This window comes from Bidens hawaiensis, unplaced genomic scaffold (assembly GCF_021521415.1).
Source record: "Bidens hawaiensis isolate Kalapana, Puna unplaced genomic scaffold, B.hawaiensis_p1.1 tig00027287_1, whole genome shotgun sequence".
Classification (NCBI taxonomy): Eukaryota; Viridiplantae; Streptophyta; class Magnoliopsida; order Asterales; family Asteraceae; genus Bidens; species Bidens hawaiensis.
Genome location: NW_027494400.1, coordinates 78,346 through 150,434, shown reverse-complemented (window position 1 = coordinate 150,434; position 72,089 = coordinate 78,346). Strand labels below are relative to the sequence as shown.

Below are 72,089 nucleotides of genomic sequence, written 5' to 3'. Positions count from 1 at the left end.
CAACTTATAAAACTGTTTGGGTTAATCTATTGCCACATATATCATCTCCTGATAAATCGACACCAATAACCGTCATGACCTTGCCGCCACTTCCCCTGTCGCTTGCCCATTTCATACCATATATAAATACTCATCATCACGTGAAATCGCCGTCATATATCATCTTGGTCTGGGGTGTTCCTCGATGACCGGAGGAATCTAAGATTCCAGCGGTTGTTTAGATTATTTGAATTTCTATGAATTATAATTCGATTAAACTGATGTTTGATGGCCTGTTCTTATACGGTTCCTGATCATGAATTGAACGTACGAACTCGCGCGAGTCTCCTTGATTTTGATCTTTTTCGGTTCTGAAATCCGCCAAGTTTATGGAATTGATTTACGATATCGATGTTTATTTTGGGTTTCGGTTTAATGATTCCAACTTGATTATGATTTCAATTTGTGAATTTGAAACACGCGTACGATAATTTTCTGTCGTCTTTGATTTTCAAATTTCGTTTTTAATTTATGTGACTTCGAACAAGATAATGTGATTTGGACCAACTGAACAAGATAACGAAATTATTTTTGTGATCTGCAATTGAGTGAAGATGTTCCTTTTTACAAAGTGATCATGCATTTATTAGCATTTGACCATTAGACAGGAATGCATCTGTAAGTGGTTTATTGCCCTCATTAGGTACTTAAAACTATTATATACCTCTATTGCAACATGTTGTATGGTTTATTAAATTTAGATACTGAAATTATTATATACGTTCTTGGTTAACCTAATTGAACCTACAACCCGAAGCAGTTTGGAACTGTAATTACATAAACTGGTTTGGAACCGATTGAAACGCAAGGTTGACCAGTTTGTAATTTTGCGTAAACCTGGATTAAGGTGTGGATTTTTTATAACAATAAAATTTTTATTTAGTGCCCTTGATTTTTCACGTTCTAGGCTTTTAAGATATACCAGAATACCATACCATAAATGATTGGTAGTACTATGCTTGCACCACTTCATCAAAATACAAATAGGAAAGAAAGGAGATGTTCCCCGGAGGTGTAGTAAACCCCTTTTGAAACATGGGCAGAGTATACTTTTTTTAGAAGTTGATGACAAATTGATAAATCAAAGCTTCTTAAAATCGATCATTTTTACTGCCACGCCGCAACGCGCGAGTATTTTTGCTAGTATTATTTAATTAGGATTCTTGTCGGTAATTCTCGAAGAGTGTGCTTACTACTTTCTTGTCGTATTCATTCTCGTTTGGCATATTCAATCAGGTGAGTTTTATCATTCCCCTATTTTACTCAGTTTTCCAAAACGTTTTGGGGACATATGCGTATATCATACTATATATATACATATCTATATACATCAAAAATAGCAAACGTGTAATTGTGTGTGATTAATCAAATCTACTTGTTATGTGCTTACTTGTCATTGTATGCAATCGCTTGACATATCCCCTTGGAGAGGGTTCTCATTGGCCACCGCCCGATTCGCTTGGCAACGGTCTTACTCTATTATATTTGCTCATGGTTGATTTACCGGCGCCCGATTCACTTGGCAATGGTTTAATCGATAACTTATTTGCTTATGGTTTGATTTCATTACCGCATTTATTACGTTTTGCTTATTTATTATATTAACATTATTTTTGGTGTCAGATATTGGTGATAAACTCACTCAACATGTTTGTTGACAAAACTCCATTTTCTACGCATATGCAGGATTGCTTGTATTGAAGACTGAAGTTGACACGCTGACAAGACCTTAGGATATAAACAAGAAAATCTAATTTGAGTTTACATTCATGTACTTATGTTGTTGCTATACTTGGATATGATATGTATTTTTAAATAAAATAATTAATTAGATATTGTCACCTTTTATATATGATAGTATCTTCGAGCTGTGAACAATCGGATCACGCCCAGGCATTTCCGCCTTAGGTTGGGGTGTGACAATCACACTATAAATGAGAATATGGACCCCTCCGAAATATGAATGAATGAATATTAGCACATAAACAAGTTGCACATAGCATTCGATCGAAATACACACAATTACACATTTGCTATTTTTGAGATATATAGATAATACGAAATATGGATAATACGCATATGTCCTCAAAACTTGTGAAAATTCAGTAAAATAGGGGAATGATAAAACACACATTGTAATAAACGGTGAAGAAGTAAACGGATCGTTTGTTAACACGTTGAACAAAATAAACCAACTGAACCCGGAAAGTGGAAGAATCAACCAAAAAGAAGAGTCAAAGATTGATGTATAAGCAAAGTCAGCCGTTTAAGCTTGTATCTATAAACAATAATGCAAAAACCGAAGGAGTTTATGAAGGACAGAAGTATGTGACGGCTGGGAATCATATATTAGGGTTTAGGGAAGTTTGTGGCAGGTATAATATGCTTTGTTTATATAAGCACAAAAACGAACCATATTTAGTTAGTTTACTCGTTTAAGGAACCGAATTGAGTTTTAATGATCAACTCAACATTACAAGCAGTAAAATTGGTTCTTGGACAAGGGGTAATGAACATGGACATGTATTTAGGCGATATTAGTTTTCTTGGGGCTTAAAACACTCGATTTAATCCTAAAATAAGCAATTTCGGGCCAAAAACGAACTAGGAAACGAAATAAACATACACGAATTGAACAAATGTGCCACGACGGCGTGTGGGCACCCTAGGGGGTGCCACCGCACGGCGCTCCAGCAAGGGAAGAGGAGATTTTGATTTTGGTCAAGTTAGGCACTTGAACTTCTTAAAATGGTTAATTTTTGAACAATTTAGAGTTAAAACAAGGAATTAACAACTTAAGGAACATGAAGGGTATGAAATGAGATGGTAAATCTTAATTACTTAAAATTATTTGATTTGGTTACTAATAAAGATCCGAAAATGTTCCCGGATCAGGTTACGTGTGAACGAATATGAGTTCGAAAAATCCGAGATGTTACAAAAGGGAAGAGTTGGAAGAATTCTGAAGGTGGTCCGGCGAGGCAGCGAGCGGTGATTGAAGCCCGTTTTCACTTTGAATCTCTTTATCGGCGTCTCGAACGCGATGGTAGGATCCGATCATACTAACTTTGGCTTTAATTTTGTTAAAAAAGAACTTTTAAAACTTGGACAAATTGTATTTCTTTTGCATGTCTACAAAGATCGGCCTATCATGGGAGATCTAACAGTTTGATCATCAAACTTTTGATACAGAGGTTTATAACAACAGATAATCATTTTAAACAGTAGAGATGAGGTTTGGAGTTGTTTAAGTATGGGTTTTAGACTTGTTTTCGTGACTGATTTCATGGTCGGTTTTGAAAAACACTACTGTAAAGAGTCATTGATTCCTGGAGATTCGAGAGTCGGATCGAACATTTTCGGTGAACCTTCCTAACACATAGATAAACGTTTCCTCGAGGAAATTCCGAGCAGGTGTCGGTAAGGTGGGTTTCTAGTCTGATCACTTTGTAATCAGATTCTAGAACAGTACTAGTTTCTTAAAATGAGTTGCGTGTAGGTTTTATCGCGTCGTGTGGACAATCTGTGACTAGAGAAATGCTCGTGATGCACAAATGAGCACGTTGGTATACCCAGATCACTTTGCGTATGGGTTACGCGTAGATTTCAACGTACGAACCGTATGCGAAGTAGTATAACTACTATTTCTTTTAAGTTTTGAGATAGTTACATAACGAGAGATTAGTATAAATATTGCTACCGGAAATAAGATGGATAACTAAAATGTTGTTAATAATTATTTAAAGAGTATCCATTTCCTCACACAACCACGGCCACCATCATTTCCTCAACCACAGACCATCTGTTGTTGCTATCACCTCTACTTCCGGTGACCCTACTGAAATCCTGCATCTTCTCACAACAGAAATTGCCTAAAATCGTGACCTTCCATGTCCCAATCGTTTTTTTTCGTCAAGACCTTACCAAGTTACAAGTATTTGAATTAATTTTGCCATAATTGAAAGAACTGGTTATATCCATTTTAAGGTTTTTACCATCAATTGTTGCTAGTTAATGCATTATCAGACATAGCTCTACCGAATCTGCCTAAGTGTCCGCTAATTGGCCTGCTGATGGAAGTGGTGGTGGCTTAATTTAATGGAGGTATTGTGGTGGGTGTGCTCTAAAAAAACAAAGAGAGATTGAGAGGGTTGAAGTGAGTGGATGGTGATTTTAGCTTTATTTTGTATAAAAGGGTAGTTTTGTAATTCTTTAAAACTTAGTAGGGTTAACTATTTTATTGATCGGGGGGTTGTTTCTGATAACAAAACTGAGGTTGGGATTGCCAATGATCAAAGTGATAGTTAAAATTATTATTGGCTAATGGTTAATCGTTTGGATTATTAATATCCAATTTTCCTGTATTTTATCATGTATCTTTGTAATAACCAAGAGAGTCCTACATCATCTCATTAGATAACAAATACAATAGATGTCAAGTTTTAATTAAAAAAACTCATACGAAAACAAGTAACCCCTTATAAAATTTACATGCAAAGAAAGTTATTTATAAATAGACCACCTGTAAATATAAAGATAACCAGGATTTAGGATCCGTGTTTCGCGGCGGGACCGTTAAATCGAATAAAAACACATAAGTAAAAAAGTTAAATTATAAACTCGTTGCAAGTCGACGCGAAGTCAGTCTGTATCAAGTTATGACATCGAAACTAAACAAAATAAATAAACCTGTCAATGCCAAAATACAACAAATTATATCATATGTAGAACCAAAAAAACCGGCGCGTTACAGCTGCGAACCAACACAAATTCGGTTCGTATCAGCAGTACCAACACAAATTCGTAAACATAAATTAGTAAGCCAAACAAAATACATTGAAGGTATCAAACGTTGAAACGCGGATATAAAACCATGCGACGATGAGATATTTTTAAATCATGAAAAAATTTCCGGTCATTGTAAAGACAGATTATAAAAAATATGAAAGCAAAAGTTCAAGAAAATCATTTAACCCACAAATAAAACATGTAAAACCGACACTCGCCAAGTTAGTGTTTAAAAATATAGTTTGTTAAATATTTTAATTAACTAGTTTAAACAAAAAGTAGAATAAAGGTAATAAAAACCATCATTTTTATTTATTTTTATTTATGAAATTATAGATAGTGATTTAATGCTTATAATAAATAAAATATTAAATAGTAAATTGAATAGCAATTTTGTGAGGAGATTTGAATCTCTTTTAATTATATATATATATACACTAGTAGAAACCCGCGCGATGCAGCGGGATTCGAAAACGATATGCTATACTAACACTATATAAGGAAAAATAAGTATTCAGTGAGCATATATAAAAATGTGTTAAGATCATTTAAAAAAAAATCAAAATATCACCTTTTGAAATGAAAGTACAAAAGGTTTAGTTATACCATTCACTGAAAATGAGAGTACCATCTAATGGCATTATTCTGTGATACCGAACTAAGATCTTATGACAAAGTGGGATGAATAAACCAATCCACCAAACATTTCCAAAGTTACTGAAAAACGCATTCATACGCTTATTTTGAGCAATGTTTCAACAAGTTAAATATGACCACATAGCATAACACTGGTTCAGTTAGGTGCATTAAGTTGTTTTGCTTTAGTAAACTTTGCATGCTCAACCACATGTACACATTTGTAGGGGTGAAATAAGAAACAAGAAGCCTTAAAAGAATGAATCAAAACATGCCAAAAATGTTTTTTGTACATAGCCAGCTTCACCAGTCCAACTGTCACCATGATGAGACAGCACAAGAAACAATAGTGACTCTAGAAGATGCCTAGGATTGAATCTATCCTGCAATTGTTAAATACTTAAACAAACACAATATTTGAATTAGTAGAAGATAAAAGAAGAAAGAGAAATGACAGTTGAAAATGAAACTTGATACGATTAAAAATCAAATGGGCTGGGTGACATACATTATCAAAAGTTAGTTATGTGAAGGGTACTAAAACGTTCGTTTGTTAACATCCTAAACGAACAATTCATGAACAAAAAACGAACACAAAAGAATATAAATGAACAAACACATATAGCGTAAATAAATGTATTAATTATATAATTCTTATTTAACATATTATGTTATGTATAAAAGATATTAATACATATATGCATATAATTATAAATGCATATAAATAAAGTAACTAATAAATGCTAACTGAGCCGAGCTCAAGCCCGAGCTTAAAAAACTACTCATAACTCACGAGAAAAAGCTCGAGCTTTAGAAATAGAGCCCGAAACGAATCAAACTCTCTTAAGTTAAATTCACCGAAGCCTAGACAGGCCAGCCCTGCCTAGGTTCGGTTCATTTACACCCTTAGAGATACTAAGTCTGGCAAGACATGCGGGTCAGCTTGGGTTGAGTAACGGGTCAAAAGGGTAGCTCACCTGTACAGTTGAACATGGTCGTTTGTGTATTTAGGTCCCATAAGCAGACCATAGTATCACCTGAACCGCTAGCCAACGGTAGTCCATCAAAACTAAAAGAGACTAAAGTAAAGTTGTGTGACCTGCAAGGATCAATGACAAACAAATAGAAATTAAACAAAGCACAAAATATAATAAACATAGGGCAATTGTAGAACAGAAATTCTAGAAAGACAACACAAAACAGATTAATGACTCTTTATCAAACAAAAATAAAATTGAAAATACAATTGAAAAGTAAAGTACAATGTAAACAACAATACTAATTACCTTAGAAGCCTTATAGAGAAACTGTTTTTGGGTCAGACACCTGATTTGGTTTGACCCAAGCAGAAAATTGTTGTGTCTAAAAAAATCTCCAACACACGGATGAATCCACACCTTACAAACCTCCTTTAGCCTTTCATTATTCATGTAAAAGGGATAACTAACCTGCCATTGGTACCCGTTTATACAACATTAAGTTAAATGAACTTTTTAAAATAAACCTGTGTTTAAATGATGAATGAGAAAATTTAGGTCAATCCGAATTTTTCACCTAAGCAGTGAGTAGAATTTGGGTTAACCCGAATACACCAAGGAACTGGACAAAGAATTCAATTCAAACCGATATTATATATAATACGTGGTCCGCAGTTCCTAATATAGCCACACATCAGGTGCGAGGCGGTCCTCGGTTTTCTCAAATGGGCCAATTAAAAAGTTTAACTAAAAGGGACACACTCCATGTGCATATGCAAACATGGATAAAAGATTTAGTCTTGAATGGGCCATTTTCGGTTTTAGTTTTTTCGGTTTTGGCTTTGTTTCAGTTCCGTTTGATTTGTTCGGTTTTTTTATCAGTTTCGGTTTTACAGTTTTTTATTCCCATTTTTTGCTACGGTTTGATTTTTTCGACTTTTTGATTGGTTTCAGTTTTAATGTTTTTTATTCCCATTTTTTTCTCTTTTCTTTTCGGTTCGGTTTTCTTAGTTTCATTTCAGATCCGTTTTAGTTTATTTGGTTTTAGGTATTGATTTTTTCGTTTCATTTTTGGATCGATTTGGTTTCAGTTTATTCAGTTTTTTGTTTTTGGTTTCGTTTAGGTTTAGTTTTTCAGATTTTTTGGTTTTTGGTTTTTGGTTTCAGCTTCAGTATTTATTCAGTTCACTTTCAGTTGGAATCAGTAGCGTGTTTGTTTCAGTCGATTGAAAAAGAAAGGGCCCATTCTGGCCCGCAAAATACCGAGTTCGGTTTCAGATTTTTCAGTGATACCCAAATACCATATAAACTGAAATAGATTTTGTTTAGGTTTAATTTTAGATTTTTTTTTACTTTCGATTTCGGTTAACTTTCAGTTGGAATCAGTGACATGTTTCTTTCAAAAAGAAAGGGCCTATTCTGACCGGCAAAGTAATGTGTTTGGTGTTAGTTTATTCGGTATTTGGTTTCGGTTCGGGTTAGGTTTCAATTTTTTATTTCTTTTTATACCAAAATCACACCAGGATTTAAAGGATGTAACAGGCACCCTAAACATACCAAATCTATACTTTCCTGAAAGTGAGCAGATACACGTGCACTATAGAGATTTGGGTCGTGATTTGATTCGTGAATAAGCTCCAACTTTGTTAAGCAGCATCTACACAATTAATTTCAATTGTTACCTGAAAAACGGTTACCTGTTTCGCTCATTTTCTAAAAACGAACTGCATATCTCAATGACGTTACTCATCCGGCATCCATTAGGATAGCTACAGTCGAAAAGGTCTATTTAAGTTCCAAATTTCAAAAATAAATCAATGAAATGAATGGGTGGGGGGGGGGGGGGGGGGGGGGGTTGGTGTAGACACACTAACCTGTAGGCTACCAATCGCACAAAATAATCAATCGCAATCAAACTTCCTGCAAATGACTATCAGTAATTAATCACGCCATTCCCTAAAAATCCTAAAACTTCTACCAATTGGGTCAAATGCTTAAGAATGAAATACAAATTATCAACACATTCTCGTATGCAATATCTACCATGAACCGATCACACTCATTGTTGACCAAGATGTTTGCAGTTATCAGGTGTCGAAAACTTAAATAGAAGATCCATTATAAATTATAATTTTCTGCCTCTGAGAAATTGAAAATGATTTTAATATTCATATAAATTTAAATCAAGCAAACCTGTCGTATTGAAGATACCAATAAAATACTGGCAAATTTTCACCTAAATAGTAGTGCTTAATTCCGGAAACGTTACTTCTCCATGCTGCAGATCCCCTGAAATCAACAACCAACAATCCGTAAATCTCAAATCGAATCCATAAAAATGGTTAGGGTTAGGATTTGTAAAATAGGGGAAATGAACCTGGAGATGCGATCAAGTTACGGATGGTTTGAGAAACCATGGCGGCATGAATGTGAAGAATAATAATCCTACAAAGGATGAAAAAGAAGCTGACATGTCTATAAAGCAGAACGTATTTGAATTTTTTAATAGATGAAAGGCAAAAAAAAAGACAGTAGGAAAAAATAAAATAAGTGCTGGGTTTTTTAACGAGGCAGGGTAAAATTGGAATTAACCAAAATTCTAAATCATTTTCTCTCTTTCATCATACATAATCCAGATCTTCATCCTTGCTTCAGCATTGATAACTATGGTTTCTTCATATCGTCTATTTCGTCCAAATTTGCTTCAAAATCAAGCACAAATTAGAAGAATAATAACAGGTAAAATATTTTAATATTTAATTCACACATTATCTCATCAATTAGCATATTATACACACGATTGAGAAAAATAGAGGCTATCATGTTTGATAGGATCTGTTTTTGTCTTTTTTTTTCTTTAATCATATAACTATATAGCGTCTGTGAATGTTAATTTGTGCACTAATTTCGCATAAAAGCTATGAACGATGCATAATTTTTCATGATTTTCCAAGTATTGCACATATGTATGAAGTGCTATGCGTTACATATATGCAGTGCTAATGTAGTACATATACGCTGTGATGTTGTAATATATGTATATGTATTACATATATGTAATATTGAATAATTTTTAGTTATATTGCATATATGTAGTGTTAAATGCATTAATATTAATGTAACTGTATACGTTTAGTAAACCTTAGTTATAATCGTGCACTCGTTTTAGTTATATCGCACACTTATTGTTCAATTTTGGTGATTTAATGATCAATATAGGCTTTATTTATCATTCAATTTGGTATGCCCTCCAACTGTTTGATGAAATGTCTAAAGGAATTCGTTTTTGCAATCATTTGCCTGATTGATTATTAATGCAAAATTCTTGTTTAAGACATTAAGGCTACTTATTTTTTATGGTAAAACACCTTGAATAAATCTTACTATTGTTATGGTTTTACATTCTACTTGTTGGTACTAAAATTATGACCTACTGTCATGTTAGTTTTCTTCATGACTATTACATTTACATTTTTTTAGATATCTATATATTGTTTTATGTTGTGCATTACACATATGATATAGACATGGAAACAAAGGGACTATAAATAAACAAAAGTAAAACAGGGGAAGTTATTGTACAATGAAGACGATGTTTATTCGGGAAACAATAGTGAAAATAACATTTTTGATGCTACACTTTAGATATTTCATTACATTTAATGCATATAGTTTTGTGATTACATATGTTTGTATTAATGACCTTATATGTATTTCACATACATGAAGACCACGAGGTCAAAAAGGTCATGAAAAATAAATTAAATGACACTGGTGGTTGATGAATATAAGCTTGAAGAGTCTGGCATGAAAATGAGGACGAAGAGGACGCCACTTTAGAATATATGCTGTATATAAGTTATTCAGTGTTGTATTACATATATGCAGCATTGATACATTACATACATGTACTGCTTATGTATTATACATACGCTGCACATTTATGCACTGCTGATTTTACATTTATGCAGTACATGAATGACATATTTTAATTCATAGTTTAGTTATATTTCATATATGTAGTGCTGGAGTAGTAGTGTTAACATATATGCATTACATTTGTTTGAATAGGTAAATGAAAACTTCACGGATTGCAGCGTGTTTGGTGCGAGGCACATGGAATGTTTCAAGGTATAGTACTACATATATGCAGTTATCAAGTACTAAATGCATATGGACTATGTTGTATTACATATATGTAATAGTATTGTCTGATATAGTACATGTATGTATTACTTTTGTTTTAATAGGCAAATGACATCTTCATGGAATGATGTATGTGTGCTATGAGGCACATGGAATGTTTAAAGGGTAATAATATAGTTTTTGCTTTTGGTTTCATTGACGATATTAGAAAAATTGAAAAATTGAACATTGAATGATGCGAGTATTTTGCTTTCAGATGCCAACATATACAAGTAAGAGGTGATAGAAGATGCAAGAAAAAACATAAATAGAAGATCCAACAGTGGAGCTAGCTCACAGGGTGCCATTTTAGTAGTTTTATATTGTTATTGTGTATATGTAATTTGTGTATCATTTGTTAGAAGATGTAATTGGATTTGAGTATGAATGTTATGGTACATTTATGTGGTGATTAATGTATGAAATTTGAAGCCAATTGTGATGGTTAAAACTCGTATTACGTAAATGTATTTAATACATATAACAAATATAAACATACATTACATATATGTAATACATACATATAATGTTGAACGAATCTTGTATATTATGAAGTGTGCGTATATACTGTTTAAAATACAAGAAAAACAACCAATACACGTATGTAGCTCAAACTTAGAATACATATATGCAATACAAACATAATGACCAAAGCATTCACAACCCAATGAATACTTCTTGTACAAATACCTGGACAAAAAAAAAGCAGTCCTCGTCGTCAAATCAACCACGTCTATTTATCGTTGAATTCGTCAGGTTAATATGTTTTTTCCAACACCTGTTTTCTGTGTACATTTGTCTCGGAAGAAATTATCCTCCATTTTGTATCTCCAACTCTTCCCTTATGCTTAGAGTTTCCTTTTTCCAAAACTTCCGGAGTACCAATGCATGATCGGCATATATGTCTACAGTTTACATGTTCTGAAAATGTCTGCAATCCAATAAATTTATAGAAGCCAAACAAATTTGTAGTAACCCAACTTAGTACCTGATTCAACCTACCATTTTAAGTCATAAATTTAAAATGTAAACACAACTTAAAGAGTGGAAACAAACCATAAGAGTGGTAGGGTAACCAACGAAAAATCACATTTCAGTGTAATATATGGTAACCAATAAATGATCACATCTTATATATACTAACAAAGAAGCAGATCATTGCTAAAATGTTACCATGATGTCTGCGAAGGGGGAGCAAAATCATGAAAAAGAAGGGAAATTTGTTGTTAACCCTAGGCCCAGGTCTTCAACATGGCTAAAATAAAAACTTAAGTTTACAAGGCAAAGGTAGAGCATCATCACAACCTAAATGAAAACAATCTCAAGGGGTGGCATCATAATAGTTGTACAAACAACCAAGGTATGGATAGTGAAATTGCAAAATTCTAGTAATGCCCTTGTTTGCTAACAATTTACAGTTGCCACTTAAACCTTACCAGATTACTTTTCTAGTTTCACCATTTTAAACAAACTCAAAACTGATACGTTGACTTATAAAAGTCAAACCAAGAATGCATAATCTGATATGCTCATGCGCTGAAACCGAAACAGGTCATCGAATGGAATATTTGAAGATGCCCCTCGTTTCGTGAATAATAAAGAGAATGTATGTAACTGTTGTAATGGTGACAAACTAATTTCAAACTAGCAGAAGTAATTATTCATTATTACAGGCGACAAACTAACAGAAAACTAATTCCAAACTTACAACATCCAACAAAAGAATAAAAAAACGTTATAAGAGATGTAATTCAAAAAAAATGGCAAAAAAGAGTCCTTAAGATAACTACTTTTAATGTATCAACATAAGACAAATGCAACTGTAGAGCTCAGGTCGGTATCATAGCTAACAAGCAGTGCTATCAACACATAATAGATACGTACATCTAAAAGTTGGGATTATTCTAAACACTGTTGTATATTACATAATAAGTAATAATAATAGTAATACATACATGCGATACATGGTATTACACAGTATTACACATATGCAATACTCAATGCTCGGTATTGAACATATTCAATACCCGATATTACACATATAAAGCAATGTGATACTGTGTATCATGATATTTCGTTTATTATTACACATATGTAATATTGTTAGTATTACACATATGCAATACTGTTAGTATTACATATCTGTAGTACTCTGGATAACACATTATTACCCATTTGTAATACTCATATATCTTCTAATAATGTACTGACTCATGACTAATCAATTAAACCATCATATCAATACATGAAGCATACAAATTGTGGTTTTTTCTTGAGTAATAGCCGTTTTGACCAAAATATCTAATTCTTGCTAATTTTGACCTAGAATCGCCCAATTCTAGTCGTTTTTAACCTAGAATCCCCAAATTCTGGAATTACAGAGTCATTATTGATTGTAGAACGTGCATATAAAGCAATATATAATATGGTTAAAAGGAAAATGATGAAAATTAGTAAAAATACACATGATTAAGGAAGATAAAAGTTTGAATTCAAAAATACCTTCAGATGTCATGTTCAATGGTTGAAATCAGAGACGATTAACGACTTTATATGCATACCAACACACAAACAGAAGATCGATATTCAATATTTGATAAATTAGGGTTCTTAATCATCAAGTTGTAATGATTAACGATCTGTAGGTGTAATGATTGACAATCTGTAGGTGTTTGGGGTCTGTTGCATAGAGGAAGGTCGCGTAGGGGAATGTCGTACACGGGAAGCCAGCATGTCTATGAAGATGTATTTGGGGTATTTTTACAAAAATAACCCTATACATAAGAGTTTTCAAGTTCTCTCCCTAACAATGAGTTTTCTATTGATCCTTTCCCTATATATGTGTATATATATATAAAATTAATAAGGGGAGGGATATTTTGATAACCATGTTGAGTTTTAAGAACTTAAGAACTCAATTCTTAACCACACATTTAATTAAATGAATTGGAATATGTGTTCGAGATTAAATCTGACCAAAAAGTCAAGGTATGAGAGAAAATAAAGATATAAGTGATTACACTAACTTTTACGTCCGTTACACATGTGTAAAAAGTCGACTCGGTGCGTAAAAAATTATGTAATTTTTTTACGTATATGTAACCTACATATATTACGCATGTGTAAAAAAAATTTTGAAAAAAAAATCGTCACGTTGAGTTCTTTTGCGTTCTTAAAACTCAATTGAGTTCTCATTTGAAATCTCACCTGATTAATAATATTTAGGAAATCATTATAAAACATAAGATAATAATTTATTAATTTGTGTTAATTTCATGGAATTTGCTTCTTTTTGAACAACAAAGACCAAAACAGTCAAAGTCAAAGCTATGCTGTATTTTAGATTTTTAGTAGTTGGGTTTGTATTTGCTTTGACGGTCGCAAAGATACATACACACTTGATGTCCTCACAAAGCAACTACCAAATACCCAACAAACATTTAGTGACGAAAAATCAACGACCACTATTCACTCCGCTTACTTTTCCACCTAATCACATCCCATACCTTAAAGAGAAAGGCTAAACCCACCTGCCGTCGTGGTCCCATAAACTGACGGACACGACACACCCACGATTTCCTGAACACGTGTCATTCATACACACCGCCTGTGACGCGTTCTCTAGAACGTTTTACCTCCAGTCACTTTAACTGCCCAAAGATCTAGACTCTGACCACCAAACGAAATACCGTTTGACGTGCATTTTATTTTATTTATTATTATATCTTTCAGTTCTCTGCAGATTGAAACCGGATATTTTGGATTCTCCGTCATCCGTACAGTTAGTTATTCATCTTCTGTAAGTTTGTTATCTCTTCATATATATATAGTTACAGTTTTACGATTCGGTGTTTCATTTTGTAATTTGATTGTGTTTGTGTTTGTATGATTATATGACGCTAATTGAGTTGATTTGATTGTTTGATTGTGTACAAGTGAACTGTTAAATTGATTGAATTCTGCATATACGACTGGTATGAATGTATGGCTGACTTATTGTTGAAAATTTACGGTTATAATTTATTAAACTGCTGAACTTAGGGCGTTAACTACATTTCTATATATAATCACTTCATTTTAAGTGTCTGGTCACAATAATTATAAGCCTCTGAACTTAGGGTTCTAACTACATTTCTGTATAATCAGTTTTTTTTTAATTTTATTATTATTTTTTTTAAGAATGTTGTGTTAACCGGGCCCACGCTGCCTTCAGAGTTTGATTTGGCCGTTCTCCGGGACTGCCGGCTGCCACTTGAAAGTCGTTGTGCCGCCACAAGAGCAGAAGCCTGTGGCGACTGGCGTAACACACGGTGGGACGAAACCCGGGTGGGTTCGGGATCCGAGCTGACAACCTCACAAGGCCTAGCTCAAATCCCCTATTGCCAATATCTACTCAAAGGGTTACTAGTGGGATCGAACTTGGGTCTCCGTTGAAGAACCCGAGCCTTCCTACCACTAAGCCACAAATGGGGATGCTCAATCATTAATTGCTTAATCACTACTTAATTTTTTTCTATTTTATTTTCTAATTTTTTAATAAAAATAAAGAAAATAAAATTTCATTTAGTAATTAAAAATTACATTAAAATTAAAAAAACCACATTAAAATAAAATTTCATTGAACTTAGGGTTTTAAGTACATTTTATGTGTAATCAGTTGATTGTGAGTGTCTGGTTACAATAATTATATAGCGTCTGAACTTAGGGCCCTAAACATGTCTATATATAAGTTGGTTGGAACATTCTGATCACAATAATTATAAAACCTCTGAACTTAGGATTCTATGTGCATGCCTGCATTATAAGTTGATTAGTATCTGATCACAATAATTATAAAGCCTTTGAATGCTGAACTTATGGTTTTAAGTACGTGTCTAGATAGTCACTTGATTGTAAGTATCTTATCACAATAACTATAAAAGGGAAAATTCCAAAAATACTTTTTATTGTAGAGAGATTCCAACTTTATCCCAAAAAACCATGAATTCCAGTTATCTACCCCTCTATTCTACTTGCCACAACGCGTTTGATCGTCCAACCAAAACACGACAGCTGTCATAAAACAGGTCATGAGTACAAGTTTTTTTTAGAACGACGGCTTTATTGTATTTAGGCTACCACACTCTCCAAATTTGGAGAACCCTGATGCCCCACTCTGGCCAAACTATGTTGTCTTAACCGGGCCCACGCTGGCTTCACAGTTTGGCTTAAGCGTTCCCCCGGGAAACCATACCGCCCATTTTCAATTTTTTGGAAGCTGCTTTTCTTAATCCGTCGGAATGCACAGTTTCAAATACAAATACGCCACTGACATCGGATTTGAGGGGACATTTGATTTTGGGAATTTTTCATCATCATCATCGTCGTACTCGGTATATCCCACCAATAGCAAAGCTATGGTAGGGTCTGAGGAGGGTAAGATGTAGACAACCTTACCTCTATCCCGTAGGAATAGAGAGGCTACTTCCGGTGAGACCCCCGGCTTGATAGTAGTTTTGCATCAAGCCGTGGACTAAGGCACATAACACTCAACCATCAGGACACCGGCCGATTGGTGCATGTACCCTTGTCTTTCGACTATCAACGCCACCACATGATGCCTGATTAACCTTCCGCCACTTTTAACGTTATTTTCACGAGATTAGTAAAATAACGTCAAATTAGTGCAATTTCACTTTTGCCCATCCGAGGGTTCACACATATATACCCTATATGCGCGAACCGCAAGCAGGCCATATAACCTCTGAACTTATGGTTTTAAGTACATTTCTATATAATCGGTGTATCTGATCATAATAATTATAAAATCTCTAAACTTAGGGTTCTAAGTACATGTCTATATGATGGGTTGATTGTAAGTAAGATGATCACAATAATTATATAACCTCTGAACTTATGTTAATATTATTAATATAAAATCTCTGAACTTAGGGTTCTAAGTACATGCCTATATAATGGGTTGATTGTAAGTATCAGATCACAATAATTATATAACCTCTGAACTTATGGTATTAAGTACATGTCTATATAATTAGTTGATTGTAAGTGTCTGATCACAATAGTTATAAAACCTCTGAACTTAGGGTTCGAAGAATTTGAGATAAGCTTGATTCAATGGGGTGGGGGAACATCTACAAGAGACGTATGAAGGTTTTCACGCTGGCATTTCTGATATACCTGGATTATAAGGTAAACAGAATTTGCTTATTTTTGCTGCATTTAATGAGAAACATGTGATCTTATAGTTCATATATCTTTTGAAGGCCTTGCAGCAGAGAGAGAAATTGACAAGACGATCGAAACGGGATGGTTTATGGGAGAGAGCTCATGAACGAAATGCTAAACGTGTTCTTAAGTTAATTGTGGAGTTGGAAGGTTTATGGGTGAAAATGGGACAGTATTTATCTACTCGTGCTGACGTGCTCCCGGATGCTTACATACGCCTTTTGAAGCAGTTACAAGATTCTCTTCCTCCTCGTGGTTTGGAAGAGGTATTTTATTTATAGAACGGGTATTTATGGTTTTTTACTATTTTTGTATAGCCTTGTAATTTTGTGCAAGTGATGTAATGGTGCTTGTATCTTATACAAAATGCACCTGGCTATTGTCTTTATTAAAAAAAATTGGTTACAAGTTTTAATTTGGTAATTAGACGATAACATTTAACACTTTCTTTTATTCTGCTTGAATCAGGTCCGTTCCACTATAGAGAAGCAGTTGGGTAAATCAATGAACAATCTATTCACAAATTTTGTTAGTGTACCTTTAGCAACAGCATCGGTAAGAATCTTTTTAAGTTTATTGGCAACATAATACTTAACTAAGACCACCTCTTCTATTGTTATTGTAATATGTATGTATGATATCATTGAGTGTAAAATAACACTTGTCATGCTAAAATGCGTATTATCAACATTGTAAATCATATGCAGATAGCTCAAGTTCACCGTGCAACTCTACATGACGGGCAGGAGGTGGTTGTTAAAGTTCAGCATAAAGGCATCAAAACTGTAATCTTGGAGGTTGTTTATTAGAGGGCTTTAGTTTTTCTTTTTTCATATCTGAAATTAACCATTAGACTTGTAATGCTCTAACTTTACTTTTCTGCAGGACTTGAAGAACGCAAAATCAATAGTTGACTGGATAGCGTGGGCCGAACCCCAGTATGATTTTAACCCTATGATAGATGAATGGATCAGGGAAGCACCCAAAGAACTAGATTTTAACCTTGAAGCTGGTATAATATATATACCTTTTTTTGGGTAGCATTTGTGTTTCTGGTGTTAAATATGTTTGTTCTAAATGATTTCTTGGTCTTGTAGAAAATACTAGAAAAGTCTCTAGAAACCTAGGCTGCAGAAGTGAAGGTCTTGACAAAAAACCTGAACATGTGGAAGTATTGATACCAGAAGTTATTCAGGTATCATCCTTTCTCACCTTATTTAGGGTGTGCTCAATGAACATAAGGCTTTGCAACACTTTTGTATGATTTTGTGCCAAATGAAATATGAATATATGATAAGTGTTTATAGTTGATAGAAGTTACAATATGATAGTAAATTCTATTTGTTCTGCAGTCCACTAAGAAAGTCCTCATTCTAGAGTATATGGACGGGGTACGTTTAAATGATTCTCGTGCCCTAGAAGAACTTGGAGTTGATAAACAAAAGCTTGTTGAGGAAATTACACGTGCATTCGCGCATCAGATTTATGTTGATGGATTTTTTAATGGTGATCCTCATCCAGGTACTCTCTTCTCTCATTGCTCTCAGTTTTGTTTTGATCTTTTCTTCAAACATATTAGGTTAGATTTCTTGGTCAAATCATAATCTGACTATTTTTCAGGTAATTTTCTTGTGAGTAGAGAACCTCCCCATCGTCCAATTTTGCTTGATTTTGGGCTTACAAAGTTGCTTTCAAGCTCTGTGAAACATGCTTTGGCGAAAATGTTTCTGGCAGCTGCAGAGGTTTGCACACTCGTACACACACACACACGTATATATATATAAAACGTTAGTTATTAAGAGTTCCTTAAAGTTCTTAAATAATTTAAGAGTTTTGTAATGATACTCATCCTATATATCATCATCATCATCATCATCATCGTACTCAGTAAATCCCACCAATAGCAAAGCTATGGTAGGGTCTGAGGAGGGTAAGATGTAGACAGCCTTACCTCTACCCCGTAGGAATAGAGAGGCTGCTTCCGGTGACACCCCCAACTCGATAGTAGTTTTGCATCAAGCCTTGGACATAAGGCACATAACACTCAACCATCAGGACCCCAGCCGATTGGTGCATGTATTGTTTTTCGGCTATCAACACCACCACATGATGCCTGATTAACCTTCCGCCACTTTTAACGCTATTTTCACGAAATTAGTAAAGTAACGTCAAAACTTTTGCCTGCCCAAGGGCCCACACATATATACTCATCCTATATATATATATATATTTGTATATATGTATATATGTATATATAGTAATATATCTAGTGGAACAAATATATGAAATTCTTTCTAGATATACTCTTAGCTAGCTTTTGGCAATAGACATTGGTTTTTAAGCTAGTGAAACTAATTATCTGATTATTAGGACTTGAAATCTCACCATAAATTCATAATCAGTTATTAATGTTTCAATAAACATATTATGCTTTTGATTCTAAATAATAAGTTTTGGGCAATGTTTATTATGCGAGGGTAAGTTACTTATAAATCTTTTCTTTTAACCTTAGACTTCTATCCCCGTGACCCTGTTTCACAAACTGTCTGCCTTTCTTTGAAAATGCCATCTTTGGTCATTTTATGTGTTAAGTTCTTTAGAATCAGAATTTATCAAATACTCAACAACTAATGATTATAAATATTTGTTGTTTCAGGGTGATCATGTAGCACTTTTGTCTGCATTTGCTGAAATGGGGCTTAAGTTGCGCCTTGACATGCCTGAACAGGCTATGGAGATAACGAATGTGTTCTTCAGGGCTACAACTCCAGCATCTGAAGCTCTTGTAAGTGGCATTAATTGTCTTGTGATTTTGTTAGCATAAAGTTGTCCCTATATTATGCAAGACTGACCGCTCTTTTTGGTTTAGGAAACTGTTAAATCACTGTCAGAGCAAAGAGAAAAAAATATGAAAATTATACAAGAAAAGATGAAACTCAACAAGAAAGAAGTTAAACGCTTTAATCCTGTAAGTTAGTTTCTTTTTTCTACTTCTTTAGTATCTTTTATGATTCTTGGAACTAAATTAATGCTATTTTCTAGATTGATGCATTTCCAGGAGACGTTGTAATTTTCTCGAGGGTCCTTAATTTACTCAGAGGTTTCAATCTAGTCCTTTAGACCTAGGCCTGTAAATCAACCGAACGAACATGAACAAGGGCATGTTCGTGTTCGTTCATTTAACTTTAAACGAACACGAACACGAACACTTAATCGAACACATATTTTGTGTTCGTGTTCGTTTGTTTAAAATCTAAACGAACACTTCACACGAACATAAGCGAACACTTCACGAACATAAACGAACATAACTGTACAAAGATAAACAAACATAAATTAACATATATGAACAAGCGCAAATGAACACAAACAAGAATGAACGAACATATCTGAACACACTTAAATGAACACAAATGAACAAATGCAAAACCATTAAGTAGATAGCTCTTCCTGATAATGTTTAATAATTTGCTATTAATATGTAAATAAATAAACGAACATAAACAAACGAACATAAACGAACATAAATAAACGAACGTTCACGAACATAAATGAACGAACGAAGCATGTGTTTATGTTCGTTCGTTTAATTAAACAAACACAAATTTTTTGTTGGTGTTCGTTTACAAACAGTTCACCGAACGTTCAGTTCGTTTACAGGCCTATTTAGACCTGATTACAGGTTTTTGATACGCAAATATCATATAATCAATTTCGAGTTACACGTCCAAATTGTTCAATCCATTTCACATCATTTCAGGGCTGTCATCCTCGATGAACGTTCGTATAAGCTATCTAACTATCATGAGACCTTTTGCTGAATCTGTTCTGAAAAGGTATGATTATGTTTAGTTGCACGAGTCAATACTGATTTTTTAATCAATTAATAGCACCCTTGTTTTACTAGTTAATAATCGGTTTCAGTGACATGAACCATGGACCATCCTCAAATCCAAAGTGGGTATATGACGGTCCAGTACATTCTGATGTAGAGACGAAACTGAGGCGCTTCTTGGTTGAATTAGGAAATGCTGATAGAATACTTGGAATCCAGGTCTGCTTATGTTTGGATACACTATACGTTTCTGAACGTTTTATACGCGCTGCAACAAATGTCCAATTGTATTATGTTTTATGTCATGTGTTTCTCAGGTTTGTGCATACAAAGATGGGAAAGTGATAATTGATACAGCAGCTGGAGTGCTGGGAAAATATGATCCCCGTCCTGTTCAGCCTGACAGTTTATTTCCTGTTTTTTCTGTATCTAAGGGCATCACAGCTGGAATGGTACATTGGCTGGTTGATAAAGGGTATATTCTTGATCTACTAACAATAGTAGCAACAATAATAATAGTGACAATACTAATATGTATTTTCATTTGTAGGAAACTGAAGCTTGATGAAAACGTTGCAAACATTTGGCCAGAATTTGGCACAAATGGGAAAGACCAAATAAAAGTTAATCATATACTTAATCACACAGCCGGTCTGCAAAATGCTCTAGCCAATATTGCTGCAGAAGATCCTATGTTAATCGGTGACTGGGACGAGTGTCTAAGACGCATCGCTATGGTTGCACCCGAGACCGAACCGGGCCGTAAGCAATCATATCATTATCTGTCATACGGTTGGCTATGTGGCGGTATCATTGAGGTATAACGCCATACCTGTAAGGCTGTAACCTGTAAACCACTAAAAGTTCTTCCATTGCTAATATATGTTGTTGCATGCGCAGCATGCATCCGGTAAGAAATTTCAGGATGTTCTTGAGGAAGCTTTTGTTCACCCTCTTAACGTTGAAGGAGAGCTTTATATTGGGATTCCTCCGGTATTTGTTTATTTTACAAAATTTTCAAATGAGTTAGTTTATAAAAATAATATTGTAAACCATTTAGAAATTCATTTCAGGTGTGGAATCTCGACTGGCAACTCTTACACTCGATATGACTGATCTCAGTAGGTTTACCGTAAATCCCGACATCACCCGAAGGATCGCGGCCTCCAATAACTTGCCTTCCACATTCACGATTGAAATGATTTCCAGTAGCATCCCGTTATCCAATACGCTTAATGTCCGCCGTGCAATACTACCTTCCGTCAATGGACATGTGTCGGCTCGTGCTGTGGCCCGCTACTATGCCACCCTAGTGGACGGCGGTGTTGTCCCGCCTCGTCATTCCTCTTCTTCCCTCCCACCACTTGGCAGCCACCCTCACCGCCCCACGTTTCCTTCCAAGAAAACTTCCAAAAAGAAAGATTCAAGTGGACCCACAAGTCCTAACCCTGATGTATACATCAGGATACCCGAAACCGAAGATACAAATGATGAAATTGACACAAAAATATTTAAAAATGCTAAGACGAAAATTCATGATGCGTTTTTGGGAAGGGGAGATTATAGTGATTTAATCATTCCAAATGGGAGATTTGGGTTGGGGTTTAGAACGGTTAAAACAGCAGATGGTTTGATATTCGGGTTTGGTCACTCGGGAATAGGCGGATCAACAGCTTTTTGTGATATAAACAACAGGTTTGCAATTACTGTGACTCTGAACAAGCTGTCGTTTGGTGGTTTGACTAGTGAGATAATCCGGTTTGTTTGCGCGGAACTTGATCTTCCTGTTCCAGTAGAGTATACAGGATCTGGGCATTTTGCTGGGACACCGGTGGTTAATTGAGGGGTTTTAATCTAAACATGTTTATACAGTAAGCCCGTATATGAGGTAAAACTTTATGTATATTTAACGAAGATTTTGAGCTCCATATTGTTATTTTGTTGTAAATTGAACGTTTAAAGATCTTTTCTTCAGTGATCTTTTTGTAACCTAAGGTATTCATTCTTATTATTATTTGCAAATGGATCCATGGTGGGAGAATTTTATTTTTAAAGGTTTTCATAATTGTTGCATGTCTTTTGCGCGCGCTACTTTTATATAACGGACATACAATCCCAATTGTACATACCATCAGATACATCAGGCTTTTAGCTGCATTAGCATAGATCCATCATATCATCAAGTTATGACTGTAAAACGCCTTATACATATAAGACTGGTGATACGAGATGATCATCCTATGTTACATTTTCGTTAACCAAATAAAACGATATATCCAGTTGGGTTAACGGAATAGGGTTGGAGCTTGCATGCGTAACGTAAGTTTGTATTTGTTCAGCATGATGTTTCAAGTAGGATTTATATAAGGTTTTCACCATCTCTATTCCAAGTTGTAACGCTTTTATTTCAAAATAATAAAACCGAAGACTGCTGGCAGCATCGTCTGAATATTTTCCGATAGTTCAACGTTGATGCACATACATATTTATGTGTGAAAGAAAGAAGATAATTGTTAAAAGGAAGATTTTCATTGGGTCTAAGCTTATGAAAATCATTGTCCCTGGTGCTATCCATCCACAGTCATCATTATCATACTAAAACCAAACTATACTGCATCAATATCATGTCTAAGGATTCAACCATACAACCATTACATAAACTAAACTACAATAACACTGTCCAAAACAACACAACCCGAGAACGCATACTTTAGGGTCCTGCCTAAAGCAAGAAAACCTTTTATTATATGTTCAAACCGACCATATATTAGATACGCAGCTTCCACCGTCACTGTTCATACCATTCTGAACATTACCATCAAAGATGCCAGGATTAGAACCTAGTCCAACCATCATGTCTTGCCCGGGAATGGGTAGGCCCGGGTTGGGTCCATGGTCATTCCCACGAACGGTTATAGTTGGAGAGACGTTTCCCATTCCCATTCCCATTCTAGGCATGCTTTGACAGTTAAAACAGTTGGGAAGTGGTTAAATGGTTCTCAAGAAGGTGGCTAAGGCTAGAAGATGTCAACGGGCCCCTCGCCAGCATATCTTCAGCCAGTTTAACCTGTAATCGGATAACATTTACTTTTAGAGGTTGCAGTTTCAACCAATGTATATGAAAATCGTTTTTTTTTTTTTACAAAAAATATCATATGACCTTTTTTGTTTTAATTTAAAAAATTATTTCAGCAAACCAGAAGCTTCCAGTTGGCACATACCGCTGGCGCAACAAATTTCCATCCGATGCAGCAGAATGTGCTACGCCAGATGGAAATCTGCTGCGCCAAAAGACACTTGTCAAACACTGGTTGATTGGAATTTCAAAAGTCAAGGCTATTTTGTCAAACTTATCAGTCAAGAGGCACTATGGTGGTTTTCGCTGTATTTTATTAATAATGGCTCAAACAAGGTAAGGATATAAGTAAACCTGTATTATGATGGTTAAGGAAAAAATGTACCTTAGCTCTCAGGGCTTCCACCTCCGACTTAAGCACTCAGTTGTTGGTTGAAGCGTCTTTGAACTGATGGCTAGCACTCGTGAGTTGCTTGAACAAATCAGAGTACTCTACTCGCAGAAGTTCCACCTAAAACACATGTTTGGTTTATATTTTAATGAATATTAAGAATATATGTAATAAGCATTGTTTATAAGTACACACTTGTTGTTCAAGTTCGGTTAAATGTTTTTGTTTTCTTTTTCTTGATCGCCGAGCAGATTCTCTGTTTGAAACCATCCTGAAATCATAGTTAATCATATTAAAGCAGGATTGACTAACTAACAAACCTTGCATTCCTGAACTCTTGATAAAAATCTTACCGTTTTTGCCTTTTAATATCCAACTGATCATTGCTCTGCTCACATTGACCGGCTTCAATCTCTGTATCATCATCCGATTGTTCATAATCACTGGTTACCTCAACCACATTGCTGTCCCCTTGTTTCGGATTGGTGGCCGAAATTGGACTCTCAGCTGACCAAATATGAATACAATGTTAGATTACTAAAACATGTGTTGAAACACTCCCTATGTTCAAAGTTCAAAACAGGGCTGTCACTTTTACCCGAACCCTGAATTAAAGAACACATGAATAACTTGAACCTTAAATGGGTTGGTTCGGGTCACCTTTTCCCAGCAAAAAAAACCCAAGCAACCCGACCCGGAAAACCCAAAAAAAACCTGAACATATTGTTTTTTTTTTATAGATACGTTCAGTTTTGGAGTCTTTGGTATTTGGAATATTAAGTTTAGGCATTATAGTTTGTTTCAGGACGTTTAAACATTATCGAATCATGTTGTCTAATGATGTTTGAATTTTGATGATATTTTGTGGACAAAAAAAAAATTATTCTCATTTTATGTCTAAAGCCGAAAAGCAAACAACCCGACCCGAACTGACCAAAAACCGACCAGCCTGAACTTTAAATGGGTCGGTTATCGGGTAACCTTTTCCCAGCCAAAAAACCGAAAAAAAAACCCCTAGACTGCATATTTACTAACAGATCAAGTTAGTAGGGAGGTGTACCACAAACTGAGGATTGAGAATCCATATTCTTGATGACAGTAGAGTTGTTTGGATTGAGATTTTGAGTCCATACAGGGTTTCCTGTCATCCCACCACACCTTGAAAACCTATTTAAGTTATCCTGTAACCCAAACAGACAATTAACAAACTAGTTCTTTATGCTTCATTTGCTTTTATCAAATCAAACACAGATGGACTATAATAATATTAAAGAAATTAACAACAAAAAATTAGGTCTAACTGGGCCTACCTACCTACCATAAACATGATTCAACATACTGATACAAAGAATCATGCAATAATAAACAACTAATTATTAATTCAATAACTCAGTGGGGTGACTGTAATGTAAAGAGAGAATAATTATAAGAGTTAAAGCTAAACTAATGATATGAATTTTGGTGGTAACAATTATTAGTAAAATATTAATCAAATGAACAGGGGTTTCCCTATGATGGCTTAGGGAGCAGTAGTTTCGCAGTCGGTCAAACTGCTTTAAAAGTTGCTTCATGTAAAGACGACTAAACATGGGAATGCGTGTCTTGACAACCAACATGTATTTATTTCTTTTGCTTCTGACACTTTTGGTTTCCTCACGCCTAAAGTTGTGGAGTTGCTTAGGAAAATAATAGTTGCATTATAGTTTTGTTGTAACAATAGTTCTAAAGTTATTTAATTTTATTATTTTTGTAAGGTTGTGTAAGAACTTGTTAAGGGAAATGCTCCTTTTGTTTACACACGTATATCAAGTATTGTACAACTTTCAAAACATCAAGTACAAGCTATAATTTATAATGAAGCATTTTTACAAGTGCAACATTACATTGCAAAAAGTACAAGTTATTATTATTACGAGGGTGTAGAATTTGATTCAGTTTGATCATCAACCAAACCCAAAACAATAACCAAAGTAATCAGTTAATCTATTTTATTAACCGATCAGTTTTTGGTTAATGATTCAGTCATTGCTTACCCTTAATTGTTATGAAGTTGGGTTGAAAATTTTAGGCAATATACAACTTTCATGGCATGTTATACATGTTAGAATAGGACACGAAATATAGTAACATTAAACGTATGAAATTGCAATATTTAATTTCCATGTAATGGGTCGGCTCATACCAACCAATGGGTCTTTATCCTAAGACAAGGTGGTCCGATTAGCTTTGGATGCTTGGCATCTTTCTAATGAGGTCCCGGTGAGAATATAATAGTTACTTAGGTGATGTTTGTTTTTGCTTAAAATATCTGCAGGAGGCTTATGTCTGCGGACGCACAGACATAAGCTTCTGAACACTGTTTGTTTTTTTTTTAAATAAGAGCTGCAAACTGCTTTTATGGTCTTCGAAAAGAAGCTAATGTTTAACTTCTTCACACATCTTCACACTTCTTAACATCCTACCAACACCCAATATCCAACACCACCACTACCCATCGTGCGCTGCCGCCACCACCACCACCACCCACCGTCCGCCACAACCACCGTCCACTACCACCACCCACCACCACCGTCCATCACCACCACCATCCATCACCACCACCACCCACCCATCGGCCACAACCATCGTCCACTACCACCACCCACCGTCCGCCACCACCACCTACCATCCGCCACCAACACCGTCCACCACCCACCACCATCACCGTCCATCACCACCACCACCCACCGTCCGCCGCCACCATCGTCCACCGCCCACCACCAACTATTTTACTAGTCTACAGACGTTAAATGACTTCTATATACTGTGATATGTATGATAGGTAACTAATTTTTAGCTTATGCAGATGATACCCAGTTTATAAAACAAACAACATTATATTTTCAGATTGCAGACCTTCAGACCACATCTTTAGTTGCAGACATGAAATCAGATGAATTTAGATTGCAGATAGTTTTTGTCTTAAAAAACAAACAACACCTTAGTGAAGGGTAACACTTAAAAACAAGGGGGAAGCTATAATATGGCCCGGGGTGGCCCTGACGTGTTTTGTCCGAAAATTTTTATGCGTAGGGTAAATTTATTCGTTTTCGTCCAAAGATGTTGAGTCTGGCCACTTTGGTTTATGAAATTTGTTATGCGTATTGAATCCGGTCATCCTGGCATTTTCGTCCAAGCTTCGCCACCGGTTAAAAATCATAGTTCTTGTACGACACCAAAATATGGAAATCTTCATGAGCATGTTATTACACAAGTATACAACTAATAGTTGTACGTTATCTATGTTTGTAGCAACAAAAAATTCAATGTGAGAAGCACCTAAAAGTTAATATTCCGTAGATGTATATGTGAGTGCGTGGGCTTGTGTACATAGATGTATGTGATGGGTGAGTGTGTGTACAAAAATCACAGTATTCTCGGGTTTAAAATACAAGGAAAAAAAATAATAAGATTCGATAAGAGAATAAATGAAAAGAAATTATATACTTAAAAGACATTCTCGAGTTAAAATAAAAGAAAAGAAAAGAAAGTGTTAATTACATTCTTGAGTTAGATAAGAAGGAAAAGATAAAAAAAAATTGCAACTTTACAATTATGCCCTCATTCTTGAGTTAGACAAGAATTAAAGGATGAGTAAATTAGTAATATATAAACTTTCCTTTCACAATCCGGTCATATTTGACAGGAAAGTTTTGGAGGAAAAAATGCCTAATTTTTATTTCCATTCTCTTTCTTTTCTTTCTTACCCAAATATGTTACTGAGTCTGATTACTAATTATATATATATATCTACCTATTCTAATAAAGTAAAATAAATAGGACACTTGTCATGTTTTGGTTAATTCTCACAATTTTTTCCCTCCAAAACTAATATACCCTAATATATGTAATAAATCAATAATTATTTACTTTCTTTTTACACTATATTTATATAATATCTATATATTTTTATAAATATAAATATTAACATATTATTTTACTATATATTTCAAAATACTTGGTGAATTCCAAAAATCAACAACAAATCATGTTTCTCAAATGAAAATTGTTTCGGGTTTTTTGTGGAAGTTAAATTTGATTTTATGGGTCATAAGTTGATAAATAGATTATTTGGTACAAATTAACTACATTTAGGTCAAAATTTGTTACGGGTCAAAAATGAAATTTTTGAGTATTTTTAAAAGTTTGAGAATGCAAAATAGATTTATCGTCAAATTTGTTATGGGTTCAAAGTGTTGACTTTAAAATGTCAAAAGTATGAAAGTTAGAATTTTAAACATGATTCGAGTTTCAAGTTTACTTTTAACGGCATTTTTTGAAATAATCAAAAGGTTCGGGATTTGGCAAATTGACTATTTTTCCCTCAACTATTAAAATTTAAGAAAAAATTGCGAACACTTTCGACATGCCACCCCCATGCCTATCAATGCTTCTAATTTTTATCAAATTTGAAATATTTATGTCAAAATTAATTTTTTTTCTTCAATGGTGATCAGAACGTTGTATGGGAAGCATGCCATGCAAAACTATGCTCAAATGAAACAAAATATTCACAAAATTGAATGGGTTAACATGTTATTTTTTATGTTGTCACTGTAACAAAGTCGATAAGCCATCTAAAAGTTATCAAAATCTTTTTTATGGTGTAGCTCAGAAAAACATAGTTCTTGAAGAACACCCATTGCTACAATTTAATATCCTACTTTCTTTTGATGGGTGGTAAATTAATAAATATATCAATAAAGATAACGTCTCTTTTGTATTTAGGTTGAGTGGTTATAACTACTATCGTATGAGAAGTCTTATTTTCGAAATGGATTCATAACCAAAATTCTTTCAATTATACATATATGACACCGAGAATGAATTTTTTTAATAGAAAGAAGCATTTTTTGATACGATTTTGTACGGACATTTTTTTATTAAGTTCATTTAAAAAAATCATGTTGTGATACAAATAAAATCAATTTATTTACACATTGTATTGATACAAGGATAGATGTAATACATTTCTTTTCATATACGTTATGTAATTATTTGTTTTACTTATAATTTTATAATTTGATACAAATAATATCTTTGTTTCTATTTCTATTTCTATTTCTATTTCTGCTACCCTCAGTTCATCATCGCAGGCTAAATTGATCTGTAAATCAACTTCTCGCTCTCAAACGTAACATCGGCCGACGGTTTATTATGGAGATTAAGGTACAGGTTTGACAGTTAGGGTTTTTCTTAAATTTGAAATTGTTTGCTACTATATGAGATGAAATTGATAAGGTGTTCAGTGTGATGGGATTTAATTAGTAGCTACTGCTGCGCTTTTGTTTTGATGTGCTGCAAAATTTACACTTGCCCTAGACTAATTGTTCAGGAACATATTGCTTCTGTGAGGGCATTATCGGTGAATATGTTTGTTAAAAAGTAATTTGTTTTAGTTTGGCATTGCTAAGCTGATTTAAATATGAAGAGTAAAAAATCCTACAAGATGATTAGACTCCCAAATGGGAAGAAGTGTTCAGGTCAAAAGTTAGTATGGTAATTTCCGCATTTAGATTTTTTATTTATTTACTATTAACACTAACTATACAGTTTCTTTGCAGTATCAATGACTTCTACAATAAAGCTTTTGACACCTTCACAGACCCACAATGCTAAAGTTTGCAGGGTTGTAAGTAACTCCATTAGCTAACAATGGTTGGCTTGGGCATCGGATGAAATGGGCTTCGATTATGCATCCGTATAACCTTTAGTAAGTCGTATCATTATTTTTTTATGTTTTTTAAGGTAATAAGTACAAGTATAATTACTTCGTTTTAGAAAAGCGAATAATGCAAAAGTTTTTGAGCATCCATGTATTTAGTATTACTGCCTTTTTTTCTTTTTGCTGATTTTTTTAAATGAAATAAACTATTTGGTTGCTAATATTTCTTTATGTTGCTTCTCATCCTAATAGTGTTTAAAGATATAGAAAAGCTACATACTCTCCTACCCAATGATACAAACTTTCCCAGCATACATATGAATCCAGACAACAGGGTTATAGCTGCTCAACTACCTGTCTACATCAGAAAAATCTTCGGACCCAGCTGCCAAACTACTTAAGAAAATGTCCGGAACAACATGGCGTAATTAAACTTTACATAAATATAGAAAAAAGTGCATAGGTAAAGTGAGGCTGTTGGGTAATTTGGTGTTTGCAAATTGCAATACTGTGTTACTTTAGGTTTAGAAGATTCAATATTTGGGTAATGTTGTGTTTTTAGTCTTCTCACACATTTGAGTCATGTGACGTTTTGAATGAAAGCCTGCTATATTGCTTAAAACTGGTTGCAATGTGAATCCATTTTAATGATTTACAATATTGAACAAATTGGGTATTTTCCAAACATGTAAAGCTTGTATGCCAACGGTGGTCTACAGGTTTCTCACCTATATCCGGCTTACAGACAATGTTACACGGATCCCTGCTACAAAGCGCAGGGACTATTTTCTAGTATGAACTAAAAATGATGTATTGTGAAAAATGGGTTTTATAGTAATAAAATATGGCCTACATACAATCAAAGTGGGCTATTATGTTTTGGGATTGATTATTAACAGGACCTCTCTTGATGGCATGCCCTCAGCGGTGGCTGAGGCCTGCCTACCCTCAAAGCTGGTGGGCCTTGGTACTCATTTTGCGCATTCTAACTTGTTATGACTCATTATCCATTCTGACGTCGAGATTGGTTTGTGATATTGCAAATGATATATTAAAGGTTGGTATTTTCAATCCAAAATTAACAATGAACAAAATTAAAATCGATCAACCAGTTTGAACTCAGTCCGGCTTTTGGTTTATTTAAAAGATAATCAAATTGAAAAACCTAGACCGATGAATCCTCTATACCATAAAACTGAATCAACTTTTGGGATATGTAGCTCAATGGAATAAAACTTTGCTAGGTATAATTAACTTTTTGATGGCTAGATTCCACCGTAATGAGTGCCAAAGATGGGGTGCAAAGTGCAAACAGGTCAGCGCGAATCCACGTACAAGCTCGAATGTTCAAATTGGAGGGGAATGTTTAGGAAAGTGGCTTGTGAGCAGGGGTTTTATCCGTAACAGGGTCAAGTGAGAAGGCATGAGCTTTATCCGAAGCCTAGTTAGGATCCAGCCAGCACAATGTGACGCAATATTAGAGAATGAATTCAAAGACAACAACAGATAGTCAGTCCTATAGTGAGGCAGGGGTAATTTTGACATTTTGTGATTTATATTTCGTTCGTCCATTTCATGTCTATCAAACAAGAAAAACTAATGTAATTACATTACCATAGCTTAACTAAACTTATCCCTCGTTCGTTTCATTACCTTAACCAAACCGCCTAAACTTTTTCATTTTTAAAACAGACCATCTGATCTAATTATCGCTAACCGTCCGATCTTAAAAGTTTAGAAGGAACGGCTGATATGTGACGCATATATACATAGCAAAACCTAATTCATCGACGTTTTCTTTCTTTCTTTGTTTCCGACTTGGCGTTCATTCGCCTCAGGTAACCAACCTATTACTATTTTTATTATTTTACTTACATTTAACTTATCTTATCCGACTCTCACAATGCTTTGTATTGATTGATTTGGGGCAAAATGTATGTATGTATGTATGTATGTGTACCAATTAGGGTTTGTTTTTTATTTGAATAATAATTTGGAAATACATCTTTACTTCTGATCAAACTAATATTAGATGTTGTAGGCTCACTAATATACTCTCATTGTGCTGGCTCATTTTTGTAACCGACGCCGAACTCGATCCAAGCTCGGATTGGCTCGCTCTTAGGCAGTGTTGTAAAAATCCTGACTAATTGCTAGTCGCCACCCCCACCGACTTGTCGCTGATTAGTCCCCGTTTTTCAAAATGGAATATATATGTATATTTGAAAATTTACATATAAATTCCAATCCGATTAATCCCGACTAATCTCAGTTAATCGCTACTCGCTAGCCCCTATGATGTATATTCGATTAGGTGTCTTTTTAATTATTTTAATATATTATTGCATTTTCTTTTTAATTAATTGGCAGTTTATTTCTTTAGGTTAGTGGATAGAAGTTAGCATTTTCATTTTCCTAAGTTGTAGGAAACGTGCATTGTGTAGGATTTTGATTTCCCTATATGTAACCATTTCAAAGGAGAATGAAAAGGGGAGGGAGTTTTATGTTTGATAAAAAAAATAGTTGTGTTAATTTTCTCTCAATGGATTTTGAGTTGAAATTAATTCTCCAATGCTAGTTCAAGTGTGGCAACTTGAATGGTGACCTTTGGATTCTAATCACAAGTTTAGGTGGTGATTTCTGTATCCTAAACGCGTGTTAGACGCCCTTCGGTTTGGTTCGGTGGTGTATCTGTATCCGAAACAAGCCGTTGATCTATCCGTTTTATATTCGAATCAAATATCATATCCGTTACCGGTGATCTTGCTATCACCCTACCCCACCGCCCGACTAGCGCCTAACGAATTTTACAACGCTGCTCTTAGGCTTGTTTAACTTCGAGCTTGAGCTGAGCCGAGATGCCTCGTTTAATGAGCTTATAAAAGTTTTGCTCAAGTTTTGTTTATAGTGCGTAATTTGAGATCAATGATGTTGTGGAACTGGGAATGATATGCACGTCATTAGTATTTACTGGTTTTGTGTCTGTATTATTGTCAGGTATGAGTTTTTGATAAAACAAACTGCAAAGAGTAGACTTAACGCATACTCGGTGGTAAACATGCGATCACTATCACGTGTGTTATCCCAGCTGTCCCTAAATGCAAGATCCACACCCGTGTCAAACACGGTATCTTATACAAGCGCTAGGTTTCTGTCAACTAAAGGCGGAGGAAAAAAAGGTGAAGTTGATTGGGGATCTGAATCCACATGGTCAAGTGGCCCCACCAAAGACCATTTTGATGGCGAGGTTGTAGCCGAAAAGGTCACCGACACTGCGGGTGGTGACACTGGCGGTGTTCCTGGTAGTGGTGTAAGACGGAAGGCATTAGATTCGTCACATGAGGATGATTTAGAAAAGATAAGGAAACAGGCGGCTGCAGCTTCGCGTAGAGATGGGGAATTTGCAAGTAAGTGGAAAGAGAGGTTGCGTGAAACTACGGTGCTGATGAAGCAGGTGATTGAGCCAGGGGCGAGAGGCGCGTATTTGAAGGATTCAGATAAGGCGGAAATGTATCGGCTTCATAAGGAGAATCCGAAAGTTTATACGGTTGAGAAGTTGGCTAAAGATTATAGGATTATGAGGCAACGGGTGCATGCTATTTTATGGTTGAAAGAAGATGAAGAGAAAATGGAGAAAAAGCTTGGACACCCGTTAGATGATTCTGTTGAACAGTTGCTTGACAATTTCCCCGAGTAAGTTATTTTGTTGATTGCGATAACCAAAATCAGTTTTTTTTATTAAATAAGTATAATTTATGATTATTTTTATTCTATTATGAGAAGTTTTAAAAGTAATAATATTATTTGAAAACAAATAAGTTATTTTTTTAAATATAAAAATCAATAAGTTTTGGATACGAATTATCCATGGTAGAAAATACGAAATCGGAAGATATTAGAAATAGAGAATTGGGAGTGGATGCTGTCGGTGGGATTTTACTGGGCATGATTGATTGATTGATTGAAAATTGGGAGTGGATATAAAAGTATGCCAATGTTGTACAATAAAAATATACAAAAAGAAATTTTTAATTTGATATTTTTAATTTTTCTAAACCAATGCTGGATTTTTAAAGTGACCAGATACAAAAAAATCATTTTGCATTTTATGATACAAATAAGGAGGTAACTGATCTAGATAGACCTGTAAACGAACGAATAAAAACGAAGACTTAAACTAAGGGCGTTTTCTTGTTCTTGTTCGTTTTTAAGAATACGAGCGTGTTCTATTTGTTTATGTTTGCTTGTTAATAGTATAAGCGAACGGTTCACAAACATAAACAAATGCACATAACTGAACATAGATGAAAAAGCATAACCGCATGAACATCAATTTGCCAGGCCTAAAAAATAACCAAAGTAGAGTAAGTTAAAATTAAACATGAACATCAATCTGCCAGTTAAAATTAAGCGAACATTCACAAATATAAATGTACAAGCGATTCGGGTGTTCATGTTTGTTTAAATGAACATAAACGAACTTTCTGCCAAACAATTCACAGATGGTTCAATGAACGATTGGTTATTTTACAGGTGTAGGTGTAGAACTATCCTAACTTCTACTACATATTTATACAAGAACAATTGGGTGTCTATAATATGTATTTTCTTGATTTTAATGGTCATCATCATCATCGTACTCAGTATATCCCACCAATAGCAAAGCTATGGTAGGGTCTGAGGAGGGTAAGATGTAGGCAGCCTTACCTCTGCCCCGTAGGAATAGAGAGGCTGCTTCCGGTGAGACCCCCGGCTCGATAGTAGTTTTGCATCAAGCCTTGGACATAAGGCACATAACACTCAACCATCGGCGCACCGGTCGATTGATGCATGTACCCTTGTCTTTCGGCTATCAACGCCACCACATGATGCCTGATTAACCTTCCGCCACTTATAACGCTATTTTCACGAGATTAGTAAAATAACGTCAAAATTAGTGCAATTTCACTTTTGCCCACCCGAGGGTTCACACATATATACATTATATGCGCGTACCTAATGGTATTATTATTATTATTATCATTGTTATTACTATTGCTGTTATTTGCAGATTTTTCGAGTGGCATGATAGAGAATTTCACGTCGCGACTTTACCACACAAACCAGACTTTAAAGTGATGCCCGAGGGTTGGGACGGGACCATCAAGGATCCGGATGAGGTGCTATACGAGATATCAATGAAAGAAGATGAGATTATATATCAAGAGTTCCTTGAGAGGTTCAACTTCAACAAGGCGAAGGTAACCTTATGAAAACAATTTTCTTATTCTCAGACATCAGCTGTCTTTTTGCAGATGCTAATGTTTTGTTGTTTCATAAACAGATGCAAGGGGAAGTGAAGGCTCACAAATACAGCAGAAGACGCCCATCAGAGGGGTGGGAAATCACGGTTGAGAAAATGGGCCCTCGTGGGAAGCGTGGGGGCGGTGGTGGTTGGAAGTTTAAGAGTTTAGCAGACGGGTCCACCCGACCGCTTAATGACTATGAGAAGATGTTTGTAAAACGAGAGACGCCTCACAGGCGCCGCAAGATTCTACACCCGAAATAGACACTGATGAGACTGAGTGGTGTTGCTTTTGTTGTTAGACAGTTTGGATCTTTGATCAATAATATGGTCTCTTTTTTAGCTGTCACATAGTGTGACATACCATCATTAATGTTTTCTGTTTTTGCAATGTTTTCTTAAGTCATATGTGCCAAGGCTGAAAAATTGGAGCAAAACTACGGTTTTATTTTGTGGTTAGTATGATGAAAACTGAAATGGAATTCAAACCATGTTTGTTTTTGTGTTTTGTATACGGATGGAATAATGACATGAAATTGAGTGTGGGAGAGTTAGGTCAATCCAAGATCTACACTTGGCTGCCTATTAGTACACCAGTAGTTAGATGACCTGTCCTTGATTTCATGAATCTGTCTTTGTTTATCTTTCCATTTTTGAAGTAAACACTTATTTAGATATAGATTTAGATATAGTTTGGATCTTGTTAGATTTGAATCATGAAACAGTTAGGCTATGTGTTGTGCTTGGTTGTAGGGATGCCATCCATATCATTTAGGCAGGAGCATGGTTGCTCAACGGTGTTCGGACTTCGGTCGGTGTACTAAAGAAGCAATGGAGCATACTTGTTTCACTGATGCATTTACTCCACAAGAATTGATTAGGAAACATTATGTATACTTGCATCATCTTATATAATATGATATGAAAATTGTTGTAGATATTAAGAGTTTGAGCCATTTATGAGCAGTGAACAAATCATCAACTTTAGGTTGGTTCCTGCTTTGTATGTAACTTGGGATGTTTCAATGAGAAGTTGTGCCAGCATATTGGGTTTGGGCGCTGCCGGCTTATTTGGTCTCTTGGGTCAATTGCCTTTATGCTCAACCCCGAATCACCCGACCCAAATAACTTGAAACCTAAGAAAATTACCTGAAAAACACTACAAGTTCTGAGCGCTCACAGATTTAGCCATTAGGTATGGATTCAAAATATAAATAAATGAAAGATAAAAATATGTAATAATGGGGTGTCCCTTTATGATTTAATTAAATCCATCAAATCCAAAACCCCACATCACCTAATTACAACCCAACATTATTAATTTTGTTTATGAAGAAAAACATGAAAGAGAGAATTATTTTGTTCCAAAAACTAATGTCACCATTCATAAAAGAGAGTCACATAAATAATAAATTAGCATTTATTGGGTTTGTTTTTTTCCATTGTGTTTTTATAGTGTTTTCTATTGTGTTTTTTCGGACTTTTCCGGCGAGGTGGTGGCGGTGGGTGACGGTTGTGTTGGCGGTGGGCGGTGAGGTGGTGGTGGTTGTAGGATATAAATGAAGATGTAAGTGGGTTTTATGTAAGTGGGTTTTTAGATTAAAGTAAGTGGGTTTTGATATTTAAGTGTTGACTAAAATACCCTCATTCCTAGCCTTCTTAGGAAAATCAAACTTCTTATTTGAACATAACCCTATATATATATGATTAGGTTCATTTCAGAAGTATTTTTAGGGAGAGAAGTGTGAGAAGTCATTATAACCAATCATAAATTTTCTTTTAATTTTATCTTTAATTTATATAAAAGGTTATAGTTGTAATCTCTACAAATGTGTTTATATGGTAACTAGTAAATGTCGTAAGAGGTTTCAAATAACAATTTATTTTTCTTAAATATTTACAAGAGGTTACTCAATTAAAACATGAAATTATTTATATATGTTGTACATGAAAACCAACATTTTAAAATAAGTATAACACATATCAAACTTATCCGGTTCATGAAAAGTAACACAAAATGAATTTTTAAAATTCTTATTTTTCTTTATGTTCAAAATTATTTAACACCTTTGCATTTGATCCAACCTCATAGCGTTCTAAGCCCTCATACATTTATAAAACACATATCAATACAAATCAACAAACAAATTTGCGTTTCTATTATTTTTTTTGTTTTTATAACAAACAAACAAGCATTTTTTTAATTTCAAATTTAACCATGTTTTATTATAATATATTCACAATTCAAATTCTCATAATCGATATTGTTCTATTTATAGATTATCAACAAACAAATATACATCTATTTCATTTTATTTTTAATTTCAATATTTTAATCTAAATTACGCATACATACTTCAAAATACCACCTACACAGTATATAAATGAACCTACACACGATAAAAATTGCGCGTACACAATTCGAATACCTCCTACACAGTACATAATACATAATTCAGAAATACCACATGTATACAATACATTTATAAACCTATATAGTACATACATGAACCTACATACAATAAAAATTACACACGCAATTCAAAATACCGCCTATACGTACAGTATATAAATGAACTTACATAGTACATAAATGAACCTATACACGATAAAAGTTACACATACAAAATTCGAAATATCACTTACACAGTACATATATGAACCTACACAATACAAAATAATCATTTCTTTATTACATTAAACAACATATAATAAATAATGAATAATACTAATAACCTACACTTGTAAAATTTTCACATACACATTCGTGATACCACCTACACAATACATATATAAACCCTATACGGTATAAAATGAACTATTTTTTTCACATTAAAGCACATATAATAAATAGCGTATCATATTAATAGCTTACCGTTGTAAAATTTTCACGTACACATTCGTGACTTCACCTACACAATATATGAATCTTTGTAGGCAATACATGATATTTGATGCATTTGAATAAATATAATTAAATACATTATAATATTTGATTAAAATTATATTTGTTTAACATTAGTTTGATAAATAGAATAAATTAAAAAATTTACATGTAACTTTCAATTAGTTATTAATAATAACAATTAAATGATATTAATGACTTAAGTTTCACTTTAAACACTCCATAAGTTAAAGACCTAACTACCCTTATTAATTAAATTCTTAGTAAATTGATATCTTCATAATTACAAGTTTACCTTAACCAATCTAATCCATTGACTACACATAGCCATTGTTAATCAATGGTTCAGATTGATTTCTCGCACTTCTCGCTATAACTTGACTTCTCACATGATCCATCCCCTATATATATAAAAGAGAAGTTTGACGACGCTGGATTATGATTGGTCCATTTGGCAAGATTTCATTGGACCAAGTTTTGTTTTATTTAGTTTTTTTTTGTTTAAACTTTGATAATTATATTTCTAATTATCTTTGTTATGTTTGTTTTTTATTAGTTTCGTTCCAATACCAATATACCGTAACGGATGTGATAAAAACTGACATAATTTGCGTAGACTTAACGCATTTTGTTTTAGTTATAGTACCGTAACGAAATTGACTAAATGGTAATTCTTTTTTTTAGTCTGGTTTTATAACGAACGTGAAAAAACCCAACCAAATTTGCATAGACTCGCCTACAGGGACCAACAACGCTCGGGTTTTACCAACGCTCAAGTTTCACCGACCAACGCTATCCCAATGTTTCGTCTCAATTTTTATAACTTTTTTTGTTTTAGTTTCCGTATAATAACACATGTAACAGAAACTGTCCGAATTCACGTCAACTTACCGCCTCAACACTTAGGACCGGTAATGCATGTGTCTTACCAACGTTTGGATTTACCAACCTGCCCGGCGCAACGCTCTAGGTTAAAAACTAGTTATATATATATATATAAAACACCGAGCCACGAGCCGAGCCACAAGCCGAGCCGACCATGGCTCGGGCTCGGCTCGTTTCGAAACCGAGTCGAGCCGAGCCGTTTTTGTTCGAGCCTTTTTCGAGCCGAGCTTTTTCCGAACTTTTTTCGAGCGAACTTCGAGCGGGCCACGAGCTTTTCGAACAGCCCTAGACAGAACGTTAACTTGAACGTTTAAAGGTGTTCGTTTTTTGTCAGAATGTTTAACTTGAACATTTAAAAGTGTTCGTTTTTTGTTGAACGTTTAACTTGAACGTTTAAATGTGTTTGTTTTTTGTCAGAACGTTTAACTTGAACGTTTAAATGTGTTTGTTTTTTGTTAGAACGTTTAACTTGAACGTTTAAAAGTGTTCGTTTTTTTTCAGAACGTTTAACTTGAACGTTTAAAGGTGCTCGTTTTTTATCAGAACGTTTAACTTGAATGTTTTAAGGTGTTCGTTTTTTGTCAGAACATTTAAGTTGAACGTTTAAAGGTGTTCGTTTTTTTTCAGAACGTTTAACTTGAATGTTTAAATGTGTTCGTTTTTTGTCAGAACGTTTTAGTGTCTTCAGTTTTGTTTAGAACGTTTAAACGTGATATTTTGAACCGTAATCAGAGCTCAATTGAGTATAGTATTCTGCAATTTCATAATCGATTGATGAATCTAAATCCTTCTGCACATCAATTTGATTGATTAAATCATCATTTTTTTTTATCAATTTTGAAGATTATTGATGTTCAACGACGTTTCATTTTGATTTTGGTTTTTGACTTTAGAGAGTTCATACTTTAAGCTTTGATTAGGGTTTAGATTGGATGAGATAGAGCGATGAGTTCAGAATTTGGATCATAATGGATTTGTAATCGACAATTTTGATCATGAACTAGTTTGGGTTATTTACAAAACTGCCACCGCGTGTTTTTTAATCCAACACTGTCGCGTACGTAATGTACGATAGTACAATTATATCATGTATTACAAATATAACACACCCCTATGTATATTTTTTTCACACCCCGACTAGCACAATGCGGAAGCGTAAAACGGGAATGTAACAGACACCTCTGGTATCAACACATTATTTATAAAGAAACATCACAAACTAACTTACAATATATTACATTTCATTGTTCTATTATTGTTTTACAGTCTTTGTGATACAAACCAAACTAGTTCGTTAACTATACGATCTTACTACTAACGCCCTTGCTTCTATTCACATAGCATCAACCACACACCTTGGGCAAGTAACAGATCACCAAATCATTCCGATTTAGGTACACCTGAAAAGCAGTTTAAAACAGGTCAACTACTAGAGTTGGTGAGTTTCACGAGTTTCAAGAAAACAGTTATGAATATTCACAAGTTAACACTTGTAATCATGATATAAGTATGTAAATGATGTAATTATGCTAAGCTACAGTGAAGCCTTGACTATTTGTGCTGCGTGCATCCATTTCCCACGCCCAATCAACCACTGTGGCCCCCTTTCCGCCCACAATACGCCCCAAGTAGCTATGTCTAACACTACATAGCGTGTTGTATAATTATGGTCATGTGTAAATGGGGTAAAGTCTCAGCAACACATGCCGACTCCGTTTGGGTTTGTCAAACCAATAGTCTATTCACAAGCCACCGGCTCGAAGTTAATCACTGTGTTAGTGGGGACTCTCAGGTGTTAGCACTTAGATAATTCACATCAATACATATTTCAGGTATGTATATGTAATCAAACATGTTTTTCACCCCCAAAAGTTCGTAAAACAGTTTAGAAGTGGTGTCTTGAAACTCACTGTTTAGTAGATAATCAGTAGCACGTCGGTTCGAGGTTTGTATAACTTGCAATCACGGTTTCCTATAATCAATATTATAATAATATTAATATTTTAATATTATTATAATCTCAATACTAAACTGGGCTGTATAACTAATCTGGGTATAGCTGGAACACCCAGAAAGTGGCAATAGGCTTAGGTTGTGATGTTGTTCAACGTCTAATACTTAAAACCGAACTTGGCTTAGATTCCCGTTTTTCCCAGCTGGGCCAAGTTGCTCGTTTATGCGTTCAGAAAACAATTATGGGGAAATGAGCTTTGGTAAATGTGTTGGTTAATAAAATGATTAAGTTATAAAGAAAGATCACATATTGGGGTCTCGGATTAGCTACAGGGTCCGTTTCCGTTAATTCAGTTTGATTTGAGAAGAAACGCGCACAATCTATCCAGATTGTCCTGGTTTCTCATAGAAAGGTTCGTTTTTACTTAATTAATCCAAAAATATGATTTTTGATCACTCTTGGTGTTTTGATATTCCTGCAGGTTCATTAGTCGCGAACTTGCCGGTTTTTATAATAACTGAATTTGTTTAATCTTCAAATTAGCATAATAAATTAACCGTTAATCATTAAATTATGAAAATTTAGCCACTTATCAATTAAAATAGTAGATTTTTATAAAAATATTTTTGGAATTATTTACTGATTTATTAATTTATAAAAATTCATTTTATCATATATATTTCGCCTGAAAATCGTCCGTTTATCCCAAAAAATTTCCAAAAATTCCACAAAAATTCCTGAATACTCAAATTATGTCCCAAAACAACCTGTATCAATTCCAGAATGTAAAATGCTCGTGCAATATTCTTTTCGGCCCAAATTCGGCTATAAAAATTCACACGAACGCATACGCACAAAACACCCTTAGACTTCTCCAAATGATCCCAAAATTCATATGTGATCAAAGTACATTAGATATGAGTTACCAGAAAAATTTCATAATTTTTGAAGCATTTTAACTATTTTTCCCCATTAAACGTCCCAATTCGGTAATAAATTCGCCAAATATTCTCGGATGGTCAAAAAATTATCAAATTTGAAAAGGGACTCAATTAAATGGCACCTGATGTCCCTGAAAAATTTCAAGGCATAATAATATGCACATCATAACCTTAACCTAAACAGCCCGTAAGCGAGTGTTTCGGCATTACCTTAGCGGTTTCGGTTCGTTTCCGCCTTTCTAATCTACTTTTCAAGTTCTTGTGCTCCTATGTAGGCTAGATACAAGTCCTATATAACAAACTAAGCATTTTTTCATCAACATAACATCCCTTAAATTAGGGTTTCGGCTAGTGCACAAAAACGAACTTTTGAACCGTAAAACTGTCGTTTCAACCTTTTAATCGGTGTTTATGGCCAAAAAAACTATCAAAACAGCTTCCTTACCATGTGTATGATCAAAACATGTTTATGTACCATTTTAAGGATTTTTACATGGTTAGTAATGATTTTTGGCAATTAAAACATGTTTATATGTTATTAACATAATCAAATCAAGTTAAAAATGATGAAAATGATTAAGATAGCTAGGGTTTTGAAGGATTTGGATGCAGATCAGCTTGCAGCTGCTTTGGAGAATGTTTTGAGTGAAAATGATGTTTATACCAAGCTTATAAGACAAGTTATACAAATTTTGGGGTGCCCCCCCCTTTTTGCGACCGGGACTTGTAATGGGCCCATTTTGGGCCTATTTTGGCCTAATATTCTGGATATCCAAGCCCAAATCTGAAAACCCAAGTCCAAATTTATATCGGGTTCGGTTTTTGACGCGAAAAACATATCGGGTGCGTCACACAGTGCGAAAACGAGTGTTTTTCGGCTAGTTTTGTGTAAATTCATAAAAACATACTATACTTTTATAAAAATCGAAAATATTTTCACGGATCGCCTAAAACATTTCAAATAAGTGTTTGGTAAGTCTTTTTCGGCTTAACGGATGATACAATGCTTGGTTTGTAACTATCTTTCGCGTTTAAATCTATAGCGGGTAGTTAAACGAGCATGTTTTCATTTAACTTGTTTGCTATGGAACTAAAGCCATATTACTAATATTTTAGCTTATATTAAACGTATATCACTTATAGATGCCCCTCGGGATATCTGGGTCATAAACCCACCCGTTCGGTTAATCGTTTGTTTGTTACGTAAAAAGCGTTTATTTGCTTAATCGGTAAATACATACTGAGGTGTACCTTGTTTTGGCTCAAATGTCACAATTTTACAAAGAGTAAATTGCGGTTTTCGTCCCTATGGTTTGTCCAAATCTGCGATTTTAGTCCAATAGTTTCAAATTTACGATTTTTGTCCCCGTGGTTTCATTTCACCTGCAATTAAACCCGATCACACTAACCCTGTTAAGTATGACAGTTCACGTGAGGGGCAGTTTTGTTCTTTTTCTCCCCAAATAAACCCCAACTATAATTCGCAATCCCCTCACGTGAAAGGCTGGGGTTATTTGGGAAAAAAAGGACAAAAATGCCCCTCATACGAGGGACATGCTTATGGGTTTAACTGTCAGACTTAACGAGGTTAGTGGGATCAGACTTAATTGCAAGTGAAATGAAACCACCGGGACGAAAATAGCAAATTTAAAACTATTGGAATAAAACCGCCGATTTAGACAAACCACATGAACGAAACTGCAGTTTACTCTGTTACAAATTAAAAATCCATCCCAAATCCTAATACGTCAATAAGTCAGGTATTAGCTGTCCTAATTATATCATGTTTTGGATTTTCTCGTTAGGTTTAGATAGGCTACCCAAAAGTGAATGGATTGGTTGGGGGTAAAAGGGGCCTGCTTGTCATAATTGGGTGGGCGTGTCCCAATCATATATAAATGCTGTCAGTCATTATTTGACCATCATAATTATAATTAGGGTTTCTTCTCACACCAATAACAGCTCTATTATCAATCGGTGGGCGGAGAGTTTATTCTTCTCATCGTTCACCAGCTCTGGAGTTACCCTAAGGTTATGCCGTGTACTCTACAGGTATTCAATTCAATTCAATTCAATTCAATTGATTCCTTGTTTCCAATCATACGTCATCGTTTTCATTTGCTTGTTTAAACCGGATCTCGATTGATTTCGTTTCCGGATTGATTAGATCTGGTTTTCTAGGGTTTCGATTGGTGATTGAATTGTGCCTTTTGGAATCTTATTATTTTAGCTTAACTTCTATTGTAGGTTAGAATCTGATAGATGCTTTGCTTATATAATGTTTTTTAAGAGGTATGTGAATTGATGGATGTATAAAGTGATTTTGTGATTGCAGACATGATTATGATTGGTTACTTTATTAGGTTAAATTTACCTTCTTTCTTTTTTTTTTTTTGCATATTTATAATATTGTTTACTTTATGAAAGTTTTTGGTGTTTGAAATCTGGAAATTAGGTGCTATGATTTATATATGTTGCTAGAACAGTTATGGAAATCAGGATGATAATAATTATGTTAGTAGGATGGTTACTTTCGTTGTAATTTGGGTAATTTAATATTACTATTAATGTTTTTTTGCTAGTTGTGTTATATGTAAATAATTGGTTCTCTATTTAGGTTATCTGTTGCGGGATAAGTAGAGACCTTTAGTTAAAACGCCACGTAGGCAGGAAGCCGTTAACTAACCAACCCTTTACTATATGCGGTGCGGGCTAACTAGAGAATAAATAAAAGAATTGGTGCATTTGGAGGTGGACCCCACTTGGTTTGATTTAGGGTGCTAATGTGTCAACAAATTTGGGAAAAATATCCCCTCCCCTTTCCCTTTAACGCCCAATTTTGCTTTGAATGGCCTTGTGTTTGAGGCGTTAACATACCTAGGTGGCATGAAAACGTCCTGGGCGTGGTTCGGCAACGCATAGTCTTAGAGGTGAATAGGTTTAGGTTTCTATAAGTTTGTTCATAGCTTTGTTTAGTTTAAACGTCTCTAGTCTGTTAAAATCAATCTACCGGATCTCCTTTAAAGTTATATAAAGGGATATGTGTTGGGATTATGTTTGTGAGCTTGGTTGTTCCTTGTAGTTGCAAGTCTTGAATATGTTTGAATATGAATCCACTGTTCTTGTAAAACTGATAGTTTTTTACATGAAAAATGAACATGACTTTGTATGATTATAATATTTATAATTAAGCTAATATATTTTTTTCAGTTTGTAAAGGTTTTAATTCCCCTTGAGACATGGAACATGCACACCCCTGGTCAGAGTATTCCCAGAATCAGATTTTCTCATTCCAGAAAGTTCTCGATTGGTGTTCTCTCAATCCCAGAAGTTTCCCTAATTTTTCTTTAGTTAACTGCACCTAGTGAGCTTCTTGTGTATACAAACAATCAAGCAGGCGTAATGAAAGTTTTTTTTTTATGACTCAGGAGTTGATCACTTTTAGTCAACATTGAAAAGTAAGCTTTTTTTTTTTGTAACTTATTTATCAGGTTATAATCTTTAGTTTTGTAAAAATCTGCCGTTTGGTTTTGTAAATAACATAGTTTTCATTTTTTTCTTACTAGATGAGATTATGTTCTTTGCAACACGTGTTCTTTCTGATGGATACAAGTCAGATTCACAAAACAAATATTGGCTGAAGATTCTCCAACCGATACGTTATTCTCTGGAGGCTTTCTTTTTGGCTACAAGTTTTCTGCTTTTATAAGCATAATGATGACCTGCAGTTTTCAATTCTTTTTTCATTACAAGCCCATTCAATGTCTCGGTGCCATTGATTTGGTTTTCTTTATGAATAAGGCTATGAAGCCTGCCCATCAAAAGCATATGGAAAGTTGAGGGCGGATATATATATTATATTATCTATTTCTATAGTTGTCTTAAAGATTTAAGTCCGTAGTTTTTTCTTTTATTGTTTCGTTTGCATAAATAAGTTGCTACAAGCAGTTACATACAAAGAATGGAAAGGTGAGCTGATTCTTATTTGTGATTTAGGCTATAATGAAGCGAAGTCATTACTAAAATTCTAGGTTTGGTCTTTTGCAGGTACAAGATAATCAAGGAAGTTGGTAATGGTAGCTTTGGGGTTGTATGGCGAGCATTAAACAAGCAAAACGGTGAAGTGGTAAATTACCAATTTCCCTCGTCTTTTGCAACTAATCTTAAAACAGTTAAAAATTGTCTTTATTAAACTTGGGTTATTTATTTTACAGGTGGCAATTAAGAAAATGAAGAGGAAGTATTATTCATGGGAAGAGTGCATAAATTTAAGAGAAGTAAAGGTAACATCACTTTTTTAAGTACTTTCAAGTTTCAACACTTTCTTGCAGGCGGACTAATTAACGAACCTTCTTTAATTGGCAGTCACTGCGTAAGATGAATCATCCAAATATCGTGAAGCTTAAGGAGGTTGTCAGAGAAAATGACATCTTATACTTTGTGTTTGAGTACATGCAATGCAGTTTATACCAACTTATGAAAGATAGACTGAAGCTTTTCTTTGAAACTGAAATTAAGAACTGGTGCTTTCAAGTGTTTCAAGGTCTTGCATATATGCATCAGCGTGGCTACTTTCATCGTGACCTTAAACCAGGTGATTATTATGACTTTTTAACTAACAAATTGGATAAACTGTTAAACGTTTGGTAGCATGTTTCTATTTGATTCTATATTATGCTGCAGAAAACTTTCTTGTTTCCAAGGATGTAATAAAAATAGCTGATTTTGGACTTGCACGTGAAATCGTTTCACAACCACCTTACACCGAGTATGTTTCAACACGCTGGTGAGTTGCCAAGAATCCCTATCTATAAATCTTACTTGAAAACTACTTGTTTCCAATATTATCTTCCTGCTGGTTACTTACTTAAATGCAATGTTTGCAGGTACCGTGCTCCTGAGGTTCTTCTACAGGCACAGACTTATGGTTCTTCTGTTGGTGAGTGTATAAATTTTGTATGATGCTAATCTCTTCATATTTTTAGAATTTCATGTGGAATTTAAGTTTATTATATTTCTTCAAATCAACAGATATGTGGGCAATGGGAGCAATTATGGCTGAATTGTTTACTCTTCGGCCACTTTTTCCAGGTTCATGGTGTGTGATCAGTTATACAAATAAACTTGGCATTGTTATTTCCTCTGTTGTAACAGCGGCATCAGTGTCATCTAGATTTTCCTTGGATGTTTCTTCTTTGAATATGATCAAATGTCTCAGAAATGGTCGATTTGATGCATGCGGTTAAATAATTAATCATGAATGCTGTCTTGAGCTACTAATGAATTCTGGATCACTACCATCTACCCAAAAATCCACTAGCACAATAGAAAAATATTTTTAGACAACTTGGTCACGTGTATTTGTTACATTGTATACTAATATGATGCCACCTACGACAAAATTGTGGTTTCTTAATGTGATTGTCTTATTGTGCTTTATGAGTTGTAACTGACTAGTGATGTGGATTAGGGGACTATTTTTGACTAAGATATGTTGGAACTGAACCTTGCTTCTCCTTTTGTGTCTGCAGTGAAGCAGATGAAATATATAAAATATGCAGTGTGATAGGCAGCCCAACAAAAAGCTCATGGGCTGAGGGACTTGGACTAGCGAGTAGTATCAACTATCTGTTTCCGGAGGTTAGTTTTTTTTAAAACCTTTGATTTATTAAGTTTATTAACTTAGTTGAACATGTCTGTTTCAGTGAGAAACTAATTCATGTATTTAAAATTGAAATAATGCAGCTTTGTGGCGTGAATCTTTCTGCCTTGATACCATCTGCAAGCAAGGATGCAGTCAATCTGATTGCAGTAAGCACGGGTTACTACACTTCACTTACCACATACAAATTATAAACTATGAATGATATATATTTTTTCCTATTGTTTTGCGATGTAGTCACTTTGCTCTTGGGATCCATGTAAGCGGCCTACAGCCTCGGAAGCTCTTCAGCATCCTTTCTTTCAGGTACTTAAAATACCCAATGATCCAAATTGCTATGTTTAGTATGGATTGAATTGTAAGTGAAGATAATCTGAATAGTTTTTCTATAAATGTGCAGAGCTGTTACTTTATTCCACCTTCACTTCGCCCTAAATCAACTACAATTGCTAGGACGCCTCCATCTGGTTTGTTGATTCTATTGGCCGCTCATTTTACTTTGTTGAATATAAGATTGTAATCGGTGAGGTTTTTCAGCAGGATTGAACGGTAGGAGGATTGTGGATCAAAAATTGACCAAGAAATATCCCGGGTCTTTGCCCAACTCAAAGCCTGCTGGTTATATTACTTCATCCGCCAAAGTGAACGCATCTCAAAATACAGGTAATAAATTTCAACAGTCAACACGCTAATTGTTTATAAAAGTTAAACCTTCTGTACAAAAAAGTGTTTTTGGCCAACCTGTTGGACCCGATACTCAAATTGCCTAATTGCCATTTGGTGGTTATTTCTGGTCTGTCCCCAGATTTTTTATAGATAGTTGGTCTTGCCTGTATACTCATGTTGCGCTTAAATTTGTTACAGGCGTGCAACGTAAACTGGATATGAATCGACAGGTCTGTGAGATCAACAATTATTAGTGGAATATGTTACTTAAACTCGTATGTTATATAATGTTGGTATTTTGTGGTTTTAACATCCTGTTTCCTTACCGTTTCAGGACGGACTGAATGAAAAGACAAATACCAACTCTTCAAGGCTACCAAAATACCAACCACCCATCAAGAACAATCAGAGTACGAGTTCGTTCGTTAGATTTTCACCCACAAATTTGTTTTTAAAAATGCGTTTATGATGAGAAACATTTAATTTGACAGGAGGAATGAAGATGGGGAAGGGAAGAGGGAATGACATTGTCAGGGATACGGCTGATAGGTTGGGAAATATGACAATTGGGGCGGGGGAGAGGTGGTGGAACTCGGCATCCACCAATGAAAGCGGGAGTGGTGGCCAATGGTAGATCATCAGACTTGTTTACTGGAAGGTCTCAAGTTTATAGCAGTAAAGTCGCAGGATGACGTCATACTTTCTGTGGGTCTTTGTCGAAGCGTGTTTTACTTTCGTTCATTTTGCATTTCTGCTTGCGAGGAAAACGTCTTGTACTTTTATATAACTATTGATGTTACGGCCATCATCGACTTTTTTACATTTCTGATACGACACGGGGTGTTGGTTATATATTAATCTTTTGAGTTTACTTTTCTATAAAATCACTGGATGAGATGCACAAACTAGTGGTGTTCGTTAGATGCTTTTGGCAGGCCATTTTAGGGCTTGAAAGTTTGATTTCAGGTTGATTTAAGTTGCCTGAACTGTGACGAAAAATCTTGGCAGCTTACCATTTGAAAAAAGTTCCTTATTCCCAGAAATTTTATTCATTAGTTTAAAAAAAATCCAATAAATAAACTTTAGAAAATAATGCATCAAGCTGATAACAGAAAGCATCACAGAAGTTAACTATCCATCAAAAATACAGTTCGGATTTTAGCAGTGAGAGAATGTGCGATTTCAAGGGGGCGATTGCCGAGTGGCAGAGCTAAGGTCGTAAGTTTAATCGTGAAATTAGGTTACATAAAGAGAATTAAAAAGATCAGGACGAATGAAATTTTTAGCAATTGTTTGGTTTCACAGTGTGTTTAATGGGGCCGAATAATATAACTAAAAGAGGTCTGGAACGATAACCTTCCGATAGTGAAACAGATCTGACATGTAACTTGTTGCCGCAGTTGTTAAAACTTCCACCGAGCAAACATAATAATAACATATTTGCAGGGGAGGATGACCAATGACATCAGTCTCCTCATCAAAACAACAAACAAACAAATAAATACAACACCGGCAAATTTCAACTTACAAACACAATTCAAATTCCCTAAAGAGAAACAATAAAACATCCCCCCTCATAACTCATCTTCCAAGAGATGGACCATTACATATAACATAAAAGTTTCATATCCCCAAACCCGCACCTTACCATAAAAAACTATAACCCTCTAGAACCCCGATAACGATATGATTAATGAACAAACAATGACTATATTATCATATTCATAAGAGCTGATCTTGAACTGTTAAAAAGGTTAGGAGTAGTTGGTTGCTGTATAACTAAAGGTATTGAGTTTGTATTCTCTCCCGGTTTTGTTCCCACCAAAGTTTTGCATGCACTTCCCCGAACTTATCACGACTGCATTAACACGAACAAAATCATTCGGTGATTTTATAAAAAAATTATATAAAAAAAATACTTTACCTGAATCTAACACGCCTAAGCTCTCTAGTGCCATCGGTCAACTGTCTGATGGTAATATAAACGCCCGGCTCATCTTGCTCGACCCACTCAGACTCCATATCACTAGCATTACTGACTGACATTGAAGCTTCATCTCTAGAAGAAGTTGTTGTCCTTGATGCTTCCATAGATGACATATCACCCTTGGGCCCCACATTGTAATTCTGATTGCCTCCATAGTTCTTGTTCCACTCTTTGTTAATTGATGGAGTCATCATTGGGCTTTCCCTTGATGATCCAAGCCTCGAGTAAGTTGAATCCCTCTGCATGATTTGTAAACGTTATGCGTGCTTCTTAAATACGTGTTAATAAAAATGTAAGAAAGATTAGTTGTTAGTCGTTACCCCGTCTTCAGAATGTGCAGGCGTGTTTAAAGCTTGGCAGTTGAACCTTTGAACATTGTAAAGCTCCATTATGCGGTCGTAGTTTTCGCCCCACCACCTCTGAGCTTGCCATTTGTTGAACATTTCCCGGCTTTTGTATATGAAGTGATCCAAGAAATATCAGCATTTGTATTGAATGAAAAATAACTAGGGAAATAAAATTATAAAGTAATTTGCTTATATATATGGTATGTGATTGGTTTTAAGTGTACATACTCTTTTAGTTGTAATTATCATTAGAGGATCAATGTTATCTTTCCAAAAATTATTTTGAATAGAAATAAATATAACAGATGACGTTTATTACATTAAAATACACTTTAGGTGACTTTGGACGGGTTTTTAACCTATTTGATTTGACGACTTGACTAGACTAAATAACTCATTTATAGTCATTACTTTATAGACTAGTTTCATAACTTTTGTATCTTGCTAGTATGAAATAAAGTCTTACTTGAACCGAATCCGTTTAAGGTCATTTCCGCCATTAGGTAACGAAACAAAAGTGATTTGAACACCCGGTTCAACTTGAGCCATCCACTCTTTAGGTTCATCTTCATCCTCCAAGACCAAATGACCAGATTGTCTAGGTGGTTCGTAACTGCCACTTGCATGATTAGGATCATTGCTAGTAAAGTCCCAAGCAGGAATAATACCCGAGCTTCCCGGTTGCATATAAGGAAAGCGGGCCCCGTCAGTTATAGTTTCAAAATCCGGATAACCTCTTTGCCCTTTCTTGTAACTACTAGGTGCTGTTGGAGGTTTCCCTTTAGAAGGACCCGAAACTTTCAATGCGTCTTTGATCTGCAAACCATTAAACGAGTTTACAGTTTAGGGTTTAGGGTAAATAAAATTTTTATCAAAATTGGGGTACATGGAGACAAAAATTGAATGGTGGGACCAATATAGGACACTCGTGTGTCTCTTTTCCCAACATGGGTGTATTGTCTTTTCCTTAAGGAATATCTGTCACATATTGTGCAGTTTCCAAATCTACCCCCCATGATCTCTAGCCTATTTCAAGTCAATGGAGATTTGAAGATTACACTCTTTAATATTCTAGGTTCTTTTCTTAATATTTTGTTTTTGTTTTTTTTATTAAAAGCAATGGAATCTCAAAACTATAAACATAATACATATGTTGTACTAACCACTAACTAAAGATTTTGTTTTTTGTTTTAAAGTAAAAACATGATAATGGGAACATGTTACAAGATTTTTTTACAACTTTTTCAGCATGATATTCTTCTAGATTGTTGTACAGTAAAATAATTTAGTTGCCACTTTCAAGAGTCAAAAAACTTGTTGTATATATTCTATAGAGTGCATGTCGGTAGCTCAGAAGTAAAATTTAAAAATCCTGAATGTTGCATTGTCTATTTGCCTATGCTGCAGAACTAAATGAATGAAAGTGAATCTAAAGAATGGCCCCACATTTAATAATGTAGCCGTCTGTAGTTACTACTGTTTCAACTAACATTTTACTCAGAGCACCCTATGTATCTTATTTACTATTATGCCCTAGGCTATATATAGTATAATGGTGCCGGCCGCCCGTTGCCAGCTCACCTAAAAAAGGCACTACACCACACACCACCCTAATGAGGCGCTGTGGGGCATTAAGAGCGGAGGTGTGAGTGTAGCAACGGGTGTTGGTCTAGTATGTGTGGAATTAATGTAACAACCAATCCAAATTTTCAATATGGCATGAGACGTTAAATGAGTGCGCTCGGCCTTCACGTCATATTTTGAAAGACTAACAATTTCCTAATTCTATTAATTTGATAATCTTTGCATTACTTGAAATCAATTTAGTTAAAAAAATCTTACTTATCAATTTTGGGCATCTTTTAGAAGCGATGATTAATGTTGAGAAGAGATGAAGGAAGAACATTTTGCGCAAAAACGTTCAAAAACAAACTATACAAGACAGAGGAGAGAGAATATGCGTTTTTAAAGCTTGATTTATACAAAATTTTGAGAGGAGGAACAAGTATGCAAACACTTGGACTAAATTTTATACTCAAAATTACACAAAGAAAAATCAGCTAAGAAAAGAGGCTACCCACCTTTCTTGGGCAGTTCAAACATTAATTATGACATTTTTAGGTGTTCAAATTAATAATTACACTTAAAAAGTAGTTATTTTAAACCAAATAAGCCTCGCCTAAGTTAGAGTGGCAGTTTCATCTCATTTCAATTTTTTTGAAGAACACATTCTGAACAGATCCCCATATTTCACACCATCTTCCACATTGAGAATACAAAAAGTATGTGGGCCTACTTTTATTTCCAAACTAGACGTGACAATACCTTTCTAGTAAGTAGTAACAAACAACAATTTAGTAAATACTACCACAAAAACCCAAAATAATAACATATATCCTCTATATACCAACCAATATTATTATATGTTTTATACATTGAAATATTTTGTATTGTTTTGTATTTAATTTTCTCCATTATATAATTGAATACAAAATAATATAAAAAATTTTAAAATTTTTACATATTTTTTCTTCCTAACTTTTGAAATTACATATTCCCCAAAATACAAGTTTTTAATGCAAAATGTACAAAACTCTTTAAGCATGGTTTGGGAAAATATGTAATTTTAAAGTTTAGGAAGAGAAAATATATAAATGCCCCTAAAATATTTACCCGCTATATGTGCTCTATCGTATACTTGACGTTAAGACTAAACATTTTGTGTATTAACTGATATTCATGGTTTCCAGTAAACTTAAGGTTAACGATATCTGAAACTAAACATTCTCTCTTTATTTGATTTGAAAGACACTTTTAAAAGGACTCAATTAGACAACTACTATTAATGTCACATATAAATAACCACTTTAGGTGGTACCAAACAGTAATAAGTGTCATAAGCATGGTCTGAGCAAGATTTTGCTATGTTCAAAGATGCATGGAAAGGATACAATAAATAATGCTAAATAAAGCCACATAGGATGAGGACAGTTATCTTTTGTATAATTGTATATATGCATGTGCGCATGATAGAGAAAACCGTGGTGGGAAAGCTAACCTGCGCCGTCAGACTTTTGGTGTTTGAAGTCCCACGCGCCGCCACTTCCTCACCTCCATCTTCCATTTGCTGCTTGGAACATGTTACGCACGTCAGCATCTTCTTTGCACTTTTTACACCTTCGATCCCTCTTTATATGTTTTGTTTTAAGCAAGATACAAAATTTCTTTTTATAAAATTATTCCCTCTGCACATACACCAGAAAGAAACATAAAGAATAAAACTTTACCACCTTTGGAGGTAACTAAGCATCATTCAAATTTTAAGTATTAATTATATATACATATATAGTGTGAGATTGTATTCATTAAATAAAATATCATTGATTGCAAGCTTAATGAAATTAAATTTTTGATTTTTATGCAATCAAGATTGGTTAGAAATACAAGATTCTTTAAAACATCAAGATGATGATGATATTATTATTATTATTATTATTATTATGGATATGGATTTATTTATCATCAAGATTTTAAGCATCTTCAGGATAATATTATATTATATGATTAGAAATCTGGTTAGTGATTTTATAAACTTGAGATCGACGCATTTGGTAATTAATTATGTTTTACGTATATGCATATATTTATTTTATATTTGGATTTATAACATTCTTTGGGCCCCACATGATCCCCAATTTGAGCAGTATTATTATATTTATAAGGCTTAAGAATAACACCAATGTATGTTAACTTTTATCAATAAAAGGAAAAGAAAGAATAACTCCGGTACCGTACTTTAAAAGATTATGCTTAAGTACGCATGAACACAATTTTGATTTTAAAATTTCTTTTCTTTTTACCCACTTCGCATTGTATGGGGATTTTCGGATAGACTTGAAAATTAGAACGCAAATACAAAAACGTATCATGACGGCTATCACTTCTTCGATGTAGAGCTCCAAGGTAGAGGTGGTCAAAAAAACCGGTTACGGAACCGGTTTGGCCGGTTTAACCGAAAACCGGTTTTTTAAAAACCGGTTTTTTTAAAAACCGGTTTGACCGGTTTACGTAACCGGTTTACGTATCGGTTATAAGTTTTGGACCCAAAACCGGTTTTATAACCGGTTATAAAAAAAACCGGTTTTTTTTAATAACCGGTTATTAAAAAACCGGTTAACCGGTTTTTAAAATAACCGGTTATTACCGTTATAAAAAAAACCGGTTAACCGGTTTTTTAATAACCGGTTAACCGGTTTAACCGGTTTTCGAACGTTACCAAACGGCCTTATAGCCGTTTTTTTTGTGTTTTTGACCGTTTTTTAGCCGTTTTTTTTTTGGTTTTTTTACCATTTTACCCCCACAAACATCTATATATAGTTTAGGTTGGGTATTGGTTAGATCACACTTGATTATACAACTCCAAAAGCTCTAAACGTTTATTTCATACGCGATTATACAACTCCAAACGCTCTTCTTTCGTAGTCGTTTATTTCATACTCGAGTATACCACTCTTAATTCGTAGTCGATTATCATGGCCTCCCAAAGTGCTGCTTCATCGGTCAACATGGGTGCCTCGAACACGGGAGAAACCGTCGTTCGGGTCATCCCCACGAAACGAAACCAAGATATTTGGCAACATTTCGACCTATGCGAAATGTCTAACGGAACCCAAAAAGCTAGATGCAAACATTGTTTGAAGTTTTATAACAAAGAAGCAAACTCCAGTTTAAGAGCTCATGTAGAAAAGCCCTCTTGCAAGGTCTTGAAGGACGAATCCGGAAGTAGTTCGCAGCCGGAGATGACGAATCAAGGAACGGTGTTTACGTACGACCTTGAAGCGGTACGTCAACAGTTTGGCAACTTTGTGATTCAACAATCACTTCCTTTCAACCACTTCGACAACCCTCAATTCACGCAGATGATGCAAACGTATGTTCAACCACGCTACCAACACGTAAGTCGTTCGACCCTTAGAAGAGATATGCTTAAAGCATGGAAAAACGCTAAATCCGAACTAATTTCATACTTTTCAAACTTACAAACTGGTGTGAACTTAACCACGGATGTGTGGTCGGTACCTAATGGTTCGCCCGACTCATACATTTGTGTGACGGCTCATTGGGTTGACCCCCGGTCGTGGCAAATGATGAAACGAACCGTTGCGTTTCAATTGTTTGATTACCCGCACACGGGTAGAAATATTTTTAAACTCTTGGATAAAGTCATTCGACAATACAAGATTGAAGATAAAATCTTTTCAATATCGTTTGATAACGCGTCCAACAATACGGCCGCGGTTGGCCATTTAAAATTAAAGTATAAACCTATCTGTGATGGAGCGTTTTTTCATAGCCGATGCATTGCACATATTATCAACTTGGCCGTGCAAGATGGGTTAAACGTGATCGAAACGCAAAGAAACAATTTTAAAAGAATGTTACGAGATGTTTTTAGCAACAATTCAACATTTTCAAGATACAAAAAATTTTGTGAAGAAGCTAACTGTCAATGGTTGGGGCCTAACTGGGATTGTCCAACAAGATGGAACTCGACTTGTGAAATGTTTGAGAAAGCCATCCAACAAAAACAATCGTTAATTGCGTTTCATCAAATTTTGTCAAATAGGGGTAAATGTGCACCGTACGATCCTAGAAACTGGTTATTGATTGAGATCGTTACGGAGGTTCTTCAAATTTTTAAATCTTGCACAAGTAGTTTATCCGGGGTTTACTATCCAACAAGCCCCATTGCTTTACCAAAAATTGCTGTCATGTGCACAAAGTTGAGTGACCTTCATTGTAGGGGTGCACCTTATTTTGATATGGGTGTAAAAATGAAAGAAAAATTTAAAAAATATTTTCAAGAACTACCCGCTGTTTTGACCTGTGCTGCTGCGTTAAACCCTTGCATCAATGTTGGTGGTGTTGAAGCTTTAATAGAAAAAATTTGTGATGAGCTAGGGTTAAACGACGATCAAAACCCCTATTATAGCCAAACTTTAAAGAATGATTTCAACACCACCTTGGCAAACATGTATGATGTTTACCTTACAAGATACGGGTCGTCTTCCCAAATTCATGACTCGTTAAGAGCTGTTGCCCAATCCCAATCCCAAACCGACCTTGAAATGGGGATGTACTACATGATTTGGGAATACGCCGGTAAACGTCAAAGGGTAAACACCCCAAGCAGTGAACTTGGAAGGTATGGTGGTACCAACTTTGTGAAACACATGACTCCGGATGAATTTAGAAGTCTTGATTTGCTGGCTTGGTGGAGAGGTAAGGAGGATGAGTTTCCGATCCTCGCCGCCATGGCCAAAGATTTACTAACGGTCCAAGCTTCCACGGTAGCTTCGGAGTCTGCTTTTTCTGTTTCTGGCAGGGTTATATCGATTAGGAGGACTCGACTCACTCCACCAGCTGTAGAGATGTCGATTTGCTACAAGGATTACTTGGACTCTTTAGACAGGGCACAACATCAACGCTCACTCGAGGGGGAAATGGACTATGAGGCGGCCTTGTATGAAGACGAGGTCAATCAAGGACACACTCAACCAATGACCGATGAAGAAGCCGCGTACGACGATTACCTAAGGAATAGCTCGGGATCGGGTAGCGAAGAAAATGAGTAACAAACATCAACTTGTTAATGTAATCGTGTCTAAACATTCTTTAATGTTTGTATTTTTGAGTTACGAATATGCGATAACGATTTAATGTTTGTATTTTTAATGTAAAAGCTATAAATGAAAGTTATGTGTTTTTAATCTTCCAAGCAAAGAATGCTAACAACGAAACCCTAAACCCTAAAGCAAAAAAAAAAAAAAAAAAAAAAACCGGTTAACCGGTTAGACCGGTTTTTAAAAACCGGTTATAAAAAAACCGGTTTAATAACCGGTTCTAACCGGTTTCTAAACCGGTCCAAACCGGTTTGGCCGGTTTGAGTTTTCAGCAATAATAACCGGTTAATAACCGGTCCGGTTATTAACCGAACCGGTTTTTTTCTGGATAAAAAAAACCGGTCCGGTTAAAAACCGAACCGGTTTTTTCAAAAAAACCGATTTGTGCACCTCTACTCCAAGGCATCAGGAAAATGGAATAGAAGAAACTGCCAACTCAAAATCAAATACAAAAAAGTCTCGGACTTGAATATCAAAACACGAATACAAAAATATGCCATGATGGCTATCACACTAACACAGTTCCCGAAGGCATCGATGTAACAGAATGAAAGAAATTGCAAACACAAAATAAATGAAAAAAAAAACTCCGGATATCAAAATGCAAATACAAAAATATCATGATGATTATGACTCCGACGTAGAACCGCAATGCATCGAATAAACGAAGCTAAAGAAAAAGAAAATGCGTACCCAAGATGATAGAACAAAACCAACACACACCTCAAAATAAAAATAGAAAAACGGCCATATGGACGGATGAGATTGTCCCTTGGTTATTATTATTATTTTTTAACATCAAATTTTATTTCCATCTAAAATCCTTCAAATCTTACACTTGCAAGGAACTTGTTAGTAATGTAACACTTACTCTTTAGTATCTATATCTACAATATATATAAACGAAAACCCAAAAATTCTATGTGTCGCGATGTGGTCGCTCCCCCTTTTATGGAAGCCATCAAATTTTCTTGATTTTTAAATAGAGGCCTCTCATTGATTTAACCTATATTCATGGGTATTGTCTTACCAAAACCAGATAACTCTTAAACGGGTTATAACATCTCATTAAATTAAAAATTAATCTTACCAATTATTTGATATGAAAATCCTACAAAATAGGAATATATTAGAATTTTATATCCAATTAAAAAAAAGATATTATTTATAATAAATAAACAATTTTATAGCAAAAAACATAAGCGGGTCATGGATCACCAAATATAGATAGCTTTTAAACGGGTTATAACATATCATTTATTTATGAAACCCCTTCATCATCAAACCCTAAGTATATTATTAACTTTCTTACAATAAAAAAGATTAAAATCCAAAAAATAAATATTAAAAAACAAAAAATGTAAAACAACCATTCTCTCAAACCATCAGATTACTTTATTTGTAAATAAAGGTTTCTTATGCATTTGACCCGAATTCACGATAAAGATATCACCAAACCCAGATAGCTCTTAAACGGGTTATAATATCTCATTATATTAAAAAATAATCTCATCAAATATTTGATATGAAATTCTATAAAATAGAAATACACTAAAAATTAATTTTCTATTTTATTTTAAAAAAAGATACTATTTATAATTAAGAAACAATTTTATAATAAAGAAAATAAACGGGTAATAGGTATCCACCCATATAGCTTTTAAACCGGATTATAACATATCATTTATTTGTGAAACCATTTTATCATCAAACCTCAAGTATATTAATTATTAACTTTCTTACAACAAATAAAATTAAAATCCAAATATACATATATAAATATTAAAAACGAATAATGTAAAACATACCCCGTAATACGGGGGATTAAATCTAGTTTAATTCATATATATATATAATAATGACAAAAAGAAAAACAATAAATATTATTTGTGTCACACCATATTCCCGCAGGATATTTAAAACATAATTCGAATATCTTGTTTGTGGTGGATTAAATATCAGTAATATTATTTCAAACATATTAAAATATTAATAATAAAACTATCAAAAAATAATAGTGTAACAATAAGAACAAGATGTCTGGTACTAGTGCCATAGATCGGTTACGTGATGTTAAAAGAAAAGAGAAGAAAAGGAAATAAAAGAAAAGAAAATTCCAAGACAACAATTTCTTGGGACCAAGGAAAAGAAAATAAAGAGAAAGTGTACAGCAGCTCACCGGGATCAGATATCGATCACTTTGCTTTACCCGTTTTTAATAAAAACAACCTTCCTTTGCATTACAGATTGAATCAAGATATATTATGAATCTTAAAGACATTCAGAAATCAATACAGAAATTAAATATATATCGCATTATATACAAGGATAAATATAAACACGATTTCTTTCACTATGTTTTTAATAATATAAAGAGCAATATACCGATAATAATAATGACAGTCATACCCAGTAAAAATCTATTTTAAAGAATATAGAAAAGGTGAGATATAGGCAAACTATATCTCTATCTTAAAGAATAATGAGATTGTTTTCAACGAGACCATTGTAAATAAGAGAAATTGTAGTGCAACATGTAGTTTAATTTTTTTCGTGTGTTTCAAGAGTGCCTTTCTTATGGGGTTAGTCGGTTGTAAGTTGTAAATTGTTTTTTTAATTTATTTTTCCGGTGTCAGGTGTTTTATTAGTAGGTTCTTGCTACCCGGGGTTTCGTTTTAATACAAACTCATCTTAAAAAAAAACATATTATCTTAAAAAAAGGATTTGATTTGGTGAATTATTGAGAATGTTCATCATTAGTTACATAATTTATTAATTTTTTTTACTTGATGATCACCTGGTTTTGCTTTTGTCCGCAGCATCACCATCACTAATAACTGATCAGAAATAAAATGATGGTGATGATGATGATGATTCACAGATAAAACTAAAATGCAAATAAATAATATTATTACCTTGGAAGAGGAGTCTTGAGGGAATATTCCGGCGATGTGATCGGAAACTAGGGGACTTGGATTGGCTGATCTGGTGCGAGTGGTTGTACGTTACGAATATGTTGTACAGGGGGACAAGTTAAAAATAAATAGTGACAAGAGACAAGAAGAGAGATCCGTGTGTGGTATATATATACGGGTGGGGATTTTTTTTTCTTCTTTTTTTACTCAAAGACCTAGATACCTCTCTTTACCATTAAGGAGTTGCTTTTCTCGTTGATTAAAAAAACAAATTCTAAGTATAACGTTTTGTATCCGGTATTGTTAATTTCAGTCCTCTATCATATTGTAAAACCGTGTCTCATACCTGGCTCAATGTTTACAGGGTATTTATTGGATAATTATCTGTCAGGTATCGGGCATACTCGCTAGTTTCGAATATACCCATTAATTTGTCATAAGAAAGTTATCGTTTGAACTACCAAGTACATTTTTATACCGTTATAATTATTGTATACTTTCTTTCATATATATTATCAACTATTACTAATTAAAACATGATACATTATATTATAAAAATTATAATAGATAAAATAATTTCAGTTTATTTTTATATAATTTCTTGTGCAATGAACAGTATTAATAATAATTTCATTAAATACTAGCTTAAAATAAATTTTAACTTTTTCGTACAGTGAATTTACAAAACGGAAGCATTATTAGACAATGGTTAAGGGAACCAAAATTTAAATTTTTTTTTTTGCATTTATGATTCGGGTGTATAGTTCAAGTAAATGAGTGTAGTTTCTGATAATTGGGTGTATCATCCATACCCAAGAAAATTTTAAAACTAATCATATACCCTGCCTAATATCGGTTGGGTTTTTTTTTTTGTCATCCCTAAGTTTCTGTCATTATATCAATATATTCAAATTTTATAAAATTATATAGTGGAACCAAATCATGTGTGTGATGCTAAAAATGTATTGTTTTTTTTTAATAACTCTAACATAGGTAAACATATTCTTTCAGGTATTATTTTGTCGAAAGAATCAAAATAGGTAAATAATGTGTTCCAAAAAGAGAGCCCTTGGCGTTTATTGACATTATCTTTGCTTAATTGTTAAGATTTAGAGCAATATGACTAGAGTATAAATTCATGGACAACATAATTCCTTTAACTTTATAAAACAATTTCATGTGTGTTTACTTTAACAATGTAGCTATCGTTTTTGTTTTATAATGCCAATTATATAAGTCTTACATTGTGATTGAACAAGATGATATTGGATTTTTAAGATAAATAAAATAACTAGACAAAAATTAGTATAATTCATAATGAAACAACAGGGCCGTCTCTAAATACAACGAAATGAAGTTAAGGCTTTAGACCCTTACTTTCTAAGGTCTTTAATTTCCTAAACAAAATTAATAATTATCTATTTGTAATTTAGGATTTTGATTAAAATGTGTGATTTTAGTGGCGTCTAAACTGAATTAGGTCTGAGAAGTTGTAAGAAACTGCATTACTAATATATTTGCAAAATATTATAGCATCTTGTGAAGAACTGCATCACTCATATATAAAAAGCAATCACTCTCATCGTTTAAACTTAAGTTAAATATTAATTTATTTCTATAACTAATTGTAAATATTTTTTTCTCTTAAAACTTTTATTATGCAATGTTTTAAAAATATGTTCAACCTTTCGTTAAATATATTAACTAATCAACACAGGCAGCCGTCACATTTTTGCAAACCAATGAAAAGGATAATGCACACCTATAGTTTTAACTTTAGATTTTCCACTATAATGTTGATTATACTGTTAAAACTTTTCAAATGTGTCAAATTTGATGTAAACCTAATTAACACAAAATAAATATGATATTTGTAACCATATAAAAATAACACCGTCGCAATGCGCGAATAACAATGCTAGTATGATTTAATTATATTTCCTTGTAGTTATTCATTTAATACTATTTTACTATTATAAAAAAAGTTACCAATAATAACACAACATCTAACTGAGTTTTCATTATTATATATTGTATTTCATAATTTTAAGGGTTTTCCCATTATCTCTTTCATTATTATATATGGTATTCATGGATGTAAATGAATCGCACGTCCAATGAACTGTTTGGCGGGAATTTTGTTTGTGTTTGTTTGATTAATAAACGAACAAGGCAAGACAAAAAAATTTCATTCAGTAAGCTTAACGGATGAACACGAGCGGAGGTCGCATTCGTTCAATAGTGTTTGTGAAAGCTTGGTAATGTGTTCATTTACGTTCGTCCGATTATGTCCGTTTACATTCGTTACGGCCATGAAACACCAGAAAATTTGTGGATTTTGAATTCCAAGACATTGTTTTGATATAATTATGTTTTGATTACTATGTCAATGTTTTGGATTTCTTGGTGAATTTGTTTGGATTTATGATAATATGTAATCGTTTATTTCCGTTTGTTTGTTAGAATCATTTCTCTTTGTTTGACTGTTAGAGTTGTTTATGTTCATTTGTTCATTAATGTTCAGTAGTGTTTGTTTGTCCATTAGTGTCTAGAGCGTCCGTGTTTTTGTTTGTCCATTAGTGTCCATGAACCGTCTGTTTATTCAGAAAAAACTTAACAGACGAAGACAGACACGATTTTTCGTTCAGTGGAGTGTTCGCAAACTATCTGTTTGTCCGACAAAAGCTTAACAAACAAATATGGACAAGGTCTCGTCCAGTTCAGCTCGTTCACATATTAGTATCTCATAATCATAAGGTTACTTTTTTCATTCTCTTTTCTCATTGTCTTTTTATTCTTCTACCTCTCATCTTATCTTAACTCTCATCCTACTTGGAGGTGGGCAAATAAACCAGTAAACTGAATTGACCCGAAAATCGAACCGGTTTGAAACTGATTATGTAGAAACCTGTTTGGAGTCGATTGAAACCGTAGGTTCGAAACCAGTTTGTAATTTTCTCCACCAAAACCGGTTAACCGAACCAAAACCGTCCATAAACCGGTCAAAACTCGAACCGAAACCTATCGAAACCCGAACCAAAACCGATTATAAACCGGTTTTGACTTTTGATGACCAAACCAAACCGGTTTCAACGCAAACCGGTTTTTGATTTTAAACCGGTTTGTGCACCTCTGATCCTACCTTAGGGATCCTTACCCATGTGCGCACATATTAAGTTTTGTTTATTTTGCTCATTTTGTTGATGTATTGCCAGTCATAGCTCTTGCCTCTGCACTCGTAGCTCATGTCACTATGCCACAATTATAGCTCTCAGGGTTGTCTTGTAGGTAAGCTAAATAAGACCAAAGCTTTATGCCTCTGGTTTTATAGGCCTTCATCTAAAATAGAAGATTGTATTATGGGTTTTTGAAAGTAGACTTTTTTCAGAATTAATAACTTAGTGATAGGTCACAAGCTAAAGAGAGATGCCCCATATAAATTATCACTAGATATTATCCATATTTCATACTATTGGTTACCCTCCATAGCAATACGCATAAAAAATAAAAATAAAAAGAGAAAAAAAAATGCCTCTAACATTTAATTAATTTTAGACATCCAAGCATGTTAAGCCGACCCTAACAGCTCTTATTGTAATCGTACCTCCTATCACCGTAGCCTTAATCTAATGCCTCTTGTTGTCATCGTTATGACCTGTTAGTGCCATCATTGTTTTGTTAGCGTGAAATTTTTTTCTTTTAAGACTATATACTCATATTATGCATACATATTCATTGTTTTACAAAGTCTAAGCACTAAAATTCTTCTCTCACTCTGATAACACACACATATATATATATACATATAATGGGTTAGATACTTGAAAATCACTTGAGTTTCGAGAATTTTAAAGAACTCTATTTAACAATTTAAAAATAAAAAATTGTTTATATGCATTATATGTAGGTTACATATACAAAAAAAAAGTTGAGTTTTTTTTACACGAATCGACTTTCAACATATGTGTAACGAACATATACATTTCGCAAATATTTGCAAAATTTTATAATTTACGTTGTAATATAAATGTTTGTTACACCTATTTTAAAAGTCGGTAAAAATATATTGTTTAATATATGAAACTTATAATACATATGAAAAAAAATAATAATAAATATCATTACTTAGAGTATTTTCAAGTTCTCACAGCTCAAAGAAATTTTCAATAATAATTATATGTATTTTATTACGTGAGTAGTTTATCAACAATACTCAATACCTGACATTGTATTTATATTTTATAGTAATGTCATAAACAATTAATTCACACTTACAAGTTATAACTATAACATGCACGTCTTCGATATGTATCTACTTTCAATCTTTTATAATTTATTTAGTCCTATATAGTACATAAATCATAGTTACCCGAGCATAAATTAAAATTGAAATGCTCCAATGTTAAATGCAAAAACTCAAATCTAATTCACATATGAGAAAGACTTGGTTACTAATTCAATTAACTTCAGGGAACTCATGCCAATGTGACGTAAGTTTGAAGCTAAAATATCAATATATGATAACTATAAGTTTGATAAACTGTAAGTTTGTATTTTCGTGTCCGGTTCTTTGAAACTAAAATATCAATATATGATAACTATAAATGTGAAATCATCTAAATATGATGGCATACTGGCATGAAAACCGTCTTTTTTAAAACACATATAAAAGAAGAATCTATTCTCTTATCACTTTATTGCCTTATATGTGCATGTACCCGAACCATTTTATTACCATAAAAAGACAGTTTTGCACGAAGAAGGAAACATAATTGCATAATGTTATTGGCATTGCTAAGATCATGGTTGGAGTCAAAGGAGAATTTACACGTGTGCCTTCCTTTCGTTCAACATTTATTTATAATAAACTTGCATGAAAAATCTGTGTGATATGATAAAAGTGTTAAAATGTGTAAGACTCGATTTTGACGACTTGTGTTATATAAGCCTACACCATATAAAAGAACAGATAAGATTATGTACGTCACAGCGTTAATCTTTATTTTCATAAAACATTAAAGGTTATAAGATGAAAAAACCTGTAAAAAATAAATGAAACCTTAGTTTTAACAACTTGTATGTGTGTACGTCAATGATTTATAAACGTGTTTAAACAACTTGTACACTTTGTAAGTGCTGACATGGCTAGTTAAATTATCTATTTTAACTTTTGGTGTGAATTTATAATATCAGTATATAACATACGAAGGATAATATTATAACAAATGAACTATTTTGAATCACTAAATAACTTTTAGAAAAATAAAAAAATATATACATAAAAATTATAAAAATTATTTACCATCGATGTGATTCATCAGTTCAATTTGTTGGATTTGTAGCTTCATAATTTAATCAAATACACATTTGTCAAAACAAATTTTTTTGTATTTGTTTATGCAATGGCAAAGGTTGCTTAGGGCCCGGGACGGCCCTGTCCCCCCTGTTTTTTTTACACAATAGTGTAAATTTATTCGTTTTCGTCCGAAATTTTTTATACGTAGTATAAATTTAGCCGTTTTTGGCCGAAATTTTTTATACATAGTGTAAAATTTAGCCATTTTCGGCCGAAAATTTTTATACGTAGTGTAAATTTAGCCGTTTTCAGCTGAAAATTTGAGCACGGCCACCTTCGTTTGTGAAATTTTGTATATATTTTGAGACCCCCCCCCCCCCCGGGATGTCTTAGTTCAAGCTAAGCCACTGTTTATGTTGTCCATGTTGGTTCCTTATTTGACTAGTAAGAAGCGACTGAAAGAAAAACGAACATTCACAGAATAAAATATAAAAATGATAAAAGCATGTGTGTGGGGCTATATTGAATTAACCAGATTGAGAATTAAACCACCATCATGGACCCGTGTTTAATCATTTCGTAATTATTTCTTTACTATTGTTGGTTATATTGAAAATAAATTATTACAAAGTAAAATATAAATATGATAAAAGTATGTGTGTGGAAAAAGCTCGATGACATAAAACCTTGTGTACTTATAAATAAATAACTTTGATGGGAAGGAGCAAAAGAGAACTGTGTGCTAACAGTCGAATTGTTATGTCCCATCACTTGGATTATATTTACATTTACATATGTGCACGCTTTTACGAAATATTTATTTAATCATAAAAAATATCATTTAAAAGTATTTTAAAGGGGATGTTATATTCTCACATCTGTTGTGGGTGTCATCATTCTTTTTTATGTTGTCATATACCCATTATAAGAGTTGTATAAGTATTATACAGCTTGTATATTCAGTGTTTGAGTAGGTCAATTTATATGTGAATAATCAAAATTATTTTAAAAGTTGTCATGACCAACATATTATAATACTGTTTTAGTGAATTGAAATTAAACTTATTTAATAAGGTTTAGTTATAACTAACATCATGCTCAAGTTGATAGAGCGATAGATATCACGATTTTGTTTTAGAACGAAAAATGATGAGTTAGGTTTGAACCCTCTTTCAAGCTCATGATGAATATGCGTTGATATTCACGACAATGTCTTGTACAAATACTATATATAGGTTGAAGAGAAAATTTTGCTAAGAAAAAAGTAGCAAATGAAATTGAAGTATTTTTTCATGGCTGGAATTTTATAAAACAATGACTAACAAGAAAACATACAGAAAAAAGAAAGAACAACTAACGTTAAAAAAATTATATCATGACACCTGTTTAATGTTCACATTACTATTCTTACTTACAAACCACAAAAATAAATAATTGACAATCTTGTCAAAAGTGTGCTCCCAATACTCATTAACCTTCCCAAAGAATAAATTGTTTGGATCCTGGAAGTAACCCACTGAAGAAACACTAACCGGACCCCGGGTAGATTACAGATAACCTGGGGGTTAGATAGATGTTTCCCACGAGGGGTTAGACCCGGCAAAGATGGTTCTTCTGATAACCTGCAAAACAGACACCGTGAGCTTGTCACTGAGAAGGGGGGGTTCCTCCTTGTGACCACCCTCCGGCGTGAGAATCAGACTAGATTGCTCTTTAAATATAAATGTATATTAAGAGATTGCTAGAGCAGATATCAGGTATAATATGATGATAATGTGATAAGATATGATAAGATGAGATGGTCATACCATTTGTGGTATTTATAGCCGAATGTAGGTTTCCAAGGAGGTGTGGCCTGCTGAATAGTATTCCTGTTCTACCAACTGTGGCCTACGCACGTGCCCTGCTGGTAGTTGGTGGGTAGGCAGCGGCTGATAATGACCAGGCCTACTGTGTACTATTCCTTTTCCACCAACTGCCGGCTATGCACGTGGTATGACAGGAGTTGGTGAGCAGGCGGCGGCTAATAGTGACATACAGTACGGGAGCATGCTGCTCGCCATACTGTTGTCAATAAGCTGTCGTATCTTTAGTCAGATCTTTTGCCCATACCTCGTCAGGTACAGTACAGAAGATCTTCCCGTATCGTACGGACTGGCTTATGGGCGGGAGTATTCCCCCTCCCGCCTTTGTGCGGGATTGTTCCCGGCTTTGCTCATTCCTTCAGGTGACACTGAGTGATTGAGAGCTAAGTGCCTTGTGCGTGTAGCCTTGCTGCGCGGGTGGCCTTCCCTGATGGCTTGTATCCGCAGCTGCGGGAACAGGCGGAGTCCTTCACCATTGGGAGGCATTTCCTGCGGGAACAGCTTGCGTACTGCGCGTAAGGACGTCACGTCTCTGAGCATGGTGGGTCCTGCGGATCCAGTTGGTTTCTGCGCAGACGTCCCTCTTCAAGGTGAGTCTTGCGGGTCCAACTGGGCTCTGCTGGGACCTACCTCTTCAAGTCCCCCCAGTCCAATGTTCTTCTCATGAATGTTTAATAAAGTGAGGTGAACTTTTGGACTTAAGCAAAGGGTTTTGAAAAGGGTTTAGTTTTAAGGTTTTCCATGGGGATTCTTCCCGCGGAAGTCCTTGTCACTTGCAGAAATTCCCGACTTTCCTGCTTGATCTTTGGGTATGATGCGGGTAGGTCTGTAACCTCCTCGCAAGTCAGGAGCGTTGAGTCCCACTTGTGTGGATTCTCCATGAGGTTTTGGTAGTTTTGAACATAGTGATCAATTATGTTAAAACCACCAATTCCATCCTGGAGCTTCAAACAATGTAGTTCTCGACGTTCCCGCTATGCGGGGATGTTATTTCCGTTTCCGCAAGCATTGCCCAGAAGATCCTTCTTGGTTTCAATTCCCTGCGGAGCGCTAGGTATGTGAAGGGTTTTGCCTTAACACTGTACCCGCACTCGTCTTACGGTTACTTTACTTCCAAGGTATTCCTGGCGTCAATTCCCTGCGGGTGCTAGGTATGTGAAGGGTTTTGCCTTAACACTGTACCCGCACCCGTCTTATGGTTACTTGGTTGCCAAGGTATTCCTGGCGTCAATTCCCTGCGGGTGCTAGGTATGTAAAGGGTTTTGCCTTAACACTGTACCCGCACCCGTCTTATAGTTACTTGGTTGCCGAGGTATTCTTGGCTTCAATTCCCTGCAGGTGCTAAGTATGTGAAGGGTTTTGCCTTAACACTGTACCCGCACCCGTCTTATGGTTACTTGGTTGCCAAGGTAAGGGGTATTTTCCCGCTTACTTTTGAATCTTTTTGAATTTTTTTTGAAATTCGAAGAGTTGGTGAAAGGATAAGAACAGTCCAAACCTCTGAAACGTCGTGCGACGGTTTCTTCTGACTGTGTCAGGACGTGCAGGAAGTTATGGTGACGTCACAGTACATGGTCATTCCAGACGCTTTTTCAGGCGCGTGGGCGCGATTTTTCGGGCGCGTGGCCGCGAAATTAATGGTACGCGTCCTTTCAACAGCTGTTGCCAGCTTGCTTTTTGCCACGTGTCATAGTTTCATTGCACCTTCGATTTCTCTCTCCTCCGCATTAAATTCATCGCATTAATTGCGATTAGTATATAAAGGGGGAGAGGGTTCTTTGTAATCCACACTTTCACTTTTCTCTTCATCTTCAAAACGATTTCCGGCGAATACTCACCTTTTCAGTCGAGCATTCTCTTGAAATCGTTTTCTTCTTCCATCTGCAAGATGTCTTCTCGCGATCTCGAATCTACAGCCCAGGAGGCTGGGGTGTACGCCGATGACAAAAGTACTGCTGGCGAGTGCCAGTGTGCTCTGCCTGTCGATCTATATCAGTACATCGTCAGGAAGTTCATGCTCGAGTCTCTCGAGCCTGAGTTTCCTGAACCCCATCAGACGGTGTATGATGCCCCCAGAGGCAAGATCGGGGTATATGCTGCATTCTTTGTTTATGGGAATATTAGGTTCCCATTGACAAAGTTTGTGTACCGTGTCCTGGAGAGGCACGGTGTGCACCTGACCGAGGTGCACCCGATGGCGATCGCGAAGATTCGCCACTTCGAGTGGGTGTGCCGGATTCTGGGCATTGAGCCCTTTGTCGACCGCCTGATGACCTTCTACTCTTGGAGGTGCATCCAGGGGTGGTATACTCTGATAACCCGGATCAAGGGTTTGAAGATTAGCGCAACCGAGCGCAGTCTTCGCTCATGGAAGCGGGAGTTCTTTTTCATCTCCGCTCGCGCCATCCCCCTTGCCATGAAATTTAAGAATGGGCAAGCTCTCCCCAGCCTTCACGCCTCCAACTACCAGGAGGCGGAATGGTTCTCGAAGATATCCCGAGTCCAATCTCCGGTTTACCGGTTTGCGGAGTCCGGGAAGGTGATGCTCGGGATGAGCCGGGTGTGGAAGGATGCGGATGCGCGAAAGATCCCGATCGTCCTCGAATACGGTTTGAACTCTGTTCCTTACGGTATGCTCTGTTTCTTTTTGTTGATTTATAATCTCTTCTAACTTCTTTCCTGTTTATTTCAGAGGGGAACGACTTGCTGTCGCTCCTGTATCCGCGGGAGGCTGACAGTCCCGCTCAGATGGGTACTCGTGCTCTAGATGAGAACGAGTTGCCCATCCTAGAACAAACGGCGGATCGGTTCGTGGAGGTCTACCCTCTAGGCCACGAGATCCTGAGCGCCAGGCGGCCAGGTAAGGCACTATTCAACCCTCGACCCCTCAATGTTGAAACCTCTGCTGGAATTCCTCTAATCTTATGTTCTGATGAGGAATCCGCAGATGGTCCTCCGTTGGTGCGGAAGAAGAAGGCTGCCGGCGGGAAGGGGAAGGAGAAGGTGGCCTCCACTGCCGATCCGGTGCCTCGGTCTGACTCAGAGGCCGAGAGCGAGGAGGTGGCGGGGAACCCCGGTGGTGATAAGACCACCGCTCCAGAGGCTGCGACGACTGTCACCTCCGGAGAGCCCAGGATGACAATGGTGAGCGGCGTGAAGAGGCCGGCTCCATCGGGTTCATCCCCGCCTGTCCGCACTTTTAGGCTCAAGAAAACCCGTAAGTACAAACTTTATTTTTAACTTCATAGCTTTCCATCATTAATACTTATCTTCTTTGTGCAGGCGTGGATGTTGACGCATTCCAGGGTGGAGCGCAGAGGAGTACCCCTCCGCCCATGACGGTAGGCTTGGTCAGCCTACCTGAGGCGACGACCCAGGCGGCTGCGCCTGCGCCTGCTTCCGCTGGTTCAGTTGCTCACTCCGTTGAGCCGACTGTTCCAGCTGTGATGACATCACCGTCGGCTGTCAGTGCCATTTTTACCGCATCTTTCACTGAGCCAGCGGTTACTTTTGCTGCGGATTCCGCAGCGGCGACTGCGGCGGCTTTTACCATGCCTCCTCCGTCATCGGCAACGACGGCCGATCCTTCAGGTATGCATGGGGCTTATCGCCAACCTCTGTCTCCTTCCCATCTGCCTGACCTCTTGGACGGATTTCCCTTGGGTTCAGGTGATGGGTTTGGCGGCTATCGGCCTGTTGTTGACCCTACAGGTGCGTAGGGTTCTTTTGGCCTTTTTATATTTTTATCATCTTTTCCTAACGGCTTTTTGTTTTTTGCAGTGTCGGATTCCAATGAAGTGTATGTTCCACGATGGAACATCCGCCGAGGAACAACCCTTCGCACACCTGTGGAGTGCGTGGAGTGGGCTCGTCACGCAGCTCCCAGTGGTGCGTTGGGGGAAGCCATGGCTAGCTACCAGGAGGGTAGGCTAACCAATGAGCTTCGGGTTCTCCTGGCCCGGATGCAGCCGCGCGTCGAGCTGCTTTGTCGTGAAAACGACAAGTTAAAAGCAGCTCGCCTTCAGGAAGTAGCTCGGGCGCGGGCTGTCTGGGAGGAGAACGTAAAGCTTACCGCAGTGGCTGCGGAAAAGGAGAAGGCCTTCAAGGCCCTCGAGGTTGAAGTTCAGGCCCGGCTCGAGGCCCGTTCCAAGGCTGCCCAAGCTGTTAACGAACAGCTTCGGCTGGCTAAGGAAACTGCAAGGAACGCAACCGAGAGGGCCACCAAGGCTGAAGCTGTTGCTGAGCCTCTACGCGTGGAGAATGAGGAGCTTAAAGCCAAATTAGAGGCTCTCAAGCAGGCTCATGATGCCTTGGCGATGGAAGACGCCAAAAAGCTCCAAGAGATCTTGGACCAGAGGGGGGTGTTTGACCACACTGAGCGGAAGCTAAAGGGCGTCGAAGAGGCTGCGGCTAAAGAAGTGTTGCTTGCCAACCTTAACAAAAGTGAAGCCGAACGCGCCCGTAACGAAGCTCAAGCTGCCCTCCAGGAGGCTCTGGTTGCCAAGGAATGGCTTCTTCGAGAAGCGTTGTCTCAGGTATGTTTAGCTTCATGTCTTCACGCTTTTCTTTGTAAATAGAAAATGTTTTGATACTTGTATTTTTTCTTGTAGGTTGTGCATCGAGTCTTCATGGAGACGTCTTATGACGATGCTATGAGCGCAACCCTCAACGCTTCTCATGAGGATGGGGAAAAGGCCGGCTTCCTGCTTGGTCTAGGGTTCGTTGAGAAAGGCATCCCGCCTTCCAACTTCCCTTTATTTGATGTGGATACTGAAGCTGTATACGACCAAGCAGTGAATCAGTATGCCGCCTTCCCGCATCCGGTGGTGGAGAAGGTGAACGA

The 72,089-nt window shown here is 35.4% G+C and overlaps 3 protein-coding genes and 2 pseudogenes across 5 annotated transcripts; 3 read left to right on the top strand and 2 right to left on the bottom strand.

Annotated features, from left to right (window-relative positions):
• Positions 1 to 14,328: 14,328 nt before the first annotated feature.
• On the top strand, positions 14,329 to 22,589 carry LOC143575027 (uncharacterized). Its single transcript, XM_077059495.1, has 18 exons — positions 14,329 to 14,424; positions 16,709 to 16,814; positions 16,889 to 17,116; positions 17,319 to 17,405; positions 17,558 to 17,647; positions 17,736 to 17,862; positions 17,948 to 18,045; positions 18,203 to 18,371; positions 18,471 to 18,592; positions 19,507 to 19,635; positions 19,720 to 19,818; positions 19,893 to 19,950; positions 20,611 to 20,686; positions 20,775 to 20,904; positions 21,003 to 21,160; positions 21,236 to 21,503; positions 21,586 to 21,678; positions 21,746 to 22,589. The coding sequence occupies exons 2-18, from the start codon at positions 16,740 to 16,742 to the stop codon at positions 22,526 to 22,528; spliced, it is 2,790 nt and encodes a 929-aa protein (XP_076915610.1). The 5' UTR covers positions 14,329 to 14,424; positions 16,709 to 16,739; the 3' UTR covers positions 22,529 to 22,589.
• A 798-nt stretch (positions 22,590 to 23,387) lies between these two features.
• Positions 23,388 to 25,355, bottom strand: LOC143575039 (basic leucine zipper 9-like; annotated as a pseudogene). Its single transcript, XR_013142700.1, has 5 exons — positions 25,213 to 25,355; positions 24,506 to 24,659; positions 24,348 to 24,423; positions 24,147 to 24,272; positions 23,388 to 23,752 (listed from the first exon to the last, which is right to left on the bottom strand). The product of XR_013142700.1 is annotated as a basic leucine zipper 9-like (transcript).
• Positions 25,356 to 32,899: 7,544 nt separating this feature from the next.
• LOC143575038 (protein GAMETE CELL DEFECTIVE 1, mitochondrial-like) lies at positions 32,900 to 35,518 on the top strand. Its single transcript, XM_077059504.1, has 3 exons — positions 32,900 to 33,549; positions 34,907 to 35,096; positions 35,180 to 35,518. The coding sequence occupies exons 1-3, from the start codon at positions 32,915 to 32,917 to the stop codon at positions 35,402 to 35,404; spliced, it is 1,050 nt and encodes a 349-aa protein (XP_076915619.1). The 5' UTR covers positions 32,900 to 32,914; the 3' UTR covers positions 35,405 to 35,518.
• Positions 35,519 to 43,818: 8,300 nt separating this feature from the next.
• Positions 43,819 to 48,909, top strand: LOC143575026 (cyclin-dependent kinase F-4-like; annotated as a pseudogene). Its single transcript, XR_013142697.1, has 17 exons — positions 43,819 to 43,877; positions 45,036 to 45,283; positions 45,392 to 45,794; positions 45,873 to 45,951; positions 46,040 to 46,108; positions 46,191 to 46,419; positions 46,509 to 46,611; positions 46,712 to 46,764; positions 46,857 to 46,923; positions 47,357 to 47,465; positions 47,571 to 47,636; positions 47,725 to 47,793; positions 47,888 to 47,954; positions 48,025 to 48,150; positions 48,352 to 48,383; positions 48,488 to 48,563; positions 48,645 to 48,909. The product of XR_013142697.1 is annotated as a cyclin-dependent kinase F-4-like (transcript).
• Positions 48,910 to 49,679: 770 nt separating this feature from the next.
• Positions 49,680 to 51,301, bottom strand: LOC143575025 (protein BREVIS RADIX-like). Its single transcript, XM_077059493.1, has 4 exons — positions 50,954 to 51,301; positions 50,461 to 50,590; positions 50,078 to 50,379; positions 49,680 to 50,011 (listed from the first exon to the last, which is right to left on the bottom strand). Exons 1-4 carry the CDS (start codon positions 51,172 to 51,174, stop codon positions 49,933 to 49,935), a joined length of 732 nt encoding a protein of 243 aa, XP_076915608.1. The 5' UTR covers positions 51,175 to 51,301; the 3' UTR covers positions 49,680 to 49,932.
• Positions 51,302 to 72,089: the final 20,788 nt, after the last annotated feature.

Excerpts from the sequence above, each read along its gene's own strand:
- LOC143575025 (XM_077059493.1), bottom strand. The coding sequence starts at position 51,174 with ATGCAACCGGGAAGCTCGGGTATTATTCCTGCTTGGGACTTTACTAGC. Across the intron at positions 50,591-50,953 it reads CTTAAACGGATTCGGTTCAA|CCGGGAAATGTTCAACAAAT; the intron begins GTAAGACTTTAT and ends CATATACAAAAG. Across the intron at positions 50,012-50,077 it reads CTTAGGCGTGTTAGATTCAG|TCGTGATAAGTTCGGGGAAG; the intron begins GTAAAGTATTTT and ends GTGTTAATGCAG.
- LOC143575038 (XM_077059504.1), top strand. The coding sequence starts at position 32,915 with ATGCGATCACTATCACGTGTGTTATCCCAGCTGTCCCTAAATGCAAGA. Across the intron at positions 33,550-34,906 it reads TTGCTTGACAATTTCCCCGA|ATTTTTCGAGTGGCATGATA; the intron begins GTAAGTTATTTT and ends TGTTATTTGCAG. Across the intron at positions 35,097-35,179 it reads TCAACTTCAACAAGGCGAAG|ATGCAAGGGGAAGTGAAGGC; the intron begins GTAACCTTATGA and ends TTTCATAAACAG.
- LOC143575027 (XM_077059495.1), top strand. The coding sequence starts at position 16,740 with ATGGGGTGGGGGAACATCTACAAGAGACGTATGAAGGTTTTCACGCTG. Across the intron at positions 20,687-20,774 it reads GCTGAATCTGTTCTGAAAAG|TGACATGAACCATGGACCAT; the intron begins GTATGATTATGT and ends AATCGGTTTCAG. Across the intron at positions 21,161-21,235 it reads CATTGGCTGGTTGATAAAGG|GAAACTGAAGCTTGATGAAA; the intron begins GTATATTCTTGA and ends TTTCATTTGTAG.